The sequence below is a fragment of the Acomys russatus genome, chromosome 18 (genome assembly GCF_903995435.1).
Source record: "Acomys russatus chromosome 18, mAcoRus1.1, whole genome shotgun sequence".
Classification (NCBI taxonomy): domain Eukaryota; kingdom Metazoa; phylum Chordata; class Mammalia; order Rodentia; family Muridae; genus Acomys; species Acomys russatus.
Genome location: NC_067154.1, coordinates 45,996,778 through 46,068,866, shown reverse-complemented (window position 1 = coordinate 46,068,866; position 72,089 = coordinate 45,996,778). Strand labels below are relative to the sequence as shown.

The following is a 72,089-nucleotide window of genomic DNA, read 5'->3' as shown; positions in this document are numbered from 1 at the left end:
GGTTTGGTTTGGTTTGGTTGGTTTATTGAGGCAGGGTCTTCGTAGCCCATGCTGGATTCAAACTCACTATGAAGCTGAGGATAAACTTGAACTCCTGCTCCTCCGGCCTGAACCCCCCAACTGCTGAGGTTACAGGCATAGATACCCAGGCCACAAAAGTGCATTTCTTTACCCCTTAATAACTGTTTCCACGAAGCCAGGCTTTCCCCTACGCTTTTGAAATCTGGGACTTCTGCACAGTGTTTGAAGTTTTAGGGAACACTCGACTGTGTATCCAATCAATCTGGTTTACGGGAGACTTGGCAACAAAGGTAAAGATAAGAGAACTAGAGTGCAGCCTTGTGAGCCAGCGCAGACCAGACTGAAGGAAGTAACACAGTGGCCACATTAGTTCCACTAATAGTCCTTAGTTGTGTCCCCCCCCCCCCATTGGAGACTATGGAAGAACACAGCCAAAAGTTAAGACAGACCTTCCCAGAAGCTACATCAGTCAGTCCACTTTCATAGGCTTTTTCTCCGACTTCACTTTCCCCAGTTTCCTCTGTGGACCTGGCATTGCATTCCCTACCCTGAAGGTGTCTTAAGAGTTATGCACTCTGCCGCCTTACCTCTCTCTTGTCTTGGCCTGGCGGTATCCCTAGCATCTGGAGCCGAGGCCAGCACGAAAGAGGTGGCAGAGGACATCTCCCCCCCGCACCGCCCCCCCGCCGCAGCATGAAAACCCCCAGGATAAGGGAGTTCAAGCCTGACAAGCACCTCCATTGGGGGGGGGGGGGCGTCACTCATTTCCTCCGTCGTCAGTGGGCCTATGGTGGGCTTGGCTTTGGGTACATTTGTTTGATCTCAATGTGAAGGCAAAGAACAAGGAGAGGCGTTTTGTTCTCTCTCTCTCCTTTCCCACAATTCCTTTCAGCGATGAAGCAGTTAACGCAGCGTTCCTCCTCTTGGCTGGAGTTTTCATGTTTTATTGGAACCGTTTTTTATCCCCGGAGACAATGGCAGATTGTTTCTGGTGTGCGCAGAAGGATCTTGTTCGGGCAGGCAGGCTTCCAGTCAACAAGCTCCACATCCTCTGCAAGAAGCACGCGTGTGCTTTGTTCCAACCTGACTTTTAAGCACCTTTCTCAGTCAGCCTCTCCTCATCCCAGCCTGCCATGTCAGCGCGAGCTCGCACAAAACAGAAAGCAAACAGACTCAAGAGTTTGCAACCGCAGCAAACCCAAGATGGGCCAGGGGAGGAGGTGGATACTGAGATTCTCTGGCCCGGACGGTCGCTCTCGACAGCACGCTCTGTTCACGTCACCTGATTAGAAGAAAACCCTTTTTTTCTCATACCTTTAGCCTGTTTAGCAGCCTTCAACCAGTGTGTATTGGGTAATTCTAAGTGTAGCAGTCAATCTCAAGAAGCCGCTCTGCCTGCAGGTGGGGAAGAAATTTAAAGTAACACAGAAGAAGTCCCTAGCTGCAAAGTCCATCCCACACAGCCAAAACCACCCAGTCCATTTCCCACCCAGGCTGTTATGCCCTCCTGAACATCGCCTGCACCATATTTAGGAAGAAAAGAGTTCAGTCAACATGGCCTCTATGAGTTGCTCTCTAGGGGTGAAGAAATCAGAACTAAGTGATAGCCTGCGACCATAAAGTGGGGGAGGAGAGCCCCCTCGGACATGGACCTAAGGGAGAGTAATAGGGTAGGGGTGGGAGGGTAGGAGGAACAGGAGGATAAGAGTGATGGGAGAACAATTTAGTTATAATCTGAATAAATTAATAAAAAAAAAAGAACAACTAATTACCAAGGCTCCCATACAGCCATAACTCAGAAGGCACAAAATATTTGTTTATTAGATCTTAATGTTTTTTCCAAGCTGAGCATGGCATGTGCATGATTTTAACCATCACACTGAGAGAAGGAAGACTGCATGTGTTTCAAACCACGCTGGGCTACAAAACAAGACCTTATCTCAGAAGAAAGAACTATTATATGGACACAGAATCTAATGATAAGGAAGCAAACCAATCAAGGTTAAGGGCTTACCAATGGTCACATAGTAGGGAAATGAGAAAGCTGGTTATTAGAACCCATTTTCCAGTGTAAGAAAGAAAAGTCTTCTGTATAAAAATAAAAAGTAAAATAAAATAAAAAGGCTACAGTGCCTTCAGAAGGTGGCATGAAGCTCCCTAACGGTGGCCGCACACTTTTCTTCTTTTTCTGTGTGCATATGTACGGATTTATGTGTGTACCTGTGGGGGGGGGGGGGATACATGTGCACATGTGTGCGGATACCAGAGGTCGACAGTTGTTTTCCTAAATGACGACCTTCTCTTTGAAATGGAGCCTGTCACTGAACCAGGAGTTCACCCATTGGCTGGCCTGCTTGGCTAGCAAGCCCAAGTATGGAAGCCTGTCATTCTCATACCTGTCCCATCTTTGTATCTCAAAACCACAACTTGTTTGATGTCCGGGGTCCCTGCTGGTGGGGAACTCTGCGTTAGATGCTATTTGCCTAAGGCTCTATCTTATCTGGAAGCTTCAGAGTAGTTGCTACAATGAGTTGGGTTAAGACCTTGCTGGTTGCTGAGATGGAAAGAATGCTCACATTTTGTATGCGAGATTTGGGGGAACATGGATGGAATACTAAGGTGTATATGTACTATTAAGGCCTCTCACACTGTCCATGTGATGGTATTAAAAGCTGGGACCTCGAAAAGGTGATTAGGTCTGGGGGGTCCATCCCCTCCTGGTGAAGGAGATCATGTGTCCTCACGAAGAGCATGGCAAGGAAAGTTGGTTGCTCCATGTTCTTCTGCCTTCTTCCACGTGAGGGCGCTGTGGGAGGACACACTCATGACGTCTGTGGCAGCAGCACCAATGGAAACACACACTAAAGTACACTGCTTTCAACTAAAAGAAAGACGTGACAAAGTTCAAAAGTCTCCTTGTGGTGAAGGTAGGTGAAAGGGAATCCACTGGACCTTCAGCTGTCCCCGTGCTGAATGATGGGAAATAGCTACACATCTGTCCCAGGTGATGCCTGCTTCCATGTCGAAGTTATGGCACTTCAAGGGGTTGGTACTAAGTAAAAACTGACAAAGGAAAAAGGAAACAGTAGGAGGTAACTAAGTGGGCCTCTTGACTACTCTGAGGTGCTGGACTGCTTTCAGAGTGCTGTGACCAAGGATATAAGGACCCCCACTTTTATGTGAGGTTGTGTGAGCAGGTCCCAGAGCAAGGGAAGTCACCACTGTTTTGTTCCCAGCCTGGCTCTGACAGGGTGAGCAGCCTCCTGTGGGGCTTTATGTTTGTTTGCCCAGCAGTTAAGCTGCACATACCATCTGCTGGAGCCTAAGTGTCACAGCATAAGACTTCCCCTAGTGTCTCTGTTGTTTGCTCTCTTGTCTTTGGGCCTCCCTGGTGACTCCTATTTAAATAAGGTCAAATCAACAGCCAAACTGGGACCTAGTGTGTAGGACATATACTTTGCTGCAAAAAGGGGAAACAAGTAGTTCTATCTAATAGCTTTTCTGACTCAATATTCTCTTTTGAGTTTCATTTTAAGCCTGCAATTGCACTTGGGAAACCAAAACAAGAAAATCCCTATGAGTTCACAGCCATACTAGGCTACATAGCAAGGCCCTGTATTTTAAGAAATAAATATTAACTAGTTAATTAAAAATCTGGTTTTCTGTTACAATTTTTTTCTATGACAAAATTCTAATAACACTGTTGACTTGGCCTGTGTTTCCTGAGAATGTTCTTGCAATAAAAATGAGAAGTCTTCCTGTGATGGCTTGGGTGGAAATAGGTTCCTATATTTTAATGCGTGGCTCACAGTTGGTAGAAGTGTTTGGGAAGGATCAGTGGGTGTGGCCTTGTTGAAGGAGGTGCCACTGGGTTGCCTCATCATTCCCAGTGTCTCTCTCTCTCTCTCAACTTCCTGCTTCTGGCTCATGTGAGTTCTCAGCTACTGCTCCAGTGTCCAGCATGCCTGACTGCCTGCTGCCATCTTTCCCACTATGATGGTCACAGACTCTGCAACCATGCACCAAAAAGAAAAAAGAAATGCTTTCTTTGACAAATTGCCTTGGTTATAGTATATTACCACAAAAATGCAAAAATAACCAAGATACTTCCCTAACACAGTAAATCCTGATGAGATTAACCTATAACATTGGAAACTTTCTCCCACCAAAGACTGATAGCTAAGCTTTCATGTGTGATTGTTCTATGGTGTTTGATTTGAACATGGAGAGTACAATGTAATTTTTGAGAAGGTTCTTAGACTAAAAGTCATATAAAAGACTTTGAATCTCATAGTCTGCAAATTCAGACCAGTGTCTACTCCTGAATGAGTTTCTTTCTTTTGTGAATGACATCAAATTAATCCTTGTCAAGCACAACTTCTCCAGACAGTTCAGCAATTTTTTCATCTTCTTTTCCCACCAAGTGGCACCTATGATGCAGGAAGACCTATACAACACCCAGGTACTACCACTCAAGTGCACCACAGCCCATTGCCACCCACACATGCCTACCCTCTCTCTCACTGGTCTCTAAGGTAGGACAGGGGCCAATAACTATCACTGCCCGTAGTCCTATCTTGTTTTCCATATAAACCGAATAGGTCCTCTGGATGAACCTTGTATAAATCCTGGGGCTCTGTAGGTCTGACAACTCACACCAAGGCCTTGCATGTTCTCTCTGTCCCTGTGGCCACCTGAAAGACAGAGCAAAGTTTTGCTCACATTCTTTCCCTAGTGCCTTGTCTAGACCCATGCCTGCACCATGGCTAAGGAGGAAGGTACAACGCTGTCTCCTCCCAGAAACAGCACTGGGTTTTGACTGAACCATTAGGTGTGAGGAGGCCTTCATTCCCTCACCCCACCCTTCAGCCTTTCTGTCCTTTCCTTCCTCCATACTGTGATGTTTAGTCTGAATGGATGGACCCTCTCTTCCTGTCCGATCTTCTTCTGTGTCTCTTGCTTATGGCATAGTCTGATATTTCAGTTTTCCAAGGTACTGATTTTTTTTTTTTTTTTTTTTTTTTTTTTCTGAAACAAGTTTCTCTGCTTAGCCCTGGCTGTCCTGGACTCATTCTGTAAACCAGGTTGGCCTTGAATTCACAGAGGTCAGCCTGCCTCTGCCTCCCAAGTGCTGGGATTAAAGGCATGTGCCACCATGCCCAGCAGTACTTATTTTTGAAACCAATTTTAAAAAATGCAAAATACCTTTGTCTTTCATGTTATCTTTGTACTGAATCTCAAATGTCTGTTTGAGAATTTGAAGCTGAATATTAAGCTTTTGTTTAGATAATCCTTTAATGTTAGGCTTTGGGAGGTCATTAGGATGGCTATGCACTGAGAACTGTTGGTCACCTGCTGCCTAAGTGGGGAGTAAGCAGTCAGGAATTACAGGAAAGAACAAGGAAGGACACGCATATTAGTGTTTTAGGCTATCATCTCATTGCACTACAAAATTGAAATGGTTTTTGGTACTTTATTTCAAAACAAGCATGGCATTAAAAATGGAAGACTTTTCCTTTTGATGGCCATAAACACGTAAAAAGGAACAATTACTAATGCCATGTCAGTGAACAGCCAAGGTGTTTAACACACTGGTCCATCTTTGCTGAGGAGGAGGTGACTTATTTTGAGAGTCCTCATCAATGATATTAATGAAAACATTTCTTAAACATAGTCCTGGTGGAATAATTGTAGTCCAGCAACAAGCCAAAGAGGCAGTTTACCCTGGCTGCCTCACCCTCCTGTGTGTGGACACATATCAAAACTGAAAAGATGCCCAGCACAACCAGCACAGGCATGACTCTTTTGATCAAAACAGCTAGTGGTTTGTGTGCCTCACAGGGAGCTGAAAATCCTGATCCAAACTACTGGTTTACTCCAACCCTGCCATACCAGCAATAGCTCCTTTACTAATCAAATTACTTTGTTCTAAGTCTGGTTTACAGAACCAGGTGACCCAAGACAGAACCACATACTACTACTTTTAAAAAACAAACAAAGAAACAAAACAAACAAACAAAAGGGTGAGGAAAGAATGCCACCTATGGCTTGCCTACTCAGGTCTCTGCTGGGACCCACATGTGGGGGGGTTCCTTTTCATTTTGTGCTAAATGTCAGGACTAGTTGGACCCTGGCCTTCCTGAACTCATTACTCTTCTCATTCTCCCAGGTGAGGCATTTTATAAGAGGCATAACAGAAGAGGCAGAGCTGGTCCGTGATTCACCCCCCTGTGAACCTCAGCTGGACCATTATAGCCCCCGAGCTGACCAAGAGCCATGATTAGAATCTCCACTCTCTTGGCTACTGCTGAGAGCACTAATGTCATGTTCCATCCTGTTTACAGGCCCTGATTTACCACTGCTGGACAATGACTGCATTCACTGTTTTATTTCCACGCGTAATGCTGCCATGAACATCTTTATAGAGTATTTTTTCCTTCTGTCGAATTTTTTCCATGTGATAAATTCCCATAAATGAGATTATTAAAACTCTTCCAAATGATAATTATGACAATTGTATAAAAATCAGATTTAGGATAAAACACTGTTAAAAGAGATGTAAGTCTGCCTGGAAACTAACAATAACTATGCATGCGGTCAAGATGTGGAGAAACTTGCCAAAATGAAAATTATAACAACATAATGGGGTTACGGCTGGCTTCTTTTTTCTTTAACTGTTTATAAAATACTGTTAAATGTTGACAGAATTTCTAAAAAGGCCACTGATGCTCTCTAAGTTTAGGAGTATGGCAGTTTCTCATTGAACATTATTATTCATATTCTTTAAAGAGCCTATGAAAAAAGGACGTCTTTCCTTCCAGAGGCTTCCAGCTTTAATTACACAGACTCTACTTGCATTGTTTGGTGGCGGCTTCAGTAATTGAGAAGTATTTGCCGGGACAATGACACAAAGACGCATTCCTGTTTCACTGTCCTCCCCTTTCTCCTAAATACACACACTTGGGGATTGCAATCATAGCTGGCTAGCAGCTAAGTACAGGGCAAGTGTTTTCGTATTTCAATCCTCATTCAGATTTTAATTCAATTTACATCTTATATGCAAATTCCAGAGGAAAGGCAAACAATAGGAAGGAAATACCATTAACGTTTAAGTGGCTTCACTTTGAGTAGACAAGTGAGTAAGACATTGCCTTTACTTGTAAAATTATGTTTTAAAAAATGCCTCATAGCCATTAGTGTATTCTAATTGCTTATTAATCTAAATCAAATATAATAGACCACAATTCTTTCTTCTTGTTTCCAAGTCTTGTTATATGCCCTGTTACTTTCTTTTTTAATACTTTTTTCTTTGAGAATTTTATACATGCATGTGTGTTTCACCCATCCTTTCCTTCCACTCCTTCTCCATTCCTTCCCCCTCTTTCATGTACTTGCCTGTATGTGCATGCGTGTAGGGCCATCGATTTACTTCAACAACTGCAAAGCCTCTAAAATTCTGTAACAAGTTTTTCATTTTACATTTAAAAATCCTACATAGACTACATCCCATTTTCTTAAATTATGGATCACAATCCTATATGGGGTTGAGTAACTGAATATAAGGAACACTCAAAACAAGTGATGTCAGTAAAATATTTTTAAACATATAATGCCCAAAAAGCCCAATCTAAAAGCAGATGTGTAATTTCTCACAAGCATTCCTTCCAGCACTTGCTGGTGCTGTGACTTCATTGCAACTTCGGCTCCAGCACATGAGGGAAGAGAAGCCACGAGGGGAGCAGAATTTGAGTTCTATCCACTTGTGTTTGCTAATCTGGATGGGAATCCTGCAAATAGGTCTCTCATTAAAAGTTTATATGGTGGTGATTTCATGAAAGCCGATGCTGAGACTAGCAGTGAAGGTTTTACAGGCTGTCCTGGGTGAGCATAGGCACGGAGCAGAAGCATTTCCCCTTCATAGAGTCATCCAACCTCTCAATAGGTATTAAATAAATAAAGCAAATCTTTGTTTCCCATCTTTCTTCTCATGAATAATAGAAGAAAATTTTGTTTTGTACAATTAAACATTTCATTCTTTGTACAGTCTGTAGACACACTGGCGTTAAAGAGTGTCAGAGCTGAGGGCAGAGGGATGTAAAATACATTATGGAGTCACCAGGCTGTCCTCCCTTTACTTAGTGATGTCATCTTTTAGTTTTTGACGTTCACTCACACAGATGTGGGCCCTCAGCAGCCCTGTGCACTCAGGTGGACACGTGGAGGGTTCTGAAGGCCTTTCAGTGTGTTAACATGGACACCTAATTGCTGGCATGCATATTGGGAAAATAAGACAATTCACTCTAGGTTTCACTACAGTGGGCTTCTTCACCATAAGAATCTTACTAGCTTGGTTTTTTCAGTATTTCCAGAAAAGAAAGCCAAATATTCAAGTCTTGTTTTCCTTTGGCGGCTCTAGCGTCGTAATTCAAGGCTACTTCCTACTCCGGAGGGATCGGTCCCTTCCTCCCTCCCTGTAAGCCCTTGTCACAAGGGCTCATCATTTATGATTAGCACATCATCAAGCCTAGGGCACAGGCCCTCTCAGGCTCCCTGTAAAGCTCGTTAGCATCATTCTGGAGGCATCAGAGTCAGTGGTTCTTGATTGCCTTCTATGCTCCCTCCTGGGTCTCCTCCCTTTACTCCCTACCTTCTCTACTCTTCTTCAGCACAGTCCCTGACTTTTGAAAGAAGATTATATAGTTTGTTGGAATTCAAAGCCCATGAGGAAACAACACTAGACCAGATTTGCTTATGAGCCTTTGAAGACAAGCCAGAAATTAAAACAATCATCACCCAGGTTACAAAACAAAACCCTAATGAAAAACTATCCACTGGACAGGTATGGGAGAACAGAAAGAGACAAATGCAAAGTGCCCCCTTATTCATGAATCTGGAAGTCAAGTCACTGCCAGGAACATAGCACATCTGTCAGAAGCAGCAACAGGCTGCCATTGGCACTGTGAAACAGACTGGATATCGGGCACCCTAAAATCAAGTGACTGGAAATTACACAACCAAGAAATTGATTGTATTGGTTCAGTTGACTAGAGCCATGGAGGAGACACTGGCAATTTTTGAGAGGATAACAATTTCTTCCCAGGGTTCCATTAGCAAGCTAGGTAGTACCTGGTGATCTTGTAAGAGAAAAAAAATAAAATAAAATAAAAATCCTTGTATGAGAGACATCACATATAGATTCTCCATTTGAGTCATCTATGGGACAGCTGGTGAACAGCAACTCATCTGAGCAGTATATTGAGTCTCTGAGCATCGCAGTTAGGTACCTTTCTTTCCTACCTGAGATATCCATTAAAAGGTAAACTAAAGCAGTGTCATGTGGAAATCCAAAAGAGAAACTCTATTACAGGTTAAACTAGACCAAAGGAAATGGCTTAACTAGATAAACCCTAAAATTGTGCACCCTGGTCTCTGACCCTAGCAATTCTAGAATGGGACCAACATCTATAGACAGAGCCCACTCTGGAGAACAGGAAGGCCTGAGGTTTATTAGCTCCTAGAGGAAGAAGAGCAGATGACACAGCATTCCAGCATCCACATTTCAGATTTACCCAGCAAATAAACGACTCCCCTGGGGAGGAACTAATCAAAGGTGGAGGGTGATTAGGAGTTTTGCTAATTACAGTCCCTGCTCATGCAGAAAATATAAGGGGGAGGTGCCTTCCAGAAACAAGGGAAATCATTTCAAACAAAACGAAAACGATTTCCTAGACATAAGAGATCATGAGGACCCAGGAATTTGAAAATACCCATGAAGGGCTGAAGGACCACACTCTGCTGAGTAACTTCACTTGCAATGTTTTTGTTTGTTTGTTTTGTTTTGTTTTGTTGTTGTTGTTGTTGTTTTAATTTTAGCAAAGAGATGATGGGAAATGAGAAGCAGAGTCAAAGGTTTCCTCTGGAAGACAGTTCATTGGGTGTGCACTTGCTGCTACTCAAGCCTGCAGACCTGAGTTCAATCCCTAGACCCCACCCTAAGATGCAGAGAAAGAACTGACTCTATAAAGTTGTCCTTTAGTCTCCCTGCATGTGAAGGAACTTACACACACACACACACACACACACACACACACACACACATACACACTGAAATTTAAGTTGGCCAACTGTGGTGGTGCACACCTTTCGGAGGCAGGAGAGCTCTGTGACTTCAAGGCCAGACTTGTCTACATAGTACGTTCCAGGACTGGCAAGCCTATGTGGAGAGATTCTGTCTCAAAAAAACAAACAAACAAACAAACAAAAACAAAAGAAAGGAGGGTGGTGGAGGTGAGGGAAGGGGTAATTGCTGTTTACGAACAGGTAAAAAATAATTTCCCTAGAAATCTCCCTTGAGTTCAGATCTAGCTAGAGAGGACAATAATCTCAACATCTGTAACCTCAGCAGAAAAGAGGAATGCTCCCTTCAGGACTTCACTGCCTTCGGCCTTCACTCTTCTCAGAACCTAAGTATGCTTGTGAGAATATACTTTTTCAGTGGGGAGACATGTCAAGCTCACGTTGAGAAGAGCGAAGCAGCGCAAAGTTGTGGTGGCCCTGGTATGGACATGTCATGAATCATTAATTCTGCAGTAGAGCAGGATGACAAGGCTTGGGGCAGGCAGAAGTGGAGGCTGGAGGTGGCGTGAGGGGGAATACGAAGGTTGCCCCTGCTAAAAACACGGCGGCCCCTCAGAACTCAGACTCTAAACTTGGTTTCATTTCTGAAAAAAACAAAAACAAAACCAAAAACAAATCCTGCATCTGAGAGCTGGACTACTGTGAAAAGGAGTGCTCATTTCATCTAGCCTTTCTCATGACTGTGTCAACAAGCAGGGATCTGAAAAAAGGACATCTTGCTAGAGTTTTCCTGGCAGCCAGGGTATGATGTCCTTCTTTGGAAGCAATTGGGAATTTGGTCTTCTATGGTTATACAGGTAGAAAATACAGAAGAAGTGAGAATCAAACAGGTAAAGCCACAACTTACACATGGCTTCTTGCAATACGCCTGGTGGAAGGTATCAGAAGGACCGAGAAGTCTGAGCAACTCTCCTATGAAGACCCAGGAAAGAGCACCATCGCAGTAGCATCTTTTAAAAAGTCACCACCATTTCCCATGTCATTGTGAGTCATTTACTTGGCTGTGGAGATTTTACCTTCAAGCATATTGAAAGAAATCTAAGAGTCAGTACATTGTCCACAGCACCCAAACTTGGGCTACAGAAGTCACTGAGCTTGAGTTCAGGACGGAAGACTTTAGCAAGAGAGAAGCCGGCTGGCGTATCTGAGGATTGCTGTCCTAGTTTCCTTTCTGTTGTGATAAAACACTCTGATCATATGAAGAAAAGAATTGGCTTAAGTGGTGGCTTGCTGAGAATGTCTCCAACAGGCTAGGATATTTGAATACTCGGTCCCCAGTTGGTGGCGCTGTTTGGGTAGGATTAGCCACGAGGAAGTATGTCACTGGGGTGCTGTCATTCCCAATTTGCTCAGCTTCCTGCTTCAGGCTCAAAACACAATTTCAGCCACCATGCCTACTTCTGGCTGCCTTTGCTTTACCATCATGGTTTTTAACCTTCAGAGCCATTATCCCAAATAAGCTCTTTTATACATTGCCTTGGTTATGATGCTTTATCACAGAAATAGAAAAGTAACAAACATAGCTTAAATGTCTAGGCTATCTATCACCGAGGACGTCAGGCTAAGAGCATAAGCAAGAACTCAAAGTAGGACATGACTTGGTGGCTCAGTCTCTGGCTTTGGTTTTGCTACATTTCCTTTATGGCCCATGACCATGTATCAAGGGACAAGGGCCCCAATGAGCTAGATAATCGATAATGAGGACAGTGGCCCCCAGACAAGTCCATGGGCCAATCTGATCTAGGCAATCCCTCAGCTGAGGTTTTCTTCTAAGATGTCTCTAGGCTGTTTGTTAAAGTTGAGTATCCGTAGAATAACTGAGTTCACGTCGCGCCTGTGGTGGTGCATCCAGAAAGGACATGCACTTGAATAAACAGGCTATAAAGATATACTCTTCACCCTCCATAATGCCCCAAGCCCTTGCAGTATAGACTGGTAGCTACATATACTTGTAGGTCAAGTGGCTCACTGAGTTACAACAAGGCTTTCCTGGTTTTCTGGCTTGCCAATCACAAATGAGGGAGCTTCTGGGGCCTCCAAACTCACATGAGCCAATTCCCACAGTAAATTTCTAGGTAGCTCTACATGCACATCCATACCTGTCTTGATTCTGCTTCTCTCAAAACATCTATTACAGAGTGGATCTAGATGTTTTAGGATTTCGCCAAAGAACAAGTGATAAGTTTTAGAACGCCTCTTTGATATTAACGCAAAAGTAACTCATTTGAACCCAGATCATTTTGGTCTTTTTCATCAGTCTTGAGCTCCTTCTAACAACCTGGTTCCAGAAAACTTCTTACCAAATAGACATTTAACATCTTTGAATAGTGTAGCTCTCAAAGGCTTTGAAACTACAAGCCTTCCTCCATCTAGACACAAACGGAGAAAAGCAAGCCCTAGGTTTTTAGCAGAAAACAAAAACAAAACAAACAACAACAATAACAACAACAAAAATGGACTGGAGAGATGGCTCAGGGTTAAGAGCACTGTCTGTTCTTCCAGAGGTCCCGAGTTCAATTCCAAGCAACCACATGGTTGTTCACAGCCATCTATAATAAGATCTAGTGTCTTCTTCCGGTGTGCAGGTTTATATGCAGGCAAAACACTGTATACATAATAAATTTTTTAAAAAACCAACAAAACCAAAAAACCTGTTTGTAGAAACAGTAATCTCCCTTGAGACCTTCTAGAGTACAAAGAAAAAGGACTTTCAAAGACACTGCTGCTGGGATTCTCTCACCTATATATAAGCAAGAGTTATACTGACAGTGTAGAGAACAGAATCATCCTAGTAAAAAGTTTATGGAGAAAAGTCGGTAAAACTATGTGATTGGCTGGGCATAGTGGTGCATGCCTGTAATCCCGTACTCTGGGAGGCAGAGGCAAGCGGATCTCTATGAGTTTTCGAGGCCAGCCTGGTCTATAAGGCAAGTCCAAGACAGCCAAGGCTACACAGAGAGACCTGTCTCGAAAACAAACAAACATTTTCCAGTAGTTAACTGTAGGGAAGGAGATGGCATTAGGATATGGGGAAAGGAAAGGGATGCTTACAATTAATTTCTTGTACTAGTGCATCTGGGAGAGAAGGAGGCCTATACTAGTAATGACATCTGCAGTTAGTAATAGTTCAGGGCCTGCAAAGCCTCTTCCAAGAACATAAGGACCATCTTGATTTTCACTTTTTAAAAATAAATACTTATGTGTATGAATGTTTTGCATACACACACACACACACACACACACACACACACACACACACACACACACACACCGCCGTGCATGCCTAGTTAGAAGACATTAGAGCTCTTGGAACTGAAGTAGGAGATGGTTGAGAGCCATCATGTAGGCTGAGAATCGAAACTAGATCCTCTGCAACAGCAGCAAGTGCCCGAAACTGCTGGGCCATCTCTCTGGCCCCTTGATTTGATCTTTAAAGATATTGTCTACCAGAAAAGTCAGAGAAGCTACAAGTATGAAGTCCAACCAGCATGGTTGCCTAAATAAGACCTGAATGACAACACTAATGGACATGCTGACATGAGGCTCACAGGCCTCAAGCCTAGACAACAAACTTTGGGCAACTAGGAAATGCTAAGAGTGGAGAAATAAGTCTTCCCCAAGGAAGAGCCCCACAACTGGATATCCAATACTAGGTCACAGACATACAGGTGACATTGTGCAGACTCAGCAGCTTGTATTTATGTACCTAAGCATACATATACACATTATATAACAACAATAAAGAAAAAGAGGTCATGAATTTGTGAGAGCAAGGAGGGTTCATGGGAAGCATTGGAGTGAGGAAAAGGAAGGGGGAGATAATGTAATTACATGACAATAAAGAATTTTTAAAAATTTTTAAATAGAACACATTGACAATGTACAAGACACATGGAGGCTATGATATTACACCAAAGATAATATCCAAGCAGAGTGATGAGACATGAATGTAACTACTGTGACTCACAGTAGAAAGTTCTTTAATCAAGAAGCTCAGATGAAGGGTTATGAGAATTGACAAGACAACTACTTCCTTCTGAAGATCAAGAGAGGTAAAACACAATGCTAGGGACAGAAAAATACTGGGGGTGAAAGGATTCAAGGGGGTGCTGGATGAGGAAGAAGAGGGGAAGATCAGCAAAAAAAATTACACATGAAGATGTCATATTACTTTATAAGCAATTTTTAAAAAATAAACAAAGGGCCAGAGAGATGGCTCAGCTATGAAAGAGTATCTGTTGCTCTTTCAGAGGACTAGTGTTAAGGTTGTAGCACCCACACTGAGAGGTGACTCATAAACACCTATAACTATAGCTCCAGGAAATACACCGCCTCCTGTGGCCTCTGTAAGAACACCAGGCACATATGCATGCATGCATGCATGCATGCGCACACGCATGCACGTACATACACACAATCTAAAAATATTTTTTGCACACACATACACACAATCTAAAAATGATGTCTTTTAAAACTAAAAAAAGTAAAAATAATTAATGATTATGAAATGCTTAAGCCTCCTGCATAGTTCTATTTACTCTTTAAGACCTAGTTCTAGCACTGTTTCAAGCAAAAGGTTCCTGAACACTCTAAGAGTTAAATGGTTCTAACTATTATTATTATTATATTATTATTATTATTATTATTATTATTATTATTATTATTATTATTATTGTTATTATTTTGTTTTTACTTTTCCCTTAACATAAACACATCTTGTTATAAAAATTCCTCTTTTAGACTCAAGAACTAAAGGCCAGAAAACATCTTTGTATCCACAAACCCAGATAGCAGAATCTATTTCAGCCAACTATTTGTTGAGTTTACTGGGTTCTGTAGTATTGAGAAACATAGCAAATTAAAGACATAAAAGTTGATAATCAAAGAACTATCTTAATAATATTTGGACTGACAGTATCAAAATCATAAAAGGATGAAAGAGAAAGACTTCCCCCAAAGCAATGGTATGAAAACTTTTCCGTGTGTGTGTGTGTGTGTGTGTGTGTGTGTGTGTGTGTGTGTGTGTGTGTAAACGTGTATGAATACGTTGGATTATTTTTAAAGGCAAAATGAGGGATAAAGTAGATTTTGTACCCAAGTAAAAGCTTCACTCCTTCAGACGCCATAAGCAGGCACTCGACAGTGTTTATAGGACCCAAATTATCATCACGGTGGAGACCGCGGCACTTACCTCCCACCTAAGTGATTCCTTTTTGAAGTAGAGACATTCTGGAGAGTAACCCCCAGTTAACCCTCAGCCTCAGGTGCTGCCGAGGGAATTTGCCTTGGAATAAGAAGCCAACTATTGATGTCCTATTCAGTGCCCTAATGAGGACTTCAGGGCACCATCTTATTTGTACATGAGCCATCAGTCACAAAGTTATCATAATCCACAATAAAATGATGAGGCCAGCTGGTGGGCCAGCTGGCTAAGGATCAGTGAGGCTGGGCTGCTTTACTGCCTCAGTGTGTAACTGTAGCAACACAGAATGTCACATGAGCAACTTGTGCTTTAATTCTAATCACCTTGACTTTCAAAGGGATGTGAAGCTGTGATGCCATCGTGCAAGAGCTTCTTTCAAGAGCCACCTGCTAAGCTCACAGGCTGCTCAGAAGGACAGATCAGATGTACTGATGCTGATCTGGGGAAGACTACAGCCTCATCGACTCCTCAGGTAACTTGATTGTGCTTCCCAAGAGACAGGCCAGAAAACCAAGGCTTCAGTTGGGCAACGTATCTGAGGCTGGATCAGAGTACCAGATCCTTCCTTTCAGCATCACAAAGATGCCTCTCTACAAAACCTACAGGGATGGGTAAAGGCAGCTGCTAGTAAAAAGAAACTGTTGAGTCAGAAAGATCATCTGTATGAGGGAGAAATCCACTTGTGTTGTTTTTATGATGATGGAGAAAGTAACTGCTGTTCTGTCTCAACACTGCCACACTCTGGTCTTCTGGCCCTGCAGTCATGTCATAGGTAGTAAGGCATCAAAACCAGACAGGTACTCAATACAGAAGTCATAAGGCAAGGCCTCAAAAAATGCCTAAATTCTATAACCTGATTTTATATGCCTTGAAATCTTATATACATATAAATGTGTTAATATTTTCAATGTTCCAGCATATGTATGCAAAGAGCTAGGATGGGCATCAACACCAGATAAAAATCAGTCCACAACCTCCAACTCAGGAAATGCAGTGTCACTGGGTAGAGTGACTGTGCTGGGGCTTCTGGGTACCAGGTCTGAGATGGTAACCTCAGGAGACCCTGCAGCTGACTTTGTCTAATACATCACATTCATGAGCAACCGCTGCCCTGGAAAGAAGTTCTATAAGGCACCAGCCAAGGACAATACATGCAGTAAACTTCGAACCCCTACCCAGATCTACCCAATGGACAGGACATTCTCCACAATTGATTGGAGAGTGGGGTCTGACTTTCATATGAACTCTGGTGCCCCACTTTTGACCACGTCCCCTGGATGGGGAGGCCTGGTAGCACTCAGAGGAAGGATAGCAGGTTAACAAGAAGAGACTTGATACCCTATGAGCATATACAGGGGGAGGAAGTCCCCCTCAGTCACAGTCATAGGGGAGGGGAGTAAGGGGAAAATGGGAGGGAGGGAGGAATGGGAGGATACAAGGGATGGGATAACAACTGAGATGTAATATGAATAAATCAATAAAATATATTTTAAAAAAATAATCAAACTAGATTTTTATCCCTGGAGTTTCTAAGGATTAGGGAAATGTCTTTTTAAAGTCCTTAATTCTCATATGTCAATCAATAAAACTTTTAAGTGGGTGAAAAACCAATTTCAAAATTTGTAAAATTTAAATGTGTTTAAAATATCTTTGATTAAATATTTTAAACACTTTTTTAAGTTCATAGTTTTTGGTGATGGAGAGGTGGCTCAGCCATTAAGAGCACTTGCTGCTCTTTGAGAGGACATGAGTTCAATTCCCGAGCACCCACATAAGGTAGAGTTCAACTGCCTGTTAACTACAGCAGCTCCCAAGGACCCTAAATCTCTGGCTTCTCAAGGCACCTGTATTTATACCGACTACATAGAACTCAAAATAAATCCTTTGCTCTTTTTAAGTTCATAGCTTTTATGAACTGATGCTTGGCTTTTTCAAATTTTCATCAGACCCTTCCTTTCAGGGCTCAGGAGACAGAAAGAATGTAAGGACCCATAGTGATGGAAAATACCAAGGCCTTCTAAGCACAAGACTGATGCACATGTGAACTCAGGAGGGACAGGACAGCAGTCACAGGGTCTCTTCAGGTCCCAGTGCTGAGGAGGAACATGAACACAAGCTTCATGCATAACCCACCATCTCCAGGTGTCACCCACTTAAAAATGAAAGTTAGTTTTCTACAATGGAGTCTCACTAGATACAAAGTACATTTAAGGGCAGGCTCCTTGCCCAGCAGTAGACCACCACCACAAAATGAGCTCACCAGTATTTCTGTAGACTTTTTGTCTTAGGTTGCTTTGGGCATTTCTCTTGCCTTACTGGTCTTTAGCTTGTATAACATGGCTTTGGATTTTGTGTGTGTGTGTGTTTCTCCTTTTTCTTCATTTTCCTGTCTTTTTATTTTTTGTTTGTGTGTTTTGGTTTTTTTTTCCTGTTTGCTTTATAAAAAATGGAAAGAAGGCTGAGTTGAGTGGGTGGGGAGAAGAAAAGAAGCTGGGAGGAGGTAAGGGAGGGAAACTGACCAGAACACATTGCATAAAAAAATATACATTTTTTTTTTTTTCAGTTAAAAAGCAAATCTGGTCCTAGGACAACTGTAAAATTAACTTTTATTCTCCTGGCTCAATTGTTGTCTGGGAGGCTGACTGCCTCCTCCTGCTAACCTAGGCCTAGCCTCTGTACAACCTAACCAAGGCCTAGAATGTTTCCAACCTCTGAAACTTACTGCTTAATAACCTCACCCTCTCTTGTTCTTCCTGAGCTCTGGCTGGCTGGGTCAACTCAGCTGTTCTTGCTCAAACTCCTCTCCCAGCTGACTTATTCAATCTGGTTTCTCTCTGCCTCGGAATTGCCCTGCTTAGCCTCAAACTAATTCAGCAATCTGCTCTAATCTTTTGGCTGCTTCTCATTTTCTGGCTTGTTCTGTCTTCACCTGAGTTCTCTCTCTCTGCAACCAGTATCTCCATTACTGTCCTGGTAAAACCTGCCTCCTCCCTCTGCAAAACCGCCTCTCAAGTAGCTCCCCTTTTCTCTTTTTCTCCTAAGAGTTGAGCATAGCCTATTCTGTCAAATCTTTTCTGATTCGTCACCTTTCCTGTCACTCAATTAGACATCATTTTCAAACATGAGTGCTCTCTTCTACAAACTAACTTTACCTTTGTTTGGGATTAAAGGCATGTTCTACTATGCGTGGAGCTAAGCTTTTCTTTACCTGATACTTGCTCCAGACCAGGCTGGCCTTGAACTCAGATCTGTTTGCCTCTGTCTCCTAAATTAAAGGCAATTTTGTATTCCAGCCACAGACCTACAAGATCTCTGGATGTGATCTCTTGCCAGAACAGCCATGTTCTGAATTAACATTGCTCTATATAAAATATTTCATATTTTATTACAACCTATTTTTTCAACATGACTCAACACCAATCCTTGATAACAGGGGAGAATCTTTAGGTCTCAATGAATGAACAGGATGGGAATTAGACTTTTACATCCCACATCACATGGCCCAACCAAACAAGTATTGTAGAATTCAGATGGATGACTACCTACATTTTGTGAAAAAGAAATTTTCACACATGGGATGTATGCACATCATCCCTGAAGAACCCGTATTTTCCAACAACATTGCTACTTGCCATATTCTACATGACAAGGCTGCTCTCCAGACTTCTGAGCTTTGGGTGAATTACTTAGTTCTCTGATAAAGCCAAGAGAAGAAACCATGCCTCCTCATGTCCCTGATGTGATGATTTAATTAAAGAAAAACAGGTTGGGGGGGAGCAGTAGGGAGATGGGGAGTTTAAAGAGACAGAAGTGTGTATGTGTGTGACAGACAGTGACACAGAGATCCAGAGCATCAGACAAAGGACAAAGCAGTGCTCTGTAAACATAAGAACAGCGGCCCCCAGTCCCTGACTATCTCCTTTATGTTACTGCATGGTTTTGTTAGCTTTTACGCTTTACTTGCTCGCTGGCAGGAGTACATGCAGACCACAGCCTACATGCCACAGCACACATGTGGAAGCCAGAGGACAAACTATCAAAGCTGGTTCTCTTTCCATCATGTGGGTTCTGGAGATGAAACCCAAGGCATCGGGCGTGGCATCAGGCACCATTACCCTCAGAGACATGCAGTCCCTGGACTGGCATTTTAAAAAAAGCGGTTTTCACTGGGATCAGGTGGATGTGTTTTTAAGCAGCAGATGGCATAACCCGTTAAGACAAAAGCAAACAAAACATGAGTAGGCTGAAAGCATCAAGACAGTAAAGCATGGGCTTGGGATGGAGCTCAATGCTCATTCATACATGAGGCTCTGAGTCTGGTCCTAATACCAACAAAAAGAAGGAAGGAGGGAAAGAAAGAGAAAGGGAAGGAGTGAGGGAAAGAGAAAGGAAGAGGTGTTGAGTTGAAAATACACATTTTTTTCTGTTGCAACATAAAAACAAAAAAAGGTTATCTTCAAGAAGTTGATTTGTTTGCATGTATTAACCTGTAACCTCTCTCAAAAAACAAAATCAAGGGGCTGGAGAGATGGCTCAGTGGTTAAGAGCGCCACCTGCTCTTCCAAAGGTCCTGAGTTCAATTCCCAGCAACCACATCTTGGTTCACGACCATCTGTAATGTGATGTGATTTTCTTTTCTGGCCTGTGAGTGTGCAGGCAGGCAGAACACCGTATTCATAATAATAAATAAATCTTTAAAAAAAACAACAGGTGTATGATTTTTTAAAAAAACCTGCAACAAGGTTAAATAAAGCTGCACGTGCCAACTATTCCATAGCAGAGTTGCTTTTGTCTCAAATCGTGAAGTCTGGCGTATAAACATGTCAGAGAAGTGAAGATGATGATAATATACTTAGAATCTTACACTGGTTTTCAAAAGGATGACATTTCCATCTATACAATTTTATTAACAAAGTACACACCAGTATGTTTCCTATATAGGCAAGGACACTATATAGTATATATATTATATATAATATATATTATCATCGAACAGTTGAACTTTATCAAGAATGATAGCTTTAAAAAGAATATGCTAATATTACATGACTAATAAGGAATTCAAATGATACAATTAAAATCTTCAAATTTCATTGTTTATTAAATATTATAAACTGTAATCAAATATAACTTCTTCTAAAAATAAATTACTATGCCTCTTTTTGAGGCGGAATAAGTGGATAAGAACTTAATATCCTGTTTTGGCTCCGGGCCTTCCCCTGGTGCCCTTTCTCAAAGGCAGTGAGTTACAGCACTCAATTCCCCTTAGGCTGCTCATGTACCTGAGCTTCCGGGACTCCACAGAGTGAGAGGAAACGCTATTGAAGCCGAGAATAACCTTAACAACAGCTGTTCTGAGCACATTCCAGACAGAGGTATGGGAGAGTGACTATCCGGCTCCCTGATGCCATGCTTGTGCCTTTTAAAGCAGCAAACACTACTTTGGAGGAAAGTAGTAAGAAAATCTGACTTTCTCCAGTTGGACACTTTACCTTCTTCTGATTATGAAATGTTTAAGTGGAAGTGCGGTGTAGCTGTGTGATCTCAGCTGTGTGGGCAGCTGAGGCAGGAGATCAGCAGATGCAAGGGCTGCTCTGAGGTACAGACTAAGTTCTGGGACAATCCTGGGATACTCTGTTTCAAAATAAAAAGTGGGCTGGAGGTGTAACACAGTGGTAGGATGTGTGCTTAGCTTCCATGAGCTTCTCAATGAAAAACAAATGGAGGGCAAGAAGAGAAGCAGAAAAAATACTTTTGATTATCACTTCAACAAGTAAAATGAACTAAAGACATGTCTAAATTGAGATTTATCTGATGGGCTTAAAATATTGGTTAAAGATTAGTGGTTTTATTTTCTATGAAGTAGAGACTTTTCAGTTTAACTTGGTATAAAAGGGTCTATATTTTAACTTTCAATTTTTAAACCCTATCCTAACTCACTACACGATTTGCTATGAAATATAGTCTACTGTATAACTACATCAAAATGGATTATTCAACCCACAACAAGCTTATTCAAATGCAAAATCATTAAGGCACTTTTATATTCACATGCAAGCCCTGGTTCATATTCACTCAAGATGCTGCAGATACCGCGGGTCTGACTTTGTCTTTAAGGCATCATGGAAAGGTGGTCAAGGGTTCTCCAAACACAACACCTGCTGGAGTTCAGAGAAGTGACAGGATGTGTGGGAGTCACGTGTGAAAAGGAATGTTAAGGCTTTTAAGTAACACTTTTGGAGATCCTGCTTGGACGATGAAACATATGAGCACTGCTAGGCTGTTACAGTTACAGGGGATCAGGTAACGTACACTTTACCTTTAAGACTGAAGGGAGAAAGGCAACTCAAGTTCTGATGCTGGGGCGGAAGTGGCACATACACACACAAAAAAGCAAAATGTGAACGCTGTAAAAACTACAGTGAAATTTTAATAAATTCATGTTTGGTAGCTGAGCTTCCTTGTAATTTAAAGTTACTTCCTGAATTGATCTCTCCCAATTAGGCACTGAAGCTCGCCACGCTGTATCTTTCAATGCTAGTGGCTTTACTTCAAGGGTGCAACACAGGTACTTCAATCAACAATAAAGGCTCTATGAAGGGGAGGAGTAAAGCGAATTAGGAAAAGCAATTTAGGAGGCTCAATTAGCAAACAAAACTATATGTTTTAGTTACCAAAAACAATGAAAAAAATCATAAAATACAAAAGGTAATAAAACATAGTAAATTTTATTTTTCCTTAATACTGGAAAAATGGCCCTGAATCATTAGATGTACGCTTTAGTCATAGTGTCTAGGGATCAATTTTGTATGTTGTTTATGGCTATATTAAATGATTTTTTTACATGTAAGCAGTAATGTAATTTCCATGATCTTTACTGTTAGCACTCAAAAGCTAAGATAAGAATGAAAAGAAAACCACATAAAACAAAAAATGATTTGTAAAAAGCCAAGCACTGTATCTTACCGATGTAAAAGCAGATTCCAGTTGACGTAATGGTTGTACACACTCAACACACAGACACCCCTCACCCCTATATTCCACAGACACATTTCCATAACATGAAAATAGTATTGAGTATCTCAATTTGGGTTATATGTTTTTACAAATTAATTTTGCAACCACTAAGCAAGGCGCTATTAACAGAACAAAATTTTATTTGCTAGGCTTAACAAACATTTAAAGAAAAATTACAGTAATACTGAAAGATACTTTTGTTGGCTTTTTAAAAGACAAATAAAATGCAAATGAGAATATATTTGGTAAACTAATTTTTAATTGTCTTAGATGTAAATAAATATAAGATCTAAAGCAATATCTTCTTGTAAGAACTGCTAAGGTGAGTAATCCGAGGTTCTCATTTGAAAATCCCTAAAACTAATATTGTCCCCTAACTTTTTTTCTTTAAAAGACATATTTTCTTAAAGATCATCCTAAACCACTTTATCTTTAACAAAGTTTATTTCTATATACTTAGTTTACTTAATTTAAAATTAAAGAAAAGATATTTAGACACAATTTCTAAGAAAACAATGTAAAAAGCAACTTATGCATGGTTATTTACAGGAGTTTTTCTAAATAAAATCATATCCAAAGATTTGACATATTCTTTCTAATAATCACACTGTGGGTTTTCATAAACATCATATATAACCAAGAATATTTCATGTATGGAATTACTAGATGAATCTAAGAGCCAGAAACTAAAGCATTTGACGACATTAGAAATGTAGTTCTTATTACACTGATGCCCAGTCAGAAGCTCGTCCATGCCGGAAGACTGTATTGCTGACTCTTGCAATATCATCAGACACTGATTAACCGAGTGTGGCTGCACTGCGCTGCTACAACTTTACAAATTCTTTCAAGTATATGTATATCATTTAAACAGGTAAATACGCAAGTGTGCAAAATAAATGAACTATATATAATTAAGGAATGAACAGAAATGGCTTTTCAGCATAAACCATCCTGCCATTTAATTTCGAAGCGCCACCTTTCACTACATTTCTTCTGTTCTCAGTAGTCTTCTATCTTAGCAAAGCTGAAGGTTTACAGATGATGTGGACATTTCACATTGGCATAAGAAAGGAATGTTGGGCTGATGCACTCTGGAGACAAAGAGAGTAGTCTTAAATGTATTAAGTTATACTAGTAATCTCAGTACAGTGCAAACACATTTCACAGCTGCATTTCATTTAACTATATAGCGGTCTTTGCATAAAGATAACAATGTGGTTTTTATATTTTTCTAAAAGACAAAGCCTCTATATTTACATTATATCTGACTCTTTAAAAAAACACAAAATCATTATATTACTGAGGGAACAGTGTTCAAGTTAGCAAACCCTTGGTGCCAGTATTCACAAAGACATTCTAACAAGTAAGAAGAAACTTTGGGTATCGTCTCAGAATAGGAAACATTAAAGAACACTTAAACTAATACTTCTATATAATCCAGAAATACATTTTAATATAGACATTATATTTATATTTGTGTTCTTCAGCAGAAATGGTATATCCTTTCTAAGTTTTTAGTTAAAATGTGACTACATAATTTCCTTTCTTTCCTCCCTCCAATTCCTCTCACCCATGTCCCTCTTGAAATTAAGGCCTCTTTTTCTCTGTTACCATTACACACACACACATCTATATGTATATAATATACACACACACATCTATACATATATGCATGCCTAGGTAAATACAACCTGCACAATCCATGTAGTGTTATAATTTCAAGGCTGACCAGTTTGTACTGGCTAACCAACTAGGGGGCTCCTCCCTGGGGAAGACTTTCTCCCAATCTCAGCATTCCTTAGCTGCCTGTAGATCTCTGTCTATGGGTGGGGCCCTTATAGTAAGTCACATAAGCTATAAATGTGTCATATCATAACCACACACTTTGCTTACAGGAAGGAGCAAATCTTACCTCAATAGCTACAGTGGGCTGTTTCAGGACCTCTCCAACATCAAACTCCTCAGACATTCAAGCACATTAGATAAAATGGTACGATATGTACACATAACATGGCATGCATCCTCTGCTAGTGAGTGTGTATCACCTCCGCTTATGTACAATACTTAATGTAATTTAAACACTACATAAATGGTTGTTACACTGAACATTCTGAATAGTGGCAAGAGGAAAATGGTCATATTCTGTATGGATGTAATTCTTTTTCAAATATTTAGCAATCCATGGTTGGTTAAGCACATGGACACAGAGCCCATAAATACAGAGAACTTAAGTAAAGACATAATGTCTCTTTATGTGAAGAGATTCCTTGGCTGTTTAATGAATAAATACTGACTATACACACAACTTCCAGAAACTCCCCGAGTAACTATGAAGTTCTCTGTTCATTCCCCCCCCCTTTTTTTCCTTAACTATGTGACAAAGTAGTTTTCAATCACAAATCTGTGATCATTCTGTCTTTCCCCTGGATGTCTACATGAACTTCACATTATTTTTTTCCTTTCTATGTAAGTATTTTGTTATCGAAAGTACTCTTTTTAAAGCCTTCATGTTTTATGCTGCCAATTGTTTCAAATGTGGCAACTTATTTTTAAAAAGCTGAGAAAGTAGGATTTAAGTTTCTCTGGGTATGGTGGTGCACACCTGTAATCCCAGCCTTAGGAGGGGCCAAATTTATAGCAAGCCAGAGTTAATAGCACAGGCCTGCTCAAAAGACCAAGGGTAAAGGTTAATGTGCTTGCTTGTTCCACATGCAATGTACTGGGCTCAAGTCCAAAAGCATAAAAATAAACAAACTAGTTCTTGTTTATAGTTTTGTATTTTAAAATTTAAATTCATGAAATTCAATTTAATTTTTAAATTTTTTTTAAAGATTTATTTATTTATTATGCATACAGTATTCTGCCTGCATGTATACCTCCATGCCAGAAGAGGGTACCAGATCTCATTATAGATGGTTATGAGCTGTCATGTGGCTTCTGGGAATTGAACCTAGGACCTGTTGGAAGAGCAGACAATGCTCTTAACCTTTGAGCCATCTATCTCTCCAGCCCCATGAAATTTAATTTAAAGCTGGGTGGGGTTGTGCACGCCTTTAATCCCAGCACTTGGAAGGCAGAGGCTGGCAGATCTGTGTGAGTTCGAGGCCAGCCTGTTTTATAGAGTTCCAGGACAGCCAGGACTATTACACAGTGAAATCATGTCTCAAAAAATAAAACAAAAAAACAAAACAAAGCAAAAATGTTTAATCTAACTTGGTAATTCCAATAAGCTATTAACAGTACAGGCATACCAAATACACTAAGTAAAACTTATGAGAATACATTAAATATTTAGTATGTATTTCGAAACCATGACTCTACAATGTGAATAAACAAGTATATCACCATTTCTTACCTCTATAGTAAGAAGAAATATCTAGTTCTGTGCGCAGCTGCCATACTTTCAGACATGTTTCTGACTTTTAGGTAATTAACAAATCCTCTGAAGAAAAGGAGCAGGCCTAAAAAGATTGAAATAACAGATACAGTCTTAGCATTAGTGAGCAAAACAAAATAAACAAGTATAAATATAATTCCTTCTGCCCAAGGAAATAAAGTTGAATTCTATTTATTCTACAATATATCTTACAGTAGAATGATAACCTCATCATAATAAAATCTAATACAACTTTACTGACATTCTTTCAATTTCTAAATCCTAACTGTAACAAAAGTAAAACAAATGTAAGCTATAAAAATCCAAGGTCACATAAAAGTATAGAAGTGACAGCTTTACATAGCAAAGTTAATATGTTTTAAATGAGCCCACTACTAGAAATCCTCCCTTTATAAAACTTTCCACTGACCATAACTACTGACCAAGGAAGATATTTAATTTTAAAGTACTCAGACAAAATGAGTACACATAGATGCTAACAGTGCAGATAAAAATTTTAAAAAAGACTGTCTGGCAATATAAAGTATCTGCCACTTGTGAAGTCTGTATTCAAAGATGGATAAGTTTTTACATTTTTATTTTGTTTATTTTTAATTTTTCCTTTTTTATATATACATTTATATTGTTACACATGTATACAATAAACTACCTACAGCAAGAAGAACCACGAAACAATCAAGAATTATATAAATGTTATATTCATAGTGTTTTGGCTATTTATATTTGGCTTACATTCAGAATTTTATACATTTTTATTTTTAACTAATAAAAAACCAGTATCAAAAACTGAGACAAGAAGAGCCAGGATGGCCTTGAAAGCAGCCACTCTAGTGACTTCTTTCTGTTTAGTTAGCTGAGGGAGCTACGCAAAATATTATTTTTAAATAATACCCATTTACATTACATACATCTTTAATGTTTCAAAACCAATGCCTATGAAATGCTTTATAGTTTCAGAGAAAAGTACTCGGTAAGCGTAGGAGCATGAACACTGTACGCACAAGCCTGTGGGATACTTAGGCATGCGGGTTCCTGGGAAGCACTTATTAGCTGCAGTAAACGTGCTGGTGAATTTGACATCTGAAGTCTAAAGTCTAATGTTTACGCACTATCAGACGGTAATCAAAGCACACAGAAAGAGGTGTGTTTCTAACAGACTGAAGAGAAGATGCATACACACACACACACACACTCACGCACAATGACAAAATGAAGAAGTGACATTTCAGCTAAATCTAGTCCCACTTGCTTTCATGCCCAGCTTCTCCATTTGTGATTGCCTGTCTCTGGATTCTACCCACACTCCCTTCCAGATGCAAGGCAAAAACATAAACATTGTTTTTGTTTTTCAACTACAAAAACACTATGAAAAATAGGTATTTTGTGAGATGTCTTCCTTTGTCTATGAAGCACCTAGTTCTTAGACACAATTTGTTCTACTTAGGCATTTCTTAAATTTCTACAGCCCACTCAGTGACTTAGGGTCTTAGCATCCCACTTATATTCAACATTGTTTTAAGTATGTGACAGCAACATTTTAGTGCTGGTCAAGTCTCCTGTAAATAAACGCTAGATTCTGGCTTTGCTGGAGGACAGGATTGTCATCTGTACTCTGCTCCAGTTACCTACCTCCTCCAATGGCAGAATTCAGGAACCTAGGATATAATTAACAATATATAATCCAATCTCAACCCCTATAACATGACACCCCAACATAGTTACAACATGAAAATATTTTCACTATATAACAGAAAGAATTTAATGACCTTAATTGACCACTAATAGTTTATTTTTCAAAAAATCTTAAAGGCCCAAAAGCATGACTAAAAACCTAAAGAGAAGACTGCCACCTACTGAACTCTAAAAGAATTAAAATATGAATTGTCAGTCAAGACATTTGAAATGTGGGCCAAAGTATAATATGATGTTAAAATCACCTTAATTACCATTTATTATTGAAAACCCATAACCTTCACCAACATAATAAAAATATGCCTTTCAAAGAGACAACTACACAGAAGGGCTGTGATCACTGGGCATGAACCTTTCCCTGCACTACCCGATTAATGATTAATAAAGAGCTCATTTGATTTTTTTGTTTGTTTGTTTGTTTTTCGAGACAGGGTTTCTCTGTGTAGCCTTGGCCATCCTGGACTCACTTTGTAGACCAGGCTGGCCTCGAACTCACAGCGATCTGCCTGCCTCTGCCTCCCGAGTGCTGGGATTAAAGGCGTGCGCCACCACGCCCGACTAAAGAGCTCATTTGAAAAGCACAAGGAATGTTTCCACGATCCAAAACTAAGAGAAGAGCCTGAATGCTCAAAGCCCCATACTGGCTGCATTACCATTAAAATTATGCATGTGTGTTTCCTAAGAAAATTAATAAAGATAACAGTGTTTTAATTAGGTAGAAATTTCAAATTTTGCAGCCCTTGTTTATCACTCAACTACTGAGTCCCATGTTGACAGAGCTGAGCTAAGGGAGGAAAAGTCTAACATGAGAACGCATTTCTGCACTGCTAGTAACACAACTTACTTGCACTTTAAGATCTTAAAAATACCAGTTAACTGAGTAATAAGATAGATTATTTAAACTAAACTGTACTAAGAATAAACTTACCAAGTACAAGAAATATCCACCAAAGCCAATACTGCCCATTAAAATAGCCAGTAAAATAGTCAGAAAACTGTGGAGTGAACATAAATATATTAATCATGTTTAATTAAATTTGAACATTCAGGTTATCCTGGGTTTCAGAATATCTCTTTAAATAATCTTTAACACTTAAAAACAGCATATAAAAACAGCACCAAAGGAAAGCACAGGAATAATACTTAATGGTATACATACAGAGTTGAGGAAAAACTCACTTATGCGACTGAAAACTTCTGTAAAATACTTTATAAACAAAAACTCCAAACTGCTTGCAAGAGAGTAAATGCCTAAATGTTAGCTATTGGGATCAAACATTTCCTCCCTGAGAAGTTTACATCAGTTTCTTATACTCTCTCAAAGCCAGAACTACCATCCCACATGTGCTGCTGCAACCTGCTGCTTTGGATATTAACACAAAAGCCACATTAGTTTAATCTTATCAGGCGGGGATGTTCTGGTGACCTCTAAAACAAAAAGTTCCTGACCTTCTGTACACCCCCTACTGCTAATCACTACCAAAAATACTAGGCACATAAAGACTCCAAACTCATTAGAGACTTTTTATTTTCCAACTAGACGCCTGGCATTCAGCTGCCAGCAGTGAGCTGAGAATAGCTAAATGAACCTTGAAGTGGCATTTTAACAGTTGTCATGGCTGGCCATGTTAGCCTGTCCTGTTCTGTGTGAGGTGGGAGCTCAAGGGGCAGCGGGAGGCCTCCCGGCACAGGACACAGACAGCTCCTCTTGACGCTTCTGCACTCATAGAACTTAAAAGTTTATCAATCCATTGTTCTTAACCTATTATGGATAATTCTTCCCATTTATGTGGCTTTTGTTTGTTTGCTTTTAGAGATAGGGTTTCTCTGTGTAGCCTTGGCTATCCTGGACTCGCTTTGTAGACCAGGCTGGCCTCAAACTCATAGTGGTCCTTCTGCCTCTGCCTCCCAAGTGCTGGGATTAAAGGGGTGTGCCACCATGCCCAGCTTTATGTAGCATCTTAAATTGTCTTAAAATAATTATTTTTGTGTTTCAGATAACCTATTCTAAAAGTTAAATGGGGGAAAAAAAGCTTGTTTTAAATGATTTCTTTCTACTGGCTTCCAAACAATTTTATTTACCTAAAATTTTTGTTAGCTTGAATATGAAATTAAAAGTATTTCCAACTATTTGTCAATAATTTCCATAAATTATTAAAAATCTACAGCTTTGGTAATAATAAAAATACAAATTATACATGGTGTTTCAACTTGAGAAGATTATCAAAACATGTTTCTAAAACTTCTGGAGCACTTTCTTTGAATAATTTTAAATTAATAAATAATATTGTCTAAATTATAAGCTAAGAGTTATAGAAATTCCAAGGAGTTAGAATATCATAGTCCTCTGGAATCTATTAAAAGTGCAATTGCTGCACACTCCCACACTTAAAAGATACACAGTGGAAAAAAACTGACAATTGAAAAAGTGCTTTTTTTTTCTCTCTCTTTGAGACGGTTTCTCTGTGTAGCCTTGACTGTCTTGGACTCACTTTGTAGACCAGGCTGGCCTCAAACTCATAGCAATCCACCTGCCTCTACCTCCCAAGTGCTGGGATTAAAGGTGTGCGCCACTATGCCTGGTGTAAAAAATTACTTTTTAATCAAGTAACGTTTTCTAACAGTTTTAGACGCTGGAAGAAATAAAAAAGTAAAGAACCAAAACAATATATTTTCATCACTATGCTTATAATACTTAATAAGAGGCAACCAAAAGTTCCAATGAAAGAATAGGTTCTAATGTCCTCAAATACAGGCCTACAGACATAATGGATTGACTTCCTTCTTGTGTATCAAGAATGACTTTAATAAATTATCAACTTCAGGAAAATTAAAAAATTAGTTTTTGAATTGTTTCCCATGTTCTATGGTTTCAATGATAAATTACGTTTGAATAGCAGCAACAGTTCTATTGGCAATACAGCTAAGTCTGGACATACTTAGCTCCACCTTTTTTCAGTTTCTCTAGCAGGAAAAGTGTAGCTTTCTTTGTCTTTGTGTATGTTTACAACAGCTAACAGTTTTAAGCTCATGGTAGGAACTCACTGCACATTTTTGAAATTAAAACAAAAAACATGTTAGAGGACAGTTCTCACAATGGTTCAACCTTTAATCATCTTACAATAAATTAGTATATAAATCCCAACCAAGAGTAAATAGATTAACATTCAAAACCTATAATCTAGGCTGGAGAGATGGATCAGCAGTTAAGAGGACTATCTGCTCTTTCAGAGGATCTGAGTTCAAGTCCCAGCAACCACATGGTGGCTCACTGAGATCTAATGCCCTCTTCTGGCATTCAAGTGTACATGCAGATACAGCTCTCATCTACATAAAATAGATAAATCTTTTTTTAAAAAACCTATTATCTTATATGTACCAGTATAGGATATGTTAAAAGAGTCAAAACCCCACAAAGCTTTAAAACAAATGTATCATTCAGAGTACTAAGTTTTGTATAATGGTTACTTTTAATAAATTAATAAAATACATGCATTACCAAAGTGTCTGAAGCATTTAAAAGAAGCAAATATTTTAGACCTGTGATTCTACTGAAAACTTTAGGAAGATTTAGCTCTTCTAATCAGAACGCAATGTTTGAGTAAATACCATCTGTATAATTTACATAATTTAACTTAGCAATTGTATGAGAATATTTAAAATTCTGTGGACAGCTGTCATAACATGGTGGTCCAAGAACGGAGTTGTGTGAAGGGAATTCCATGTGCTTGTGAGAAAACAAGAGTCTTGTGGCCTCAGTTTCTCAAAAAACATGGGATTGTTCTTAGAATGTGCTTTCGTGCCCCCCCCCCCCAGGTGTAGGGGATAGAAGTGAGTTTGCTTCCGATGTTACTATTCATGTGTCTCTTTGTGACTGTATACTCTACTCAGGGGATTTTTCTTTTTTTTTTTTTTTTTTTTTTTTTTTTTTTAAAGAATAGAAGTTTTTATTTTATTTTATTTATTATGTAAACAGTATGCATCCGATCACATTATAGATGGGTGTGAGCCACCATGTGGTTGCTGGGAATTGAACTCAGGACCTCTGTAAAGAGCAGTCAGTGCTCTTAACCACTGAGCCATCTCTCCAGCCCAGGGGATTTTTCTTAACCCTCAGAGTATAAATTGTGTGAGGCTGTGAAAAAAGGTGGCTCCTGCATAAGACTTTAATTTGCCTCATTTTTAGGTTCCAATCTCCTACTGCCTTTAGAGTGGAAAATAGATAGCGTCTCAAAAAAACTTGACACAACAATGAATAAAGCTACCCTTTGTCAGCCTTCTAGGTCTATGCTTTAAAAACCCAGAAGAGAGCCTGCAGATATGGCTCATTAGGTAAAGGAACTTGTCACCATACCTAATGACTTGAGTTTGAACCCCTAAACCCACATGGTGGAGGGGAAGAACGGACTCTCACAAGATGCTTTCCAAATGTGCCCCCACCATGTGCTCGCTGTCACACACAAACAGTCAGACGCTGAAAGCTAATGAAGGAAGAACCATTTGTTTGAATGAAAGAAAGAGAAAAAAGAAAGAAAGAAAGAAAGAGAAAAAAGAAAGGAAGGAAGGAAGGAAGGAAGGAAGGAAGGAAGGAAGGAAGAAAAGCCCAAAGGAAACTTTCAAGAAGCAAAAGAAAGAAACAAGCTGTATGAATTTGCCTGACAAGGAAAGTTGTTGAGACAGGAGCAAGGAAAGGACATTTTGTTTTCCCCTAAACACCATCTTGTAAGTGATGCAAAGTACAGAAAGTTATTTCTGGGAACTGGTAATTAAGAAAGGCATTCCTTTTATATACTTGGAACAAGGGATAAAAAAGCTCTCTCTTTCTTTTTTGAATCTTGAGATAGGGTCTTACAATGTAGCCAACACTGGCCTCAAAATCTTACTGGCTCAACCTCCCAAGTGCTGGGCTATGGGTGTATACTTTATGCCAGCCAGAATAAGTACTGACAGCTGCTTCATAGGCCTTTACTTCTGAGTTCTCAAAGCTTTACGAAGGGAGGAAATATTTACTTATTATTTTGAAACAGAATTTTCCAATATTCATCTCTTCCTGGTGTATTTCTAAATGTCAGAGTTCTCAGTCAGATTTGAATATACTTTTTAAAAGTCCTTGGCAACCTCTAAATTACTCTTGGTGACCTTGGTATCTCTTTGGCCAACCTTAAGCAAGATCAAAGGGACATTATAAACCTCCTTTGAGGACACTTAAATTCACAATAACTTCTTAAGCAGACATCTTCAGTTCTATTTAAGGCAACTTGTACTACATCACAGTGGCAGAAAGCATGATCTGCTCTCAACATACAAGCTGTTTACATTCCTGTACACTGGGCAAGGTACTTTCCTCTCCAGCCTCAGAGGTAGTCCCACTGGGCAGCATTTATCAACTTACGAGGAAGTCAAGAAGATGGCGAAAGCATTTAGGTAACTGAAAGTGAGGTCACAGATACCAAAATATGGAAGCATTTTCTTATTTCAATGTTTTTCCCTAACGTCTTTCACATACAGTTATGGCATAGAGTTTTACCAAGTTTTCATAGCTACAGAATGCCAAAATAAGCAGTGTTGTCTTTACTCTGTGGAATGTGTGTGTATAAAGCAAACACTGTAACAAACACACATTTTGGATGGAAATTAGCAAGATGCTCACCCTGACAATAAGGATCCATTTGATCAGTGACAGGCCAAACCCACAGATAGCACCGTACCTCCCGGCTATGGTGTTGGTGATGCAGAAGGACAGGCAGAAGCCAAGCCAGTTGAAAATGAACGCCACTAAAAAGAACAGAAACATGTTTCGAGGTCAAATTTTCTATACAAATAAACAGAAACACGGTCATAGCAGTATCTCACTGCTATAATAAAACAGCAGGGTTTTCATTGTTGTTGTCTTTTAACTCTACTCATGGGCTGTCCTTAGAGACTGCCACAGCTTGCTGTTTGAGGATCTATCAGCTACGATATAATAAGCAAATAAACTGGTAAACTTGGGTTCCTGTCAGTTTCCTTAAGCCAGTCTGTTCCTTAAGGCTTGTTACTAGTATGCAAAATAGTTTTTATTGATGAATTTCGGTTTTCCTTAGTTTTAGGAAGCACACAGAATAACTGTTTTTACTTTTCATGCTTGTATGTCGTTGTGCTTGCTCATGTTTGCTCTTCACCTCCTCGTACTCCCGTCCTTCCTCCTCCTCCTCCTCCTCCTCCTCCTCCAGCGATTCCTTCTGCCTTCATGTATGGTGCGTATATAATATGTGCAGATTTAAATATATGTAACATAGTTTCTGTATGTGAGAAAGGAGATACTTGTTTTCTTGTTTCCTTTCCATATTCTCATTTGAAACTTCATTTTACACCAGCAAAACACCAGATCTTAATATTACTCCTCAGGAGTCTCACCTCCAAGGGAGCAGTTAAAACTGGGTATTTTGCAAAGATTAAAAAAAAAAAAAAAATACCAACTCCTATTCTAGTCTCTTAAAAAAAACCAGATGCACTTTATAATACTACCTAAGCAAATATGAGCTTACTTCTCATATTCTTACTAAACATTATGGGATGCACACATTTCTTCCCTTTTATTTTCTGTACACGAAACTGTAACTTTATCACTAAATTTAATTGCCAATCTTGTTTAATGCTACACGAGCCGGGTGTGGTGGTGCACGCCTTTAATCCCAGCACTTGGGAGGCAGAGGCAGGTGAATCGCTGTGAGTTCAAGGCCAGCCTGGTCTACAAAGCCAGTCCAGGACAGCCAAGGCTACACAGAGAAACCCTGTCTCGGAAAAAAAAAAAAAAAGCAAAAACACCCCCTCTGGCGATGGGCAAGAGACACCTTGTTGGTGCTGTTCTTATATCAGTCAGAAGCAGAGCAGCTGGCAGTCCTTTGGTCATCCTAGCTTGATGCCTGGCTTCGTGGCCAAACCTGTCTTATGCCTAGGACTCAGAGAAATCAAATTAAATCCAGGCAGTACAGCACAGGAGGAGGGAGACAGACTGAGACGTGCAGACTACCATGCGACCTAAAGACCTGCCCTCCAGTGCACAGCACAGGCTGCCCTTAAATAGCCACTTGCTGCCAAACAAGAGACCCGCCAGCTGCGTGGCCAGACTGAGGTGGGAGCCAACACAATGTGAGTATGTGGCAGTCAGATGGGAAAGGAAGAAGCAGAGCAGCTTGAGCATTATGAAAGAGATGGAATGGGAGACTCAAGGGTGGAGAGGACTAGGCTGTTGTGGGAGGCAATCCCCACCACCCGAGGCCATGGTGAGAGCCCAGCCCTAGTGGCAGCTGAGGGCCATGTCTGAGTCTGTGGCTATGCAGTGACAGAGTACATGTCAATGTCCATGGCTCATGTTATCTCTAGAGAACAAGATGATGTACCTCATTGGAGCAGCTGCCAGGAACCGCATGGATGTCCAGGAACTATGTATAATTGGCCCCACCCCTCACTGGCTGTGGCAAGCTAGAGAGCTGGCCCCATCTCACACAGGCAGGTGAGCCAGCCCTGAGGGAGTGAGAACAGGAAAGCCAGCACAGTCCCTCAAAGGCTGCAGCACTTGGGAAAGTGGGGGCCATACCTTGACTTGGCAGCACAGTGGAGCGAGCACTGGATGTGTGGGTGCAGATAAGCTGGCCCAAGGGCATGAAAGCAGGAGAGCTGATGCTGCCTCCTGGAGCCTGGAGGAGCAGTGCTGGAGAACTTGCCCTCGTGCTATGCATAAGGCCAGCTTCAGCTACCACCCAGGCGCAAGTCCAGGGCTCTGAATCGACTCACCCTAAACTGTACATCTTCTACCAACAGCTGGGGCATGAGAAAGGGTCAGTCCTGCTGTTCCAAAGCTGCGGGATCTCCATGACACAGGGTAACTGGGAGGAGTCCCGGTGAGGATCCAATACTCATGGCCTCACAGAAGCCAGAGATCTCAAAACATTCCAATGACTCTTTGCACTGAGCATTTGCAAGTGAAGATGTGTGGACAGAGGGATGTTCTGTGGGACACACTGACATACTACAGCTTCCACCTGATGTATTTTTATGCTTTTCGTTGTTGTTGCTGCTGGCGTGTGTGTGTGTGTGTGTGTGTTATTTTGGGGAGAGTTTTCAAGGATGAAGGGTAGATACAGGAGGGCAGGGAAATGAGCGAGCCTGGGGTACATGATGTGAAACAAAAAAAATCAAGTTTTTTTTTAAAAAGCAAAAACATGAATATTTTAAGTAGAGAAGTCAAGAATTTAACCTATGAAAGTTATTTATAAAAATATTATATTTCTGTTACTTTGCTTGCACAAACATAACCTGAAATGTTCAAGTACTAAGCTATGTTAAAGAATGCCCTTCCAGACTGCGAGTTTAAGCATGGACTATAAACCCAGGTGCAATATGAAGAACAGCCACTAGATGGTAGTAATCACAAACAAATCTATGCTAATTAAACCAGGCTCTAGGCATGCCAGACCAAAAAGGGAAAAAAAAAAACAAAACTTTTACTCTTATAATTAATACAAAATGTTTGTAAAACAGAAGTAACTTGTAGAATCAGAATTTTACTAAAACCCAGGCATTCTGTATTAGATCTAGGAATATATATTTATATACATCAATATACTGTCATGGCCTAAAATAATCTACTGTCTCTACGTTACCAGGCATTTACAACACTTATAAGTATTTTTAAATCTAAAAGATGCATATTAAATAAAAGGTATTAGGTTAAAGGAAATGGTATATAAGTTCAGAATCAAACACTTAGGAATGAAAGCATATAATTTATATCTAAGGAGGCTACTATTTATATTATCAATAGTATATTCATAATCTTTTCTAGTTGATATTTCTGTTTGGGGCCATGTATATGTGTGTAGTATGCATGTGTGCATATATATATATATCTGCATGTTTATGGGTACACATGTGTGTAGAGTCCAGATGTTCCCAAGGGGTGTCTTCATCAGCTGCTCTCCACTTCATTTACTGAGGCAGGGTCTCTCATTTGAACTCACAGCTCCTCCATCACCTAACCAGCTACCCAGCTACCCAGCATGCTCCAAGGATCCCCTGTTCCTTCCTTCCAAATGCTGGAATTACAGGCAGCTGCCACACCTGCTCAGTATGGGTCTAGGGATCCAAATTCTGCCCTTCATGTGTGCGTGGCTTCACCAACTGAGCCATCTCCATGGCACCAAGATTTCTTGCAAGATATCACAATGACAGGAACTACTCTTTAAGACATTCTTTAAGTAAACAAAATATGTGATGAACTTGACATTAATATAAAAGTTTACTAATTGAATAAAAATCAAAGATTAAAAACTAAGGTTCACTAGACTGCAGTAAGCAGTTATGTGTGACCAATAAATTCACTGCCTTTTCACTGGATCTACCACAGGCAATTAAAAACTACAACAGAAGAGAATTAAGACTTAAATATGGCACATACTAGGTAGCAATGTAAACATAATTAAGTGAACCTGAAAAGAAAGATACATTGCCTGCCTCCTTCTCCTTACTCATTTCTTTTGTTTGGTAGATAAAATAAAGAGATGCAAGAAACCTTTCAAACCAGGAAAAAGGGTTAAGCCAATCTCCAGACTTAGAAGCAGTTCAACATATGGAGTGGGGTGTATCATTTTACATAAGTAAACTATTTATTTTTATATATAGAATAAACCATACATAATCTAAGTTTTTACTCAACATTAGGTATAAAATTGATTTTAGCCATTTAAACAATTTAATACATACTAATACTAATACTAATTCCTGTGTTTGGAAATAAATACTTCTCTCACCATTTAAATTTACTATGTAAGTCAAATAATCATTTTGTATGATGTTAAAAATATTCAGAATTTAATCTTGTAACTGTTCCCCATTGTAGATTTATACATCCATACCTTTGGTTATAGAATTTTCCCTTCTCAAAGGGAACTCTTCTGACCCCAAAGTGAAATGTACAGCTCACTGCATATATGTCTACAGCCTTAAAGTGACAGCAATATTTCTTTTTAAATTCTCTTTCTGCTTTTTCCCCTTGTACAATCTCATTCAGCTTAAATTTGTATATATCCCTGGCCAGCATCAACCATAACATCTACAATCAGAATTACCTAACAAATGCTTAATAAATTCTTAGATTTATTATGTGCACTGCCTTGAGAAATCTACACTTTAAATGAGGTACAGGCATGTTAGCAGTCTTTTTCTTAGCAGTACTACGGAAAGGTCACTTACTGAAAAACGCCAGCATGAAAATGCCATCGTTGCCCACTCTCAGCTGGTCTACATCACTGAAGTCATCTCTTGGTGTGCATTCTTCCTCCTGGCTCTGTAAACACATACCAAAACATTTTACTAAAACAAGTAGAATTCTCACATCTTCAATTTAAGAGGAAGTACAACAGTAATACCTAGTGCTCTCAAATGGTCATACATTAGCAAGTACTACTTTAGTAAAGGTGCTGATGAGATTAAAAATCCTTAAAGGCAAACGTAGAGAAGGTAAGTTGAAGGCTGGGGAAACGCCTTGGTCAGTACAGGTACAAAGACCTGAGTTGGGAATCCCCAAGCCCCACGTAAATGCCTGGCACTGCAGCATGTGCAGCACTAGACACCAGAGTTGGTGGGACAGGAGAGAGGCAGATCCCTAAAGCTCATTAGCCAGTCAATCTGGTTAAATTGATTTAATTTTTGGTTCAGTGAGAGCCTGTCTCAAAAAAGAAAGGTGGGGGCTGGGGGATGGCTCAGCGGTTAAGGGCGCTGATTCCTCTTCCAGAGGTCCTGAGTTCAATTCCCAGCAACCACATGGTGGCTCACAACCATCTATAATGTGATCTGATGCCCTCTTCTGACCCGCAGGTGTGCATGCAGGCAGAGTACTGTATACATAATAATAAATGTTAAAAAAAAGAAAGAAAAGAAAAGAAAGGTGGACAGGGGTAGAGGAAAGTACATCCCACACTCACCTCAAGCCTACACATAGAACATTTACAGAGAGAGGTGGGAGAAGATGAAGAGGGAGGGAGGGAGGGGGGAGGGAGGGAGGGACAAAGAATAACATCACGTTCAGGACTATGATACACGACAGATGCGATACTACTCTATAAACGCCAAGTGGAAAAAGAGAACTCTCACAGTCAGTGATGCAATGCAAATTTGTGCAGCCTCTTGTTAGCAAGTAGGCAGTATTTATTAAAAATAAAAGTGTATACGCCCTCTGGTCCAGCAATTTTAACTCTTAAATTATATACATGTATATGTTCCCACATAAAATAAAATAGTACAAAAATCCTGCAGTGATGTTAGAAGAGCAGAGGTCACAACTTAAATGTCCCTTGATCACGGGCTGTGTTGGGAGATGGCTCTACATGCATGCTTCCACGTCTGCATGTCTTCCATATGGAAATACTGACTGCCTTCTTCTGGATACTTAACAGTGGAAAGCCTTGAAGAGTGGAATCTCCTGCAGAACATTCCTAACGACCCTAGTAACATACCCCACAGCATGAGGGGACTATCACTCAGTCCTGCTGTGGGAACTGGGGCTTAAGGAACAGCAAGAGCAAGACCACTGCTATTGCTATGAACAATGAAGTCTTTACTTCTGACCCAAGTAACTTCCTGCTTCTCTCCAAAATACAGGAAACTGACAAACTAAGAATCTGTCTGCAAGCTTAAAATTCAAGTCAGTTCTGGTAGACTGATAAGTTATAGGACATACATCCTATGAAACTAAAAAGCTTAGCATTAAAAATTTAAAAGGTTTAAAATATCTTGGTGTTTTTACTATTCTAATTATCTCTAAATATACTATGTAAAATACTGTTTGTATAGTATACCTTTTGCTTAAAAAATAAAATAGTAACATACATCTTTGCTTACAAACATAAAGAACTCTAAAAATTATTTGCAAAATCTGTTATCATTGATGGCTTCTATTATTTAAGAAATGTTACGGCAAAAGATTTTGCTTCCTTAGCCTTAGACCCTATCAGTTCACACAAAACAAACCCGCATGCTCTTCTAGAGCCCATACTACAATCAGATGGAACGAGACGATAAAGACAAACCAAGTTAATTTACACAAAAGTTTTAAATGCAGGGGTGGAAAGATGGCTCAACGGTTAAGAGCAGTAGCAGCTCTTCCAGAAGACTCTGGTTCAATTCCCAGTACTCACATGGAAGCTAACAACTGTCTGTAACTCTAGTTCTGACATCTTTACACAAACATACATGTAGGCAAACACCAATGCACATAAAATAAATAAATCATTTTTAAAAGGTGTAAATGCATGTATGCAAGAGGAAAAGTTGGAACTGGTATATGAGGGTGGAGAAACGGGAAGGGAAAAGCAAACTTGAATGAAAGGTAAGACAATGTAGCTCTGATGACAGACCACAGGAGAGCGAGGTCCACGAACAGCAGAGAGCCGTGGAGAGATCCACAGGAAAGAAAAGAACTACATGGGTGGCACTCGTCAGAGTGAGCTGACTTAGATGAAAAAGTCACTGTGTGATATCCCTGAAATCAAAAATCAGGAAGTGACAAACACACTGTAAAATAAGATAAAGGACGCCGTAGGTTGAGGCAGTGTACAGACAAAATCAGCAGAAACCACGGAGGCCAGGGGCAAGAGACAGTGAGTTTATCTGAGTGCAATGTGACCAATACTGACACGTAGATAGGAAGACAGGCAGACTACACAGAGAGAAGGATTTTTATATTAAATGCACAGAAAGCCACAAAAATATTGTCAGAAAAATGGTGTTTTTACTCTTTGAGGTGTTTCCGCTGCTGCAGCTGCCATGGCAGCAGCTTTAGCCTTTTCAGCTTCATCATATGTAGGAAGAGAGGTAGCAACACTGTACGGTGGTGGCACGGGGTAAAACTCACTGTAAACGTCAGTATCTGAAGACAAAGAAGATTTTTAAAGGATAATCATTAAAAACAATTTAACATGATTTTACAGTCATGATCATACTTTAATAACACTAAAGATTACTATTGCTACTATAAGTCTATAACATAAGCCATATGGCACAGAACCCTGTCAAACCTGTATAATCTTTTTCATCCCGTAGTTATTATAAAGAGCATGGGATGATAAATATCATCTAAAAGACGGCTCTGACTCAAAAAGAGCTCAAGATTCAGAGTTTTTGAACATTATTTATTTGGCATGTGCACATGTGTGTAACTCCCAGGAGGACATTTTCTCCTTGAGCTGTGTGGACTCTTGGCATCAAACTCAGGTCATCAGACTTGGTGAGGACTGGCCTAATCTGCTGACTCACTAGATGATCCAAATGTGAGAACTTGAATGGAATTTTGGACCAGAAGGTGGGAATTTCACAGTGCGTACCATCTTCTATGTGCTCACTAGTCTGCACAAAGCAGCTCATTTATCCACCCACTGTTTCACAGGCAAGCCAACCAAAGAAAACAGTAAAACTGCACCCATGTGGTGCTGATCATGCGGCCTCTGTTCTCTATATATCAATGTTAGCAGCTGTGAGATCTGGGAAAATTACATGACTTACAAGTCCCAATCAGGCTGTAAGTGGGAGCACCAGGAACCCTCTGCTCTGATGAGCTATGCAGGGTAAATTTTCTAGTTAATTTCAGCAACTACTCTAATTTTTTAAGAAAATCCCATATTCTCTTTGCCTAAAGACTGATAGACTTCTATTTTTTTTTAACTCTTGCTCACTTCTTCAGTTTTCCCAATATCCATATAGCTGTTTAGATTTTTCTATTTATTAACAGTTTCTGTCTCTGATAAAGCATTTTTGAGAAATAGCCACCAAAAATTATAATAAAACAGTAAGTATCACTGCTCATTTTAAAAACAAAAATACAGAATATATTTCCAATATAAGTAGTAAGTTAAGTGCAGCATGAACTGATGATGTTTATAGTAGAATCATGACCGAGGAAAACACACTCTAAAAGCGATGTCGAACAGTAAGTATGGAATACAGAATTTCATCCAACTATAACTAAAATATTTTGATCTTTTCTACACTAACTTATACTTTTCTCTGTTAGAACTCCTTGTATCTCCAATAGGAAATGTTTTTACTATAGTACTGTATTTTTAGCTACAAAAAAAAATTATATTTTCAGCTTTAAGAAAAAAATAAGTGATCAATATAGGCTAAGAATCTGAGGTGTGGTTGTTTCTAGTTCAATGATAGTTGTAATAACAGTACAGTTGAGAAGTAAGAACAAAACTAAGGCAATAGCACTGAAATTATGAATTTATAAATGCTAAGTTTAAATAGCACACATCATCTTCTATAGCATCAGCATGTGACATCTTGAAAATCTTCAACAGAGAAAAGGATCAAGCCATTCACAGAAGGCAGCGGAGACACCATGAGCCCCAGCATCAAATGCCGTGAATACCTTCTCTGCTCTGTGTACAAGGCTGCTCAACAAGGGTTCAAGTCTGCACGCTCCATCTTCCAGTCTCCCAAGGACTGGGACCTCAGTCAAGTCACTGACACGCTACTGACCATGACTTTCTATGCATACAATGGCATTACAAAGGGAAGTTGCCCCCAAGAGCAATGCGGATGAAATACACAAGTATTACACAAATACGGATGCTACTCAGATGTAAAAAAAAGAAAAAAAGTTGTAAAATGAGCTAACAGAGAATACAATACCACAGAAAACTAGGAAAGATCATGTTTCACACATAACTGAGAAACAAACAAAATTATGAACAATTTTTCACTAAAGAGACTCCAAATCCAGAATGACTCAGTTCTTGTGGTTAATTAAAAACGTGAGTATCCTGCTAGCCAGAGCTGTAAAAACACCAGAAGACTCATCTCTACAGAGGGTCAATAACAAGTGAAAACCCAAGCAACAGGTACAACTGGATTTATAGTTGAAATTTTTCTAATCTTTAAATATATGCTACATTATTTACTCCAGGATCATGGAATCAGAAGACTCTCGATTTGTTTTCTATTGCTGAATAGTAAACTACAAAGACAGCAGAGAGAGCTTTGGATCTCACTAAGCTGTACAAGCTCTACTAAAGGTTTCAAAAATCCAGAAGAGATTAAGCCATGGCATGACAATTCATTCTAAAAAGTAAAGATGGATGTAGTTTTTGAAATCTAATATAATTTTATTTCAATAAAAATTGAAGCAGAAAATTAGGTAACTTTATGACTGAAAACCAAAGAATGACTTTAGAGCAGTGGCTCTCAACCTTCCTAATGCTGCAACCCTTTAATACACTCTTTGTGTTATGGTGGCCTTCACCATAAAATTATTTTTGTTGATACTTCATTTTCCTACTGTTATTAATCGTAATGTAAATATGGCTGGTTTAGTTAATTCATTACCATGGCAGGAAACATGGCAGTCTGCTGACAGATGTAGGGCTGGAGGAGCCGTGGGTTCTGTATCTTCATCCATAGGAAGCAGAAGGGGAAACTGGATGTTTCACAGTGGGCATAGCTTGAGCTTTAAGACCTCAAAGCCCACCTCCATAGTGACATATTTCCAACAAGGCCACACCCCCTCCAATAAGGCCACGCCTCCTATTAGTAGCATTCCCTGGGGCCAATATTCATACACATAAATCTTTGCAGGCCATATCTACTCAACCATCACAGACATTTGAACACTGCTGAGAAATTACACATTGTGGCTACAGAAATAACTATAAGTATGACAACCTGACACAGAGGGCAAAGAGCAGCAAGCAGGAAACACTGACTTGAACAGAGCATTATTACCACACATACGGTAAAATACTATGCACACTGTTCATGTCTGCTCACACATACCCACCACATTCTTACTCATTCCTGTCATTATTAACTTTCCATTACAACCTTATGAACATGTATGCGCGCGTGTGTGTGTATGCATGTGTGTGTGTGTGTGTGTGTGTGTGCATGTGTGTGTATGCCTGTGTGTGTGTGTGTTTCTAAGTTCATTTAACAAGCTAGGTGTAGTGCTACATCCTGCACCCTGAGCGCGCAACAGCTAGGAGGCTCACACAGGAAGATCCAGGCCAGCCGAGCACATGGAAAGACTTGATCATTCATTACACAAGAGCATACTGTCAGCAAGGAGAGGGAGTGGTGAGTCACTGCTAGCATCTCCCACCTGAAGTTGTAGGTACTTCCACAGTAATGCTGCTGTACGGCGGAGGAGAGGAGTCAGCTTCCAGCGCGGGTGCTGAAGCAGCAGCTTCCGCCATCTGTGCTGCCGAGCTGGAAGTTGATGGCTGCTCTACAGCAGATGATTCTGAATTATCTTCTTCATTGTGAAGCTGAGCAACAAAGAAGAAAATTAATGTAATCAATTTGTTGTTCTCTTTTCACTACAGCTAATTTTTAAAGATTATTTCAATGTTAAAGGTATTCAAGAAAAGAAAGAAAAGTTATCATTTTAAGAGCTGAACAAAAGAATTAATCAGTATATGGCAAAGCCAAACTGTAATCAGGAAATAAATCCATTAACATAACCCTCCAAGCAAATGCTCTGAGTTCTCAGAGTCTTGCTTTGTATGTGTACTGAAATTTGGTTTTGCATTTGTAATGCTGATACATATTTTCTATAAGTGAAAACATTTGTTGATAAGTAGAATACATCCATATTTCTACACACATGGAATTGTATGTGTCCCATCACCCCAGCAAGTCTGCATACCTGCTTAAGCTCAAGGATCAACAGGGACTTTTATCAAACACAACAGTTAACTGTTAACAAAAGTAGATGTTTTGTTTTCATCTAAAACTGCTTGCTTTAGTTTGCTTTCTGTTACGGTAATAAACACCATGACCACAAGAACTGTGTGGGGGCTAGTATTTCATCTCACAGGTTGTATCATCAAGGAAGTCAGTGCAGAAACTCAAGCAAGAACCTAGAGGCAGAGGCCATGGAGGGGCGCTGTACCGTCAGCCTGCTTGTTTTCTATCTTTCTTTCTCTTTTTTCTTTTTTTTTCTTCTTTTTTCTTTCTCTTTTTTAAACAATGTTTATTAAATGTTTTTACATATACATTTATATTATTACACATATATACAAGAAACTACCTGCAGCAAGAAGAACCACAAAACAACCAGGAATTTTATATATATGTTGCATTCACAGTGTTTTGGCTATTTGTCTTTGGCAGCCTGGAAGAAAACATCTTTCCTATCTTGGTGAGTCTAACACTCAGAATGTAAGTCAGTATCTATTCTCCTAAAGCACCCAAGACCACCTTCTCAGGAGTGACCCCACTCACAGTGGGCTGGCCTCTCCCACATCACTCAATCAAAAAAATGCCCACAGACTTGCTTACAGGCCAATCTGATGGAAGTAGCCTCTCTACTGAAGTCCCCACTTCTCAGATGATACTTGTTTGTGTTAAAGCAAAGAACACACACACACATACACATACACACGTAACATACTGCTGCTGTCCATTCTCATGAATGAAAAAAAGCCAGAGAAGAGTACAGAGTACAACTAGACTTTAAGATAATGAGGACGTAATCCCATTTAGTAATACTTAGAAGAAATTTCATTCTTGTTATTTCAAAATTTTACCCCATGCGTAAATTAGCATAAGCGTTAACATTTGTTCATTTGTTTGTTGAGACAGGGTGTGCCTATGTAGCCTCTGCTGGCCCAGAACTCACAGCAATCACCTCTGGAGTACTGGGATTAAAGGCATGCGCCACCATACTTGAGTGCTTTAATATTTTTAATAAATAAAATAAAATGCATTAAAATGGAACCTAGAACTTCCAGTTTTGCATATCTCCAAAGCAAAAATGCTAAGATATATATTATTCCCTATAAGAAAAGGTTTTCTCTAACATAAAATTTACAGCAGCTCCATTATTTTTTGTTGAAAATGGTACAGCACAGAACTATAGCCACCAAGAATGTGCCTAAGTAATGGAAATCAGAAAACATGTCTATCTTTTCAAGAAAATGAAAGGAAAGGGTATCAGTAAGTCTATGAACCAATTATAGAATGGACAATCAAATTTATATTACCAGACTAGACACTTCAGAGCTTCAGACCTGTGTTTCCCTTTAGAAATCCATTTTTTAAAAAGATTTATTTATTATTTATACAGTATTCTGTGAGCCAGCAGGCCAGACGGTGGCACCAGATCTCATTATAGATGGCTGAGAGCCACCATGTGGTTGCTGGGAATTGAACTCAGGTTTGCAAGAACAGCCAGTGCTCTTAACCTCTGAGCCATTTCTCCAGCTCCACTAATCCATGTTTTGAAAAGACACCAAACAGTGACCAAGAAGGACTCTTAATTTATGGTCAATTATTTTTGTCATATCTCTCCATGTCCAGCTAATCTATATAGTGCTCAGATCTCAGCTTAACAGCATGTTCTTAGGAAGTCTTTGTGGTCTCCTGAAAGGATTCTTTGCCATATCGTCTCCGACTCTGAGCAGTATCTAAGCAGCCCACGCTGTCCGCCCTGCCTCTCTCACCCATGTAACTTGTCAGGCTACAGGTTGTGGTTTTCTTGAACAGACAGGGATCCATCCAGGGCCTTGCACAAACTGATCTCTACTAACAGCTTTTTAACAATCCTGCCCACAAGTGATCTTCAAAGGGTTTACAGCAACCTTATTTATATAATCAATAATTTCCAACAGGGCTCATAGCTCCTTTTCACAGAAGAGCATTTTAGGTAGCCACGGATATACAAAGCTATAAAACAAGTATACAAATCAAATACTTAGTGAAAAGAACCAAGCTGCCTCCTAAATAACTATATTTAAGCCCATAGATTAGAGCTTCCATCAACCCTAATCAGAGGAACTTCTTTTTGCAGTGGTCATGGGAACTGATCCATTAAATGGTCAAAATGAGAAGTGACTTGAACATTGCGCCATACATGGTACATTTACATCACCTGCTCCAACCCTCAGGAACGTCACAGAAGAGACATAAGGAATGTGACCACTGTGGGGAAGAGGGAGGAGAGGTGTGGCAGGTTGACTGCCAGGCATCACAGGTGAGCTGTGATTATTAACTAACCACCCACGATCTGGAAAAGGCTGGGCCCTAACACCTGTCCCAGAAAAGGGAGGGCTCATGAGACTCCACCCTCCTTGAGTATTTAGAGTTAACAGCTGATGGACAAAAGAGAGACATTTTCTTCAGCGGTTAGCCACTAGTAAGGTGCCAGTGAAAATCTTCATCCGTGTTCTCATAAGCGGCTGTAATCAACTTACCAAGGTAGTTCTTTGACATACATATATTTACCATTAAGAATGAAAGCAGCCAGGCGTGGTGACGCAGAGGCAGGAGGATCTCTGTGAGTTCTAGGCCAACCTGGTCTACAAGGCAAGAGCATACAAGACAGCCAAGGTTACACAGAGAAACCCTATCTTTAGGGGAGGGCGGCGGGGGCGGGAAGCAAATCTGTAAACAGATGAGATAGATGTACTTATTCATAACATAAAAACCAAATGCTGACTTAATATCTGAAACTGCAAGAAACAGAACAACTTCAACATTTTTTTCAGAAATGGTTGGCATTTTGATGTCATAGTTATCAATGCTGAGAAGATTGCTTCACAGGAATACGCAGTATGGGGCAGAATGAGGTAAGTATGGTTAGTCATTTCAGAAACATCAGAAAACCTCTTTAATTCCCAAGTGAAAATTCTTCAAATTGGTTTCTTTGTAAAACTGAAATCACTAACTCAAACAGTAATTTAAAAGACCAAACAAACAAACCTGTGTGTGTTGGGGCAGGGGTTATGGGTGTGTGTATGTGGTGTACGTGGCTGTTGACACCCGTACGTGAGCATGTGGAGACCAGAGGAGGGCTTGGGGCATCTATCACTCTACCGTATTCTTTGGAGATAGGGTCTCTCACTGCACCTGGGCTGAGGCTAGTAGCCAGCAAGCCCCAGTGGTCCTTCTGTCTCTGTCCCCAGTGATGAAGTGACAGGTATACATCTGGCCATGTGCAGCTTTTTACACAGGAACTAAAATCACAACTCAGGTCCTCATGTTTGTGCAGCAAATTGTGTTACCCACTGAGCGTGGAACCTCTCAAACAGCAAATTGTATAGGTAACTCAATACAACCCAGAGATACATTCATTTTGTACTTACACACTGACAAACAGCAGGAGGAAAATAAATTTGATTTCTATAATTAAATCAGTTTCTCTAAAAGCAAAAAATATTTGTATGTACAGCAAATATATTGCCATTCATAAAATACAAGTCTCAAATGTGAGCTGATATGTTTTAGGTAGTGTCAGTTGGCATTACACTGCACGGTGCAGTTGCATGTGCAAAGATTGTATGTGTATTCAGAACCAAAAGTGCAGTGTGGTTGTATAACACAGTACTAGCAAGCACTGCCACCACCAAGCACTGCCAGAAACATTGTGAATTCAGTACATGTTTCATCTGTACAGAAGTTTTGGGTGTTGCACACATGTACTGGCTCGTTTTGTCAACTTGATGCAAGCTAGTGAGTTCCTCCGAGAGAAAGGAGCCTCAATTTAGAAAACGCTTCAATAAGATCTGGTTGTAGATAAGCCTGAAGGGCATTTTCTTAATTAGCGATTGACACAGGAAGGACCCAGCCACTGTGGGTGATGTCATTCCTGTGCTGCTGGCCCCGGGTTCTATAAGAAAGCAGGCTGAAGAAGCCATGGGGAGCAAGCCAGTAAGTAGCACCACTCCATGGCCTCTGCATCAGCTCCTCCCTCCAGTATCCTGGCCTGTTTGAGTTCCTGCCCCGGTTTCCTTCAAAGATGCACTACGACACAGCAAGCCAAATAAACCCTTTCCTCCCCAACTTGCTGTTTATAATAGTGTTATGAGCAAAAATCTCAGCAACAGAAACCCTACCTAAGACAATATCCAAAAATCTCTTATTGTCGCCAACCTTGTGCACGCCACCATTCAGTTACAGGACTCCCAAATTTAAAAAGTGTTTTACTGTCCAAAGATACCTATAAAAGTGGAGGTTATGTTTGTCTTAAATACTGTGAAAATAAAAGTAACCCTCCAAAACCACTTACTCAACCCTGCTTAAAGTGAAAAGAATGTGCATTATAGGCTACTGTTCACAAAGAGAATATAAAGGAGGATCGTGAAGGAGAACAGCCTTGCTACCTCTTGTACCTTGAAGTCCCTCATAGCTAGTCACTGGCTTCCTTCAGTTAAAGGGTAGGAAGGAAAGTTTTCTCATCTCAAAGATTTCCAAAGAACAAAGAAATCATGTAGGTGGGGTAAAGATCTTATATAAACTTCTACTTTTAAAAAAATTACACCTCTGCTTGAATTCCTTTTCATATGCTAAAGTTGAGCATAAATATCTGGGAGACCTAAGATTCCTTGCTGTCTGTACGGCACACTCATTATGTTCAGCCCCTCAGTTGAAAGACATATTCTGCTTAACATGTTGTATTGACCAGAACGCCATAAAGGAGGGTGGGAATAAAAGGGAACCGTAGGGAAGATACATTTGATCAAGGCAGGAATCACGCACATGTATGGTGAAGCTCATTAACATGTACAACAATGTATATTAGTAATAATTAAATACTAGTTCACTGTCCCGCGCTATGAAAATACTTATAAATCTGCCTTATATTTAGTCCTCTTTGTCATCTGGGCCGTATCATTTAAAGACATGATTAGTGGACTGCTGACCTAGTCCTTAAGGAGGAAAAATGGGAACTGGGGTCACTAAACCACTTGAACGGTTCCTCTTTGCAAAATGGCCAAGTTGAATACCTCCTTTGTCTGCTTTTCACTACCTGTTTACTCCACTGGTTTACTGAGGAGGGGTGACTGAGCCCAGCCTGCTAGGCTGTCAAGGCCCACACTCTGATCTTACCACCTCAGGAACATTGCTTCCGCCTGCTGAGGGCTGGGATCAAGGGCTGCTCCACCACATCAGGCTTGGGTTTGCTTTTCAAAGGCGGAAGTTTCTGAAGTCTCTAGGCTTGGGGTAGCGTCTGTCCATGGCAGACTATTCTATTTCATCACTTCAAGCAGGGTTTTCAGGTGAATTTATTAGTGGGTGCACTATAGTTTTAAGCAATTAAGGAAAATATATGACTTCCCCTAAAAGGCTTCCTTCCCTCTTCACTACAGACCACCACATTAGGTGGCCATCAGCCCCACCGACTGCAGACCTAGACACTAACTGTATCACTCACCATATTCCCAACATCCAGCAAGTCCCTCCTTCTGAGAAAGGTACCTGGGACAAAGACAGAAGCTAAAATAGCAAAGTAACCTACTTACAGGACACTCAATAGCATATAACTACAGACAGGAAGAGAAGGAAAATACCCGCACAAGTAAGGAAACATCTTGGTCTGTCTCTGTATAAATTATCCGAGCTCACTCATTTTCAAGTCAAACACACTTCCCATCAAATCACATACATTTAGAAATAACAATACAGGGAAATTGTAGTTTTTAAGCTTCCCTTCCTTAAATGGCTTAGGAACCAAAATTTAGAAACCCAGATGGAAAAGATGCTACAAAACATTTTTATAAGCAGAAAAAAAGTTTAGAAGATAATGTTTGGCTTCATAAAGCCACTTAAATGTGGAGTTTTAAAAAGATTCCAATGCTGATTTTATATTTCACTATACAGTCTATTCCATACAGGGACACATAATATATAATAGTAACAGTAATTTGTAATAAAAGCTTTTACTCCTTTCCTGTCCCTGTAATCAAATCAAATAAGAACATTTTGACATATCTTCCAGAAAGTTTCTAATTTGCATGAACTAAAAATATGTCAGCAAACTGGTAGTTGGTAAAGTTTAAAGACTAAAATTGTCTAAGAGCACATTTCCTAATGAAAGGCTGAGATATCCATCCAAGCATAGAAAAATAACAAAACAGATGTCACTGGACTTGGAATATGTCCCTTTTAGCTATTAGAATCTGAACATTCTCTAAGATTTTAAAACAAAATTGTTGTGGGTAGAGTCTACTGAAGCACAAACAGGACTAGTAACTTTAATTGCAAGCACTCTCCTGCGAAGCCCCAAGACGGTGCTGTCTGAGGAGGCTCTAGGGCAGCAGCTCTCACCCTTCCTAATGCTGCGACCCTTTAGTACCGTTCCTCATGCTGTGGTAGCCCCCAACCAGAACAATTATTTTGTTGCTACTTCATAACTGCAACTTGGTTGCTGTTTCAAGAGTACCCAGGTTCAATTCAACAGCCACATGGCAGTCACAATTTTCTGGAATTCTAATTCCAGGGATCCAACACTCTCTTCCGGCCTCCACGGGCACTTGGTATGCATGTGGTAACAGACATACGTGTAGGCAAAACTTAAACACATAAAAAATAAATTTTAAATAAAATAAACTCAAACTCTGTATCACCCGTCTTTAAAATAACTCCACTAGAGATGACATTCTCACCACAGCTAGGTAGGAGTCAACAGGAAAGAGAATTAAAAAATAAAGGAAACAACAACCAAAACACAGACACAGAAACTCCTCCATCCCTCCCTTCCTTTCTCCCTCCCCCTCGTCTCGCCCACCCTCTGCTACAGAAAATCAAAGACTAGGCCAAAGTTCCTATGGATAGATGACCTAGTGTTCTTCATACACAGAGGGCTAGAAAGCACTGAACAGAAGCAAACATCCACCCACAGATACAACTTTTCTCATTAAAATACAGTACTCTATTAAAATTAGATAGGAACCTAAGCTGGTCATAAAAGAGGTAATGTTTTTCTGCATAAATTATCAAGAATATGTCAAAGAAAACCCACACAAGTAGTATTAATTAATAGCAAAAATAAGAAAATGTTCCTGGAAAAACTGCATAGGGGACAGATGTGATGGTACACGCCTTTAATTCCAGCATTCAGGAGGCAGAGGCACGATGATCTAATGAGCTCAAGGATTTCAAGGTCTACATAAGGAAGCCCAGCCAAGCCAGGGTGACAAGAGACACTCCTGTCTAAAATAAAACAAAACACAACTGCACAACGGAAAGAACAGACCTAAACTCCCACTAGTAACCACACTAAAAAGCAATTCTGACCCAAACTGGATGTGTACATAACCTATGAGTCTATTTTCTACTCACCAATACCAGAGAACTCTTACACTTAAAGACACACATAGGCATACTCAAGGCAGCATTTCCAAAGAGCAAGCAACTGTGTAAGCATGCCATGAGTTAATTATTATATAAATATATCATTGTGGTATGTTATACATACATATACTGTCACATATTATACCATGTAAATTGTTATACAGGTATACCATGATTTAAACAACAGAATTCACCATTTAAATTTGGAAGTTACATCCGTATTAGCTGTAATGGTTCACTAGCACTGGCTGTTCTTCCAGAAGACCCAGGTTTAATCCCTGCACCTGCATGACAACTCAAAGCTGTCTGTAATTCCAGTTCCAGGGGATTCGATGTCATCTTCTGGCTTTTACAAGTACAGTACACACATGATGCACAAACACACACATTAAAAATAAAGGTTAAAAAAAACAGCAAAATAATGTAGCAAACACAATTCACATAATCTAATACTAAAGGATACATTGTACAGAATAAACACTTTGTAATAAATAAAAGCAAAGAAAGTATAAAATATGAAGAACTTTAGGGAGGGAAGAGAGTTGGCTTGGAATGCGGGTAGATGTGGGAGAGATCTTCCAGATCTGACACCACACAACAAAACATCAGTTGTTCCTATGGCGATATAGAAGTCTTTTATATTATTCTGTACTTTTTATGATGAACATGTTTCACAGTTTTGTGTTTTGGGGTTTTTTGTCTGTTTGTTTGTTTGTTTTATTTTGTTTTTTAACTGAGCCAACCAAATTGTCTTCCAAACACAAAGCCACAAAGAACATTTTCAAGCGTAATAGCAGTCAAGGAACACAGAGCAGCGTTCTTGTGTCCTTGCAATAAAGCTGCTTCAGAATAAATCTCAGGCAAGAAAAGAAGCAATCAAAATAAAAACCAAAGAAACAGAAAGGTTACATCATTTCTTTTTTTTTTTAATGTAGAACCAAGGCTAAATACAGACCTAAAGACTAAGTAACTCCTGGAAACAGAAAGCAAATTTTATATATGCCCCCTTCCTTCCCTGAAAAAAATACCTAAAAACAATGCAAATACCAGAACTGGGGAAACAGATGAAAGTACTAATACTACTACTACTTAATATAAATAGAATGAATAAGCATGGTGTATCAAAATACAATCAGTGTTTTAAACAGTGTTTTGAGAAAATATAGACTTTGAAAGAAATGTCTTAACAAGTGAATCAACTGTTACCCAATTTCATTTTTTTTTTTAATTTATTTATTATTTCTACAGTATTCTGCCGCAAGTGCACCTGCCTGCCACAAGAAGACACCAGATCTCATTACATGTGGTGTGAGTCACCATTTGGTTGCTGGGAATTGAACTCAGGACCTTTGGAAGAGCAGCCAGTGCTCTTAACCTCTAAGCCATCTCTCTAGCCCTCCAATTTCATTTTTTTTTTTTTTATATCTTTCTTTTACGTGTGTGTGAGTGGGGGGATATAAGTGTGTATGTCTGTATGTGTGTGAGTGTGTGTGTGTCTATATGTGTATGAGTGTGGGTGTGTTTATGTCATGTGTGTATGTCTGTATGTATGTGTGTGTGTATGTCTACGTGTGTGTGTGTTTGTATGTCTGTATGTGTGTAGGGGTGTGTGTGTGTATGTGTGTGGGGGGGAGATATGGACATGCAGGAGCTGTGGCACTCATATGGAGGGCAGATGGGTGGAGCACATATTGATGGAGCTGGTTTTCTCCTTCTACCCGTATGTGGGTGCCAGGGATTGGATGCAGTTCTCCAGGCTTCTACAGTAAAGGCCATTTCTGCTGAGGCCACTTCCCCAGGCCTCATTTCAATTTTAAATAATACAAAGGATTATTTCGAAATGATTGCTAATAAACAAAATAGAATGAACACTTGCAAACTGTGAATTCTTTTTCTTCATTTTCTTTTCACTAGCCTGTTCTTTCCCAAGATCTCTACAAGAGAGATTAAAAGTAGGGAACATTCTTTGTTTCTAACGTAGGGCAAAATGACAGAATGAAGTCATTTCTGTGTTAGAGGGAATTTCTGTAAATTGGAAAACAAGTGTCGTGTTATAAGAAATCTTACATCTGTAAAAATTCTCCATGATACTGAACAAGATTATCACTGACTGCACATGTATTCAAAATCTTTTGTAGCATCTCCAGGGGAAAGTCAGGCACACAAGCCCATGTGATGCAACTGTTCTGGTTAACCATCTCACAGCATTAAAGCCGACTATCAGCATATCTCTTTCTGTGTGATGATTTACTAACGAAATTCAGCTTAAAGGTCAAAGGCTTCATCAGGGCTTTCTGTTGCTTTGCCACCTGTAATAACACGCTTCCCTCTTGGCGCCCTTTCCCTACACACTCCGTACAACACATACATCCCCTATATAACCTAAAAAGGCACTCTGAAGCCATGCTCCTCAGTCTAAAAAGACTGTGCCTCAAAACGAAACACAAAAACCAACCAGGCGAACAAAGGCATTCCGTTGTCAGCGCTGAACTAATGCACACTGTACACAGCCCGATGAAAAAGGCTTGTTAAGCAGCATCAGCAGGAAGAAAGCAGGTTTCTTCCACTGCTGTCCACCACATGTGCAAACAGCCTTTCAATCAGAGTAAATTCAAGAACTCAGACCTATTGCCTTCTTTAGATGCTATATGGAAAGAAAGTTCCAAAATAATGGTGAACATGTCACAAAGACACAGGAAATGATGAAAGAGGCTCCAGCTGAATAAATTGGGATGATCTGAATATTTTATTAAGTAGAAGTATGCAATTATAACATAGAATAAAATATGAATCTGAGAATTCAATCTGAAATAAGTGACTAAACAGCATGGATCATGGGAAAGTGCTTCCTTGTAGAATTAAAATTACTGAGTTCTTTAGAAATGATGAACTGGGAAACTACCACTTAACAACCACTATAGTCACTGTTTCAGTCACGAACAGGCAAGGAACCCTAAAGCCAGAGACCCTGTGTCACCACTACTACTCTATCTACTCAGCACGTCACACATGTGACGGAATCACCTTTGCCTGGACAGTGCTCTGTCCCTCACAGCCCTCTCAAGCAGCAACTCCATTCCCCCAATTCCTCCCATTTGCCTATGTACAAGAACAAAATTAGGGCTGGAGAGATGGCTCAGAGGTTAAGAGCACTGGCTGTTCTACCAAAGGTCCTGAGTTTAGTTCCCAGCAGCCACATGGTGGCTCACAACCACATATTATGAGATCTGGTGTCCTCTTCTAGTCTGCAGGCATGTGTAGGCAGAGCACAGTATCCATATTAAATCAGTCAGTCAACAAAATTACTTGGGAGACTCGAGCTGCAGATCAGAAGCCTCTCTCTAAGCCCCCTCACTCTCCTGCTTTTGGTTTATGACTCACTGAGTCAGTAACTTCAGTGCAAAGAGCCAAACTACAAGACAACGTGCCTACACTCTTGGACTTTTTGGTTTTTATTTTTGGGGTTTTTTGATAAACATTTTAAACAAGAACATTAAAACACCTAATGAACAATGCTGAGGTCAAAACATGTCTTAAACCCTTGTGACTTTTGATTTTTAATCTTATCTTAATCCTTCATAGTTCATAAACATGGGCAACACCCTGTATAAACCATGCCTCAATCTCACAAAGGAAATCCTTTAGATAAAACAAACCTTTGCACCTTATTTTTTTTTAATTTATTGTTTTAAACTTTAATCTTTAAACTTAGTTACAGACTATATCTCTGGAACAAAGTAACTGTAAGAGGCACAGAAACAGCACATACTGTTAGGATATTTGAGGACCTGTCTTTTTCCCCATGTGCACTGGTGCTTTGCCTGCATGTCTGTCTGCATGAGGGTGGGGGTCCCCTGGAACTGGGGGCACGGACAGCCACGAGCTGCCATGTGAGGGCTGAGAACCAAGCCCAGGTCCTCTGTGAGAGAAACTAGTGCTCTCAGCCACTGGGCCAGCTCTCCAGGCCCTAGTGCTCTCTAGGTGCACTCTCCTCTGATTAATAAACTTTACTTTTGCTTCACAATGACTTGTTCTGAATTTCTTTACTGCTCTACCTGAGTAGAAAAGTCTACCTGGATGTTAGGATAAAGTTGCATTTCCCACTGTTGGGAACATTTTTCTCATGGTCTTCGTGTCAGGAGAATTCACGGTAAATCCAAATTATTCTCAATTGCCAGCTCCCTGTCCCAGTATCATCTCCCTGACTTTAAATCCTACTTTGACCAAAACAGCTAAATCACCTTAATCCCTCCTGCCACAAACAGGAAGTAACAGTACCTAGCTAGAGTTTAGCATCCAGCGACTACAGTCTCTGTCTGACCACCACATAGCAGTACTTCTGAGAAGAGCAGGGAACTTAAGCCACCTCATTTCCAGTCACAGCCTCTCAGCCCTTACATCCCTGCTCCTTCACCTGTCCTGAGTCTACTTCTCCATTCACCACCTCCTGGCTGTATCTTCTATCCTCTAGCCTCGGAGAAATAATACGAGCAACCCACACAACAATACTGCCAATTTCCTAGTCCTCTGTCTTGGGCACAGCTACTCCGCCCAGACCCCTCGGGATGAAACTGTTGCTGCTGACAGACGAAGGGAACAACCAGACAACCATGTAGACTGGTACCATAATTTAGTGCCCAATCCCAGCACGGCTGCCACTTCACTCATCTCATTGCCAGATGGGGCTAAGGGTTCAGATCCTCTTTTCTCCTTCCCCTATTGCCAACCAGAAAACTTATGGTCAAATCTTTGCTTCCTACTTCAAACAAGGGGTGGGAGATGGGGGGGGAACAGTTCTTAAACTTTAAAAAAAAAAAAAAAAAGGTCGATAAATTCTTCAGCTTCGTGCCACTGCACCCTGTGTCTCTAATCTTAGTCTGATGGCACCTACTCTAGCTCATATTCTTCACTCCCAAACACCAGACAAATATACGGAGAAGATCCTGGCCACCATTGGAGTTTCTCTTGATTTAAATTATTCCTCTGACTTACTGCTGTCTACCTACATCACCCACATGTAGTTTATTTATAGCATACGAACGAACAACAGCAAACAGAAACCTGCCCCTGTTTAAAAGTACTCTTTTCCTGTTTGGGAAACTGTCTCATCATTCAACCTTCACACATAAACATCATGAAAAGAAAAAATAAACTAAAAATAAACTAAATTCTCTGGGATTCTAATTTTCATTTCTTCCTCAAACCATTACCGTGTGGCTTTACTCAAACATCTCTTCCTATGAATGGTGCCCTTCTAATTGTTAAGGTTGAGGTTTAACTCCAGCCCTAAGCCGTGCAAAAGTCTTCAATCCTTTCAACACACGAAACTGCACTGACTGGATGTTAGCTCCCATCATTTCCTTCTTCTTTGCCTCACTGACCATTCGTTGCTGTTCTTTTTGAGGGATCCATATTTTCCTTTAAAGACTGTGGTGGTTGAATGAGAATGACCCCCTTAGGCTCATTTATTTGAATACCTGGTCCCCAGTTGGAAGAATTGTTTGGATAAGATTAGAAGGTGGGGCATTGTTGGTGAGGGTGTGTCACTGAGGACAAGCTGAGGTTTCAAAAGATGCTCTACCACTCTCAGTGTGCTTTATACTTCCTGTTTGTGGACTGGGATGGAGGTCTCAGGTGCTGCTCAGTGCCATGTCTGCCTGCTTGCTACCATTATCCTCAACATGGTACCATGGAGGTGATATACTCCTATCCTGGATCCACAAACCCCAGATAAACCCTGACCCTTCCTTCTATAAATTGTCTTGATCATGGTGTTTTATTCCAGCAATAGAAAAGGGACTAAAACAAAGACTCTTAGCTAAAACTGAATCCTGAGCAATAGATACTGCCTCATATCCAAGAGCTAGAAGGAAGCTGGATTACACATGAAGGGTTTGGCAGAGTTTACTTTTAAGGGCATTAAGGCACCTACCCTAATGCATTACTGACAAGCATTTGGCTGACAGTTTAGAAGGCAGCGTAATGCCCTCTCCTTTCTCATATGCTTTGCAGCAGTGGTCCTCAACCTTCCTAATGCTGTGACCCTTTAATACAGTTCCTCATGTTATGCTGACCCCAACCATAAAATTATTTTCATTGCTACTTCCTAGCTCTAATTTTGCTACTATTATGAATAATAATATAGATATCTGTGTTTTCTGATGGCCTTAGTTGACCCATGTGAAAAAGTCTTTTGATCCCTAAAGGGATTACAACCAAAAGGTTGAAAAGCACTGTTCTAGAAGACTGAGTAACTGAATAAACTAAAAAGAACATGATTTGATGTCAAGAGATATAAATTTAAGATATACATAGCCAGCCGGGCGTGGTGGCGCACGCCTTTAATCCCAGCACTCAGGAGGCAGAGGCAGGCGGATTGCTGTGAGTTCGAGGCCAGCCTGGTCTACAAAGTAAGTCCAGGATGGCCAAGGCTACACAGAGAAACCCTGTCTCAAAAAACCAAAAAAAAAAAAAAAAGGCCGGGCGGTGGTGGCACACGCCTTTAATCCCAGTACTTGGGAGGCAGAGGCTGGTGGATCAATGTGAGTTCGAGGCTAGCCTGGTCTACAAAATGAGGCCAGGACAGCCAAGGCAACACAGAGAGACCCTGTCTTGAAAAACCAAAAAAAAAAAAAAAAAGATATACATAGCCTGCTTGCTAGCTAAATAAGCTAGAATGCATTATCAACCGTATGCCTCATTTTATTTCTGTGATTCATATATTTTTATTTATTCAGTCAAGCAGCCATCAATTAGTTTTACAACCAAAACTCATTAAACCTAATATGCATCTAGTATAATACTGGGTACAGTAAACAGATTCAGTCCTATTAACACCCAGAGCTGTAGGTTCTAAGAACCACAGCGCTCTAGGGAAAGGCTGTGACAGAGTATAGCTGCTGTGGGAGCAAAGAGAATGGCTGTATTTGACCATAGGTAACATAGAGAACTAAGATACCAAGGACCAGGCCAAAATGCCAGCTCTCTTCATAGAAAGCGTTATTCTTCCCTTTACAAATGTAGAGAGACTTAGGAATAGAACCCTCAAGAAAAACTAAACACAGTGGCATTAGTTACTAAGGCATGCTGTTACTGATGATTCATTCAGGAAGCAGCAAGTGCCAAGATACCACTATAGACACTATTACAGGGCTGATCCATCAAAGTGTTGCATGCAAGACCAAAAGCTCAAAAGTTGGCAAGTTCTAAACACATAAACTGAGTAACTCTAGATATCAGAAGACAGACATCCATGTAAACATATACAATGAGTCTCAATCGCTCTCCCTCTTCCCCCCGGCCCTCACATCTCTCTCAGTTAGCAGTAACATAACTCTAAAGCTATTTACCATATAAGTCTTGGTAAGTTCTTAGATTTCCACTCACAGCAAATGTCAGCCTAAAGTGCAGCAAGTTCCCATATAACCCTGCCACACATATGCTGCAACTCCTCTTAGACACCCCACCTTCCCCCTTTCCTCACTAGGACAGAGCAACCATTGGCTGTCTCCAGAATGACACACAGTTGAAATCTCACAGTCCCTAGATCTGCCAAGCTGGCTGCTTTCAGTTAGTAATACACACTGGCATTTACTCCATCTTGCTTGAAATCTAGATCACTTATTTCAGGTCTAAATATATGTCACTGTCTAGAAGTGCTGCAGTTTATTCTCTTACTGAAAGGTATATTGGTTGTTTCCGTTTGGGAAATTACAATCAAAGCTACTTTTAGCGTGTATGTGACTATGGTATGTGAGTCAAGGGTTTTTAACAACTTCTGATTCCATTTGTTCACTGTTTACAGAGAAACAACTGATTTTTCCATATTAATGTAAGATTCTTAGTGTGGTCACTTATAAATTCTAAAAGTTTTATTTGTTCTTCCACATTTTACATAGACTCTGTCAACAAAGGTTAGTTTATTTCCTAATCTATACCTTTTATTTTTATAGCAAAATCCTTTGATTTTTTTTGAAATATACATTAACAATAGTTATATAACTAAGCAACAAAACACCAGAACTTACTCTTAGCTAACTATAACTGTTTATCAACTGACCAAGTTTCCAACTCACTCTCCAAACCACTATTAAAGTTCCACTAAGATACTGCTATAGTTTCCTAAATGGCAGACACTGGCTTTGGAAGTTAAAAGGCAGCTCACCAAGAAATGACACAACTCTGAAACCACAGAACAAGTAAAGAACACAAACTCAGCTTATAGGAGTATAAATAAGCATAACAGAACATTGAAGTTTAAAAAAAAAAAAAAACATATCTTAGGGGAAGCAAAAAGCAAATAAAGATATCTAAGACCTCCAGCATTAAAGAAAAACAAAACTAAGAAGAAAGCTCAATATGGGGAGTGAAAAATCTCAAAACCCTGTTGTTGGCTCCTGTTTCAACATGGCAATCCTCCCACTGCCACATGTACTGCTATTAGTAACAGCAAGCCTCTCGACAATTCTCAGTATGAGAGAGAGAGAGAGAATATACACTGCAAAGTCTGTCTAGTGTTGCTTATATGTATATATTTTTAGGAGTGACTACTTGGTATTGGATAACCAATTGGAGGACTAAGTCCTCAGGAAACTAATTCTCCCACTCTCAAGAACTGTTCATTTGTGTAGTGCTCATCTGGTTGGAGGCCTCTGAGATTTCCCATCCATCACGGAGTGTCAGTTTGTGTTGTCATTGTTCAGATTTTTTAGGCAGCCTTATCATTAAGATTTCAGGGTGTGGCTTCCTTGTCCCGTAGAAGACAAAATCCTGCAGCAGCCTCCTACAGTCTTTCCATCCCTGTTTCTTGATGTTTCCTGAGCCGTAAGTGTAGGGGTGTACCAGTTGGGGTTCCTCAAGATCAGATGTTCTCCGCATTTTGGATAACCATGGCTCTCTGTAATGCAATCTCCATCTGCTGCAAAAGGAAGCTTCTTGGATGAGAAGCACTTTGAATGCAGCTGGGAATTATACTGGCTTGGTACAGTGACATCGGTAGGCTCTCCTCTAAGATCCACGAGCAACTAACTAGGCTTAGGTATCAGGCATGACTTTTCTCCTGTCAAAGTGGACCTTAAGTCCAATTAGACAGCTGTTGGTTACCACAAAGATATGAACGTCACTATTTTACCATGCTGGCTGTAGTTCATAGGTATCACAGCTGGCTCATGGCAGCTTGAATAACATCTTCTAGTATGGTGAAGGGAACTTCTCAGAGGAGACTTTCAGACAATTTCCAGATCAAATCCTCCTAAGTCCTGTGTCACAAGAGAGTGGTTTCTTCAGCACTAGGGACTTACCTTCAATTTCTGGGAGGTAACGAAGGCTAACAGCAATAGCCTATATTGTTTTGGGAATCTTGGACACCCCAGAACAAAATCTTAAAAGGCGGTTTGTCATGTGTGGCACTGGAGCTCTTGTCAGGTAGTCTATGGTTCTTGGGGAAGCATTATTATGCCAAGTGGTATAACTTCATTTAAGGAAACTAACACACACACACACACACACACACAATTTCAATGTCTCTTAAACACAATTTCAGGCAAATGTAAAATGATTCCCTATGGTCTTTTCAAACATCCTTAGAATTATTTATCCATCCTCTCTCCCTCTCATTCTGTATTGTTTTGGTATAACGTAATACTGAAGTTATGTTTACAAGTAATAGAATTTTTCCTCCAGCTTTTATTGTCTAGCCTCAAACAGGAGCTCCTGTACATAGGCTTCCATCATTATGGAATGGCTGAAGAAAATGATTAAGTACTCCCTACTTAGAAAATACCTAGAAATAACTATTCTCCTTTTCATGGATAGATTAATCTACCCATGGTTACTATCTTACAAATGTAGGCTGCTAAGCAGAAGAGGCATTGCGTAAAATATCAGAACTAATTAGCAACATTATACCAGCCAAGTGCCTATCCTACTGGTGACCATTAATGATGTCAACATTACATAGGTTGTACAGCATACTTTATTTTTCCAGTACAGGCCTCTATAAAATTATATACCACTCTATAATACACTCATATATCTACATTTACACCTCAAACCACTCAGAAAAAAAAAATTCAGCTATTTAGTTCTTCCCTGTATATTTGTCTGCCATCATTTTCTGAGCTAGTATCATGACATGTGAACCCCAGACAAGCTTCAACACATAACCTTCCTGCCTTAGCTTGCTAACTACTGAGATTACAAGTGTGCATCATCACATGTAGCTCATTTATTTCTTCCAGAAGTTATTTATCTTATCCCTATAGTAAAGAGGCCCACAACAGCTGGTCACAGTGGACACGCTTGCCATCCCATCGCCCAGAGAGGCAGAGGCAGGCAGATTTCTGTGAGTTTGAGGCCAGCCTGGTCTACTAAGCGAGTCCAGGACAGCCAAGGCTACCAGAGAAACCCTGTCTTGAAAAACCAAAAGAAAAAAGAGGCCCACAGCAACATAATATACTACTAAAAGCAAGCATATCTGGTTCTTCCTATGGATTTAGTCTAGTGAGCAAATGTATTGCAAAGTAAGAGCTACAACAAGCAGTGCATAGTGTTTAATGGGCACACATAACTTGGCAGTAAGAAAAGGCCAGTGTGGAAGCAGAAAGTGAAAAAGCACTCTCCAGACAAAGTAACTTCAAACACACACATGAATACAGATTTGAATAGTCCTGAGAAGGAAAGAAGACAGAGGCAAAGGTGATTACAAAGGAGAGAGAACAAAAGAATTCCGAGTGCCAGACATGGCTGAAGAGTGTACTAATGCAGTAACTGCCAGAGATGAGCTAAGCTTGCCCATGCGCTAAGATTACAAGCCAATTCACTGCTCTCAAGTTTTATCTCCAGACCCTTGTCTCTTGGAGAAAATTACACAAAATGTCATCTGACTTCAATAAAAACTGTTAAAAACAAAAACAAAAACAAATGACCTTCAAAAACTGCCACTGGAATGAGTCTTCATTCCAATATCCAACAGACAACTTGTCTATTAGGAAAGAGATTAACATCACCACTTTGATGTAATAAACTCTTGTTTATTTTCTTGTTCTCAACTCTGCTTGTCCAAGTAGCATGGTTTCTCCACATACTGTTCTGGATAACTCTGGAGAGACATCACAGATGAGTGAAAACACAACACATTCCTGAACTTAAAATTAAGTTGTTCGTGTTCAAACAAATCTTAAAAGGAAGCAAGTCAAAACAGTGAAATAATCTGATAGTAAATCTTAAACTACTGCAACATTTCTCAACTTGCACTTGGCATGTCTTTAACAAGAATTTTTACCCACACCTTAATTCCAACTAAGTAATCAAACTTCTAAAAGGAACCACAACAACATGGCCTGAAAACGCAGACATAACGATGACTTAAATCACACGGGAGGCAGGGCTAGCCTTAATTATAATGAATACATCAGTAAATTCACATTAATAAGTGCCAGCAGGATATAGTCCATAGTTATTTAAATGCATGTCAAGACTATATAGAATACAAACAGAATTCCAAACTAATGTTATCAATACACGTATTTTAGAGTGTGAATTGTATACTAAGTAAAGAATAAAAAGAACATAACTGTTAAGTAATCAGTATAAAACAAATGAGGACAAGCTAGGGAGATGGCCCAGTGGTTAAGAGCATTTACTTCTCTTGCAGAAGATCCAAAATCAGTTACCAGCACTCATATCCTGTAGCTCGCAACCGCCTGTAACTCCAGATTCCAGCAACACTGCACTCATGTGTATAAACATACATGTAGACACATACACATATACACATGATTAAAAATATAATCTTAATATAATCTGTGGTCACTGTCTTGTCTTTGAATCTGGGTTTTGTGTGTGTTGTCCAGTAGGACGGCCATGGAGCACTGCTTGGGACTTGTAATCTCAGCTCCTAGTTTAACTCACCTGCAAGAGTTAATCAGCGTCACCCTCTGACTCAGTTCTTGTCTCCTTCTTCGCATACAGCCACAGGTGAAGCCATTCACTGCAGGCTGGAATCACCTAGGAGCTTTGAGCCAGCAGTCAGCAGAGCTGCTATCCTGTTGCTGAGTCAGGCGAGGCAGGCCCCCCGATGGTCGAATCCCTCCGACTTTGAGGTCTGTCTGCCAGGAACTGCAGCAGACTAACAAAGGGTGAACTGGTTTTGTTTGTTTGTGTGTTTGTTTCTCTTCAGGCCAGAGTCTCATATTCTCATTTGACTCTGTGTTTTGTTACTTAGCTGAACCTAACTGCTTTTGTGAAATAAAAGTTAGAAACTAGAGTGGCCAATGGTGTTCCATTTCCTATCAAACTCAGATACAAGTTATTCTGAGCTTTGGCCCAGCCCCCAACCCCCAACTCACAGAAAGCCTCACTGCTTTCTACATCTTAAACCAACAAATTCATGTAGGCTATTACCGTACCTACAATACTTACCCACAAGAACTAGCTCTTTGTCGTTCAGTCAAAGTGCAGCCTGACTATTGCACCTTTTTAGTGGGTGGGGTGCGAAATGTCCTAGCATTTATTTACTGAAGGGTCAAAATGCCAAATTCAAAAATTAACACCATCAATTTCTTCCCTCAACATAAGTGCATCCTCTACCCCATTAAGATGGGAGTCAAGCCAGTGCACGGTGACTCATGACTATAATTCCAGAACTTCAGAGGCTGAAGTGGGATAATTGCTGGGAGCTCAAGGCCCAGCCTGAGCTACAGTGTATGACTGCCTCAATGCAATTGTAAGAGTGAGGCAGGGAAGTTTCTTCCCTCTCCTTTTGAATCTGGGCTGGCCTTACAATGGCCTTGACTAAAAAAGATGCAAGAGAATTTTAATTCTAAATTTTCAAGCCTAAAACTTAAAACAAACAAACCAAGAAACTGACAACTTCTTCCTCCTCCTATGCTGTCAAAAGCCAAGGCCATATTGAAAAGACATATTAAAAAGCTATGAGAAAGCACACAGAGAATCGGGGTGTTCCTGTCAAATACTTTATATTTTCTTTTAGAAGATTTCTATTATTTTAATTATGTTTATGTCTGTGTGTAGGTATGTGCACATGTGAGCAGGTGACCTTGAAGGTAAACACCACCCAACATGAGTGCTGGGAAACGGAACTCAAGTCCTCTGCAAATAGTCCATACCCTTAACCCCTGAGCCACCTCCAGGATAAGCTGATAGATTTATCAGTGTCACAGCATTTTCACAGTATAAAGTACATACTTTACACTAATACTAGAATATGCACAGCTCAAATATACCAATAAGGGTCTGCATTTGATTCAACAATGCTCATGAATGATGAAGTAATTGACTCATATACATAGGTTTTATAATGAAATACATGCAAGTCAGTGGCACAGTAACTGTCAGAGTGCTGCTGCACACCTGAGGAAACTACCTGGGACACAAAAAATCTGAGTGGAAACTGTGTTCTCAGGTACACATTTCCTACATTAAAAAAAAATAAAAATAAAAATCAGTCTTTCCCAGCAGCCCTGAAGAATCTGTGAGGAAAATACTAGACTCTCAGTAGAAAGGCACACAAGCATGTAAAGCAAGAAATCAACTGCTCTATTGCTATGATTCTCAACTTTGTCTTTGCCTTGGTGCAAATGGCAGATCCAAAAACTCTTCAAATTATAGATTTATAGGGATTCCTACATTTAAGAATAAGATTGTAGGGACGGGAGATGGCGCAGTGGCTAGGAACACAAACTGCTCTTCCAGAGGACCTGGAATCAATTCACAGCACATGCATGGCAGCTCCTAAATATTTGTAACTGTAGGATCCCATGCAGGCAAACATGCAGGCAAAACACCAATGCACATAAAATAAAATAGTAAATACTCTTTTTTAAAAAGAGTAAGATTTCTCAGTGCTACAGAGTGAGACCATGTCTCAAAGTTTAAAACTTAAAAAGAAGGGATGGATGTCCTGGCCCACACCTTTAATCTCAGCACTTGAGAGGCAGAAGTGGGCAAATGTCTGAGTTCGGCCTGACCTACAAAGTGAGCTCCAGGACAGCCTGGGCTACTAAAGTGAGTTCCAGGACAGCCTGGGCTACAAAGAGAAACCATGTTTTGAAAACCAAAATTAATTAAAGGACACTAAGTTGAGAATCTGTTAAGAGAAGGTCTGGAAAAGGAGGAGGAGGGATGACTATGGTCAAATGCATCATATGCACAAATGAAATTTTCATGGACTAAAAATATTCTCTTTTAAAATGAAACTGGAGACATTCAAAAGCATAAATGCAACAAACTGTTAAACTGGTCTTCCACTTTTCTATATATTTCTACATATTTGAAGGTTTTAATAGTAAATGCTATTGAATGGTGGAGTAGAGATTCAAAAGGAAACCACCAAAAGTTCTTGAGCAAAAGAGAGAGAAGAAAATCAACTTTATATTTAAAGAACATGACTCGTGCCAGGCAAACAATAAACTAAAGAGCAGCCAAGCAACCGAAGAAAGTAGTCATTATTTCATAGCATGGAAAGCACCAGCATCCAAGGAACCAGGAAGATTTCAGAATAAAAGACAAAGATGTCAAAAGAAAACTTGTAAATATCAGGAATAGGGAAGAGTTTCAAGGACAAAGTTCAATGTCGATATGCTAAAGACCTAAAGTAGACAAGAGCCTAGGTATATCAGATTACGCAACTGGGCAAGCTTGAGAAGGTCAGAAGTAGTAATATAAGCCAGATAATGTATATTAATAAATTCAAAAGAAACAAATGAAGGTCATGGGAATCAGGAGAGACAAAAAACAAAAGGGGAAAGCAACATAAAGTAAAAGACTATGGTATTTCTTTAAAATGAAAAATGAAAGCAAACAACTACACCTAAAATTCACCTTTTCTATAAACCAGAATGGTCTACTGGGTGAGGCGATGGTCCTTGGTCTGAAAATCTCTCAGCATTCTTGCCTTGGGTACTGTGCTAGGCACAGCTTTCAGTTTCCTGATGACTGAACCTTCCCTGTAGTAAGTTACACAGACAACAGAGCAAACTCTCAGAAACTGCCTTCAAAGGCAAATAAAACAGCACTGTTGTTTGCTACAATGTGAGCGGCTTCCTGGGAAAGAAGCAGATAAACAAAAAGTGCTACATGCAAGACTCTGGTCACCTCACGTGTGATGCAAACTCAATGCTGTGTCTCTCCAAACACTCATTAACCTCACAGGACTTTGGAACAAGGAAAACTACTCAAATATGCTGTGTTCCTGTTGCTTGGTACTATGAGTAATGCCATTTGTTCTGACTTAGGAGTCTTCTGTAGTCGGCCAACAACCATGAAACATTAACAGACTAATTCAGGAGCTTATGAAAACAGTAGCTATTTCTATGTGCCAAGCTCTTTATCAGTGGCTCCCAACCTTCCTAAAGCTGCAACCCTTTAATACAGTTCCTCATGTTGTGGTGATCCCCCTACCATAAAATTATTTTTTTAATGCTTTAATTTTTTTCATGTGCATTGGTGTTTCATCTGCATGTTTGTTTGTGTGAGGGTGTTAGATTCCAGTATAGACAGTTGTAAGCTGCCATGTGGGTGCTGAGAATTTAACCCGGGTCCTCTGGAAGAACAGCCAGTGCTCTTAGCTACTGAGCTATCTCTCCAGTCCCCATGAAATTATTTTTGTTGCTACTTCATAACTGTAATTTTGCTATTATTATAAATTGTAATGTAAAGCCGGGCGTGGTGGCGCACGCCTTTAATCCCAGCACTCGGGAGGCAGAGGCAGGCGGATCGCTGTGAGTTCGAGGCCAGCCTGGTCTACAAAGTGAGTCCAGGATGGCCAAGGCTACACAGAGAAACCCTGTCTCGAAAAACCAAAAAAAAAAAAATTGTAATGTAAATACCTGATATGTAGGATATCTGATATGTGACCCCTGTGAAAGGATCATTTGACCCAAAGGTGCCCTGAGCCACAGGTTGGGCATTACCACTCTGTGCTTTACATGTATTATAGTACTTAATTCTCATAATTAATAATATTTATGAGGTCGTACTAATATGAGGAAACTGCTTTAAGATATAAAGTAGCTAACTTTTGAAAACTTGCAAACAGGAGGCTGGTAAGATGGCTCAGTGGTTAAGCGTTTTTGATGTTCTTCATATGACGAGAGTTCAATTTCCAGCACTCAGACTGAGTGACTTACAAACCATCTGAAACTACAGCTCCAAGGAATTCTTTGGCATCCTTGGGCACCAGCACATAAATGGCATGCACATATAAAAGGAAGAAAAACGGTATGTGTTTGTTTTTTCATTGCAATCAGAGTAATCTAAATATAAGCCTAGGTGACATTAAAGCCTGTTCTGGTTTTGTTGATTTGTAGTGCAGAGATGGAACCAGAGCCTTGTGGGCAAGCACGCTGGGTCAAGTGTGCTACCACTGGGCTACATCCCAGCTCCCTAACTTGATCTTAGCAGTTCAAACCTTCCAATTCTGATTTATCAGGAGCAACTTTAATTCTCCAAATATCAAAGTAAAGTACTCAGACCTCTATAGTCCAAATACTTCAAATTAGGTTTCACTAAAAAAAAAAAAAAAAAAAAACTTACATTGTATAAATCCTAATATTTTAAAATGTTAGAAAGCAAAAATTAGAGGAAGCAAATCTAAGCTCCTGTCCCTGTCTTTGCTAAAGAACCCTCACTGTGTCAATGAGTAAGATGCAGTCCAAGAACACCTCTTGTTGACATTTTAGCATACAGTTCAGGAAACTGCTGCTACCATTAACACCGCCAGTGTAATTGTACAGAGAATACCTTTTAAATCTTAATAGTCAGCTTGCTGCAGGTACATGAGCCTTCAAAACAGAGAACATCAAAGCCAGAATGTAGTTTCGCAGCTGCAAGACAAGCCAACCATTTAACAGTTTGGCACATGGCTCTTTTCCTATCAAGCACAACTCAATTTCCCAAAACGCAGTAAAAGTAAACATTATGGCTGTTTTGTTGGGTTTTTTTTTTTTTTTCAGAATTTAGAAGATTACCAAGACTTTGTAGGTACACATTTTATCTTTTGTAATGGATCTTTTTTAACAATGGATAGGACAGAGGAAGGAAAAAAAAAAAATCTATCCAGGAACTGTGCTTTATGCTTGTTATCCTAGTAGGAGGCTGAGGCAGGAGCATGAATTCCTTGGCTACTCAATGCTGAGTGTTTATCCAGAATTTATAAAGGCCAGTCTGGCAAATAAATAATAGTAACCAAGATGTGGAACCAGCCTGGAGGCCCAGCAACAGGTAAATGGACAAAGAGCACATACATACATACATACATACATACACACACACACACACACACACACACACACACACACACACACACACAGGACGTTTTGCTCAGGTGAAAAGAATGAAACCACAATCACAGGGAACAGGAAAACAGATGGAACTGGGGGATCAATGTGTTAAGTGAAAAAAGCCAGATTCAGAGAGAAAATACAACATGTTTTCTATCCTAAGGGGAAATGTAGGTTTAAATTTATGCCTATGTATATGCAGGACACGAAAGTACAAAAAGAACGTATAGAATTCACTACTTAGTATGCTAGTAAAAGCAATAACAAAAAATAAACACTTTGGATTGCCTACAGATAAGAAAGTTCCCAGATACAGTACACACATGGGTTGAAGACAGTAAGTCATTCTAATCAGCGGGCATCACGAGTACACAGAGCTGAGTCTTAGCTCTTTAAATAAGAGTAAACTACCACAACACAGCATTTCTCACCCCTACATACAGTTCCTTATCTCCTGACGCAGTCATCGCTTAACACACAACCAAAGTTGTTTACTGCTCCAGTTTATCAATCATTCGAGTTTCAGAATAAGGCCTGAGCTAAAGGCAGCCGTAAAACAGTCCTGCTCATCACATAGGCCAGGCTCCCACACTGACAACTAGCTACAAAGTCTACTCAAAACTGAAATTCAGTTGTACCTATGCCATGTTCCCAGGCGCGGTTATAGAATAGGAAGCCATCCTCAACAAAACAAGAGTTATCCTAGAGACAAACTTAGTATGTAGCACTGCAAGTAAAAGAATTAAAATGTAGATCAAGAGTGTGATAAATGCCCTAATGCTTCTCCTTATAAAGAAAAATAATGTCCTACCTAAAAGAAATAATGTATTTGGAATGACTGAGTTTGCCCTCTGCCCTTATGCAGCACTTCCACCCATTCAAAGTCCATGTAGGACACAGCTTCAGTTTTCAAGGGGTAGGGGATTTTCTACCCACTTTGAAAGTGTAGACAAAGGTGAAGTGTCTTAACAGTGAAAGTAAACTCCAACATTATCTGAAGAGATTTTGAGGAAAAACAATAGTCTCAACTAGTTACATCTATTGAAAGCAAAAGAGCAATATAATAAATTATTTACTGTTAAGAGTATTTAAGTATTGACCGTGGTTGAGCCCAATAAGGAAAAGCAGCCCAAAAGAAGAATTCAAATCAATTTATATTACTGAGACACAAACAGAAATGGGAAAGACTTGAAACATAAAACAAGTATCAATGATAAAATTATACAAGATATATCTGTGACATTTCATTTTTGCAGACACTTAGAAAGAGAAAAATGTTTAAAAATATAAAGCCACCCAAAACTGACAACTTGAAAGTCACCTTCTACAAACTGGCAACAATTCTTTTTCCTAAGGCATTCTGAAAATAATGATAATTTTTGAAAAATTCATAATCTGAATCACCTGGCCATGTTGTAGCAAATAAACTCAAATGATGTGAAACTCACACCCAAGAAAAAAGAAAAATTAGTCTCTTCCACAATCCTTAGCATTTGTAAAAGGCACTTGATAGAAATGCGTGGGTGACAACAGGCACACAAGTAATCAGAAAGGTGACATATGGGACCAACTGTACAATTTTATAAACTACGGCACACAACATCAACAACACGTACAAATACTTTTCTCCTCTCCCCCCCGTAAATAGGTTCTACTAAATTATCTGAAAGAGTGTGAGCGAAAACACAACACAGTAAATACTGCTGACAATGATTATTTACAAGTTATCTCCAATGACATTGTCAGAATACACAAGGGAGGAGGGAATACAGAAATTCCAACAAAGAAAATATAGGGCACCCTTCACTCACTTAAATATGGTTACATTTGAGAGGTAAAACTCTGTATTAAATGAAAACTAATTATCTTTTCAAACAAGATCTGATCCCCCCCCCCCAATAAACCGCTGCGCCTCCCACCAAAATCCATACAGGCACACATACGCAAAGTAGGGACAGATTTCTCTTTCCTAAACCAACCACCACTGTAATACTAACATAATAGAAAAGGGCAAATGACAAGGTTAACTAGAAGAGAGGCACGTTCCCCAGCACAGCTATTCTCTCCGGGTCCACAGCCCCTAAAGCCGGTTTTCAGCCCAGCGGCATCCCACTCTACAGCAATTTACCCCAACCTCGCTCGGTTTATGACGCCGATCGCCTCCCGGACAGGTACGTGCACTCGGCCCCGCCGCCGGTGGACAGCCCACTCGTGTCTCACGGGTGTCTGAGTCAGAGAATAAGGAAGCCACAGCGAGTTGGGGTGGGGGGTCGGTGCCTGGGAGGGGGGCTCCGTGGGGAGCAGGCCGTGGGGTGCGGCCGGGGGACTGGAGGGAGGTGGGCCGGGCGGTCACGCAGGGCGGCAGGAGGCTGCCCGTCCTCTCCGGGGCGCCCCGGGGTGGGGGGTGGCTGTGTGGTCCCGCCGGGTGGTCCCCCGGGGGCCCCGCGCACTCACCACCTGGTAGCGGCCAGTCCCCAGCTGGTGGTGATCCATCCTGCCCGCCACGGGGTCCGGCTTCCGAGCGGGTGTGTCCCCTCGGCGCTCAGCTCCCTCGGCCTCCCGGGTCGACGACGTCCTCGCCGCAGAGCCCCTTCCGCCGCCTCGGGTCCTGCCGCCGCGCTCGCCCGGCGGGGCCGCTTCACTTCCTGTCGTCGCTCCCTCGGCTGCGGCGGAGACCTCCGCGTCGCTAGCCGATCGGCGCCGGAGCTCCGGGGAGCCGCGCGCGCTACTGAGCATGCTCGGGGCGGACGCGCATGCTTTCTGGCTCCGCCGGCGTCCCATCCGCGCCCGGGCTGAGAAGGTGGCCCTAGGTAGGAGGAGGTGGAAAAAGTCAGGCAAGTCCCGGGGAACCCTGTAGGTTGTCTGCTTCTTCGGAGTGGGCGGTGGCAAAAGAAGTGGGGGGGAAAAAATTCTCCCCGCTTGATTGGATTTTTCCGTGAGGGCAGGTTTCACTATGGGGCGAGCGAATGCACCGTCACTGCGGGACCAACCTTGAGAAGAGTAGGGACGTCACGTTCCTAGCGCACCTGAGGACAGATAGGTCGCCCTTTTTACTAGTCCTCAGCCTAGAACATCTCAAAGAAATCCATCTCAGGATGGACCATTCGAAAGCATTAATGAGTTAATCTGTTTATTTGGTAAATATATATACATATGCACATGTAAACATAAAATATATAATATATTAATATATAAACATATAAAATCAGCT

The 72,089-nt window shown here is 40.3% G+C and overlaps 1 protein-coding gene and 1 non-coding gene across 2 annotated transcripts; one reads left to right on the top strand and one right to left on the bottom strand.

The window, feature by feature from the left end:
• Positions 1 to 22,784: 22,784 nt before the first annotated feature.
• On the bottom strand, positions 22,785 to 71,674 carry Ndfip2 (Nedd4 family interacting protein 2). Its single transcript, XM_051160948.1, has 8 exons — positions 71,333 to 71,674; positions 43,606 to 43,771; positions 40,244 to 40,377; positions 37,704 to 37,797; positions 33,121 to 33,245; positions 28,399 to 28,465; positions 25,737 to 25,842; positions 22,785 to 23,472 (listed from the first exon to the last, which is right to left on the bottom strand). Exons 1-7 carry the CDS (start codon positions 71,657 to 71,659, stop codon positions 25,739 to 25,741), a joined length of 1,017 nt encoding a protein of 338 aa, XP_051016905.1. The 5' UTR covers positions 71,660 to 71,674; the 3' UTR covers positions 22,785 to 23,472; positions 25,737 to 25,738.
• On the top strand, positions 34,278 to 34,417 carry LOC127202451 (small nucleolar RNA SNORA48). Its single transcript, XR_007832327.1, has one exon. It is a non-coding gene; the product is annotated as a small nucleolar RNA SNORA48 (small nucleolar RNA).
• Positions 71,675 to 72,089: the final 415 nt, after the last annotated feature.

Bases quoted from the DNA above. Each gene is read 5' to 3' on its own strand.
- Ndfip2 (XM_051160948.1), bottom strand. From the start codon at position 71,659: ATGGGACGCCGGCGGAGCCAGAAAGCATGCGCGTCCGCCCCGAGCATG. The intron at 40,378-43,605 runs GTGGGAGATGCT...CTTTGTCTTCAG, and splicing joins GGAAGTACCTACAACTTCAG to ATACTGACGTTTACAGTGAG. The intron at 25,843-28,398 runs GTAAGTTTATTC...CAATCTTTTTAG, and splicing joins GTGGATATTTCTTGTACTTG to GCCTGCTCCTTTTCTTCAGA.